Genomic DNA, 72,089 nt, shown 5'->3' on the forward strand with positions numbered 1-72,089 from the left:
GTGACACGTGCGTAGTGATACGCGTAAACCCCTAACACACCGGGTTACGCAAACGTCCACGCTTTACGCTAGCCAACAACGCCATAATTATCGCATTAACAACGCGTTAAACTGAGTGGTCATACTTGAACGGTTAACGTCTAATTCTAATTGAATTAGGGTTAAAATCGTCTAACGCCAAACGGCATTGTGAATGCTGTTGTAGTTTGATCGTGGCTACATCTACGTTTAACGGGAAACGCCGTTGAACATCGCGTTGTTGGCGGTTAATCCAAAAAATTAAAGGTGCGTGCCCGGGATCGAATCCCCGACCCATCGAAAAGGAGGCCGATGTCAACCGCAGTTGTACATCGCTCTTGATGGCTGATGATGACAAAGAAGTAATTATATCAAACTGATTTGCGTCTCTAAAAAGCCAAACCAACCTTTCAGTAGCAACCATTTAGCTAACACGATTTCACATAAGTGCTCCAACTAATGAGGCGCGTGAAAGCCTTTCATGTCCCCCATCCTATAAATAATACCGGAGCGTACCGAAACCGCATTCTATGACTTCACGTAAACGGTTTTGTGAATAATTTATTTTACTGATAATGGTTTTGTTATAAATATATGTGCTACCATCAATATGTATAGTCTGGTATTGTAAAGAATACCTAAAACATTCAGCAAATGCATAAAATTATTTTAATTTCATGGTTTGCCTAGGTATTTTAAATAATTCTTAAACACCAATAGGAAATGTATGAAATTCGGGATGAAAAATGTCTTCAGGTATGATCTCATACAAATAGACTTACTGCTACATCCTTTCATAAAATATCGTCATCATGACCAAAAGAATACATTCTTTTAAAAACCCCTCTTAACTTGGCTTCTTATACAATTTTATAAAGCTATATTGTATTCAAAATTGAGTCATATCTTTAATGTGACAGAGTTTGAATTAGCATGAAATTTGTTTACCATGGAATACGAGTTGTAGGCTTCTAGGGAGGAGAATTAAGGATTTCTTAAACCCCTATTTAAGAAAGTGTGTTCGAGAAGCTATTGATTTTCACTTGCCACCATTTTATTGCATATCGACGGTTTCGAGTGGCTTTATTCCTTCAAGAAGGGGATTCTTTCCATGGGAATGTAGCCTTTATTCTTTAAGTGATAAGGACTACAGATGGTATGAGTTTAGTGAATAGGCATTATATTTGCCAAAATCAGCAAAATACAAGCTTAGATTGATGATGTGTCTTCAGTTGAAGTGGTCAGACTTGAGTGGTCATTTTTATTGTTTTGGACTTAAAATGGCTTGCTGCTTACCACTGACGCAAAGAGAACGATGGTTATAAGTTTGGCGTGTGTATCTGTGTTTCTGTCGGTGTCATCGTAGCTTCCAAACGGATGAATCGATCGAGATTTAATTTGAAAGGTGACTCGATCAAGAGTGTACTTATTATGATCCAAGAAAAAATCAGTTTGAAAATCATCCGCTCTTTTCTATAGTTGATGAAAGAGTGGGAGTAACTTCCACAACTCTGATCTCTTTGATTGCTTGATACTTATATCAAATTCCATCAAAATGGACCAAATGCTCTCTGTATCAAATTCCGTCAAAATCGGTTAAATGGATGGACGTGAAAAGATAACAGACAGACAGGGATACTTTCTGATCACTACCCTTGTTATTATTAAGCGCGAAAGCGTGTCTGTTTGTTGATTTATTGGTATGTCCTTCACGTTCAACGAATCGACGTAATTTTTGCATGGGTATAATTTAAAAAGCTGGAGAGTGACATAGGCTACTTTTTATCTCGGAAAATCAAAAGTTCCAAAATCCTAAATCCAAGGGACGAAGTCGCGAGCATCGACTAGTTTTTAATACCTACCTATTAGTATGGAAGCTGAAGTGGCAATTGACAGGACAGATAGTTTGAAAAACTTTAGAGGTTGGGGTCCCAAGGTGCTGGAAAGCACAGCGTTGGAAGACCCCCACTAGGTGGGCGGATGACATCTGCGAGTGGCAGGGAGCCGCTGGATTCAGGCGGCACAAGACCGTGGCGTGTGGAACGCCCTACAAGAGACTACCACTCTAGTGTGTGTCTGTCTAGTGTGTGTCTGTCTAGTGTGTGTCTGTCTAGTGTGTGTATTAGTGGATACGTCCACTGCTGGACATATCCAGTTGGACATATCCAGCTATGGATGTCTATCGATTGATGATGGTGATGATCGATTACAGATAGCTACTATTTCAAAGCTCTGAATAATCCTAGAGAAAACCTTCCTAGATTCAAAGCATTAGCGTCTATCAATTAATTCCTTTGATTACGCTAACTTGCAAAGCTAGATGTTGAGAACAGCTTACAGAGGTAATGTATTCAGAGACTTTCAATACTACAACTTGATTGTACACGTACTTAGTTCTGTATTTAATATAACCTGTGTAAGCCATATTACAATTTACATGTACAGATAATAAACTGCTTATGTACCTACCATCATAATCATCTCAATATATTATTGTGGGCCAAATGCGAAGGTTTTTTTTTTATATAAAAATATTAGGAGCCAACGAGCAGGCGGGTCACCTGATGTTAAGTGATAACCGCTGCCCATGAACATCTGTGGCACCAGAGGAACCGCAAATGCGTTGCCGGCTTTTCAAGAATTTGACGAATGATGCAGCAACGCTGGTCGCCAGGTGACAGACAGACAGACGGACGGACACGGCACGGATTCATCGTAAAAGTCCGGGTGACATTTTATACGAAAAAAATTGACCTAACGGATGTTACATGAAAAAAAGTGGGGGTCTCCAAATTTAATTTTTTTGCTATTGTATCGAGTGCGGGGTGTCAAGATGAAAGAGAAGAAAGTTCTGAGTTCATAAATGTAAATGTACTGCAACATTAAAATATACCTACCAAGCGACAGAAAAACAATTTTACTATAATACTAGCTGATGCCCGCGGCTTCGCCCGCGTGGATTGGTCAGATCCCCTGCAGCATCAGGATTGAAGAGCTGGACTCCAAATTTTTTATGAAACAATGTCGCGAAGTTCCTCTATCGATTAAAAAAGAAATGACGCAAATCGGTTCAGAAATCTCGGAGATTTCGGTGTACATAGGTAGAAAAACAACTCCCTTTTTGAAAGTCGGTTAAAAAAGTAGCCTATGTTACTCCCTGGTCAATTCTCTACTTGTCTGTGAAAACCCCGTCAAAATCGGTCCAGCCGTTCCGAAGATTAGCCTTTTCAAACAGACAGACAGACAGACAGACAGACAGACAGACAGACAGACAGACAGACAAACAGACAGACAGACAGACAGACAAAAATTTTAAAAACGTGTGATTCAGTGTTGGTATCGTTCAAATAACCATATGAGCTTAATATGAGGTAGTTATTTCGAAATTACAGACAGACACTCCAATTTTATTTATTAGTATAGATAATATTTCAGCGTTTATTAAGACGATCGCTTCGTTTTCAATTTTATCTTGTTTAAGTCCCTACAAGAGAATAGGTCTCCAGCAGTGGTCTATTTGTTGATGATGATCATGACCACGACTCAGGTGAGGTCACAGAAAAGTAGCGTAACCAAATAAAGGTCCTTCTCGGATCATCACGAATGCCATTATAGGAGTTTTTATTGGAAAAGTTAGCGACGCAAATTCCCGGTGACTCGGCCACAACCGGGCGGTACCTTTATTCTTTAAGGAACTACTTTCAAAAGTTCTACTAGCAAAGTTTGCAGTATTTTTGAGGACATTAGGAGATATCGTATGTTACACTACGTTCAAAACTTCACGAAAGGGAAAAGGTAAGCTTTTTAAACGGAATAAATTGCTAAGTAGTTTCAATATTATGAATGTATAATGTCAGGTGGTAACATAAGATTATACGAGTATTAGGTACATGGCGTATAATAATTCGTGCTCGATGATGAGTGACAGAAAATGCTTTTTTTGTTTTCTGATACAAGTTAGTCCTTGACCTCCATTTCACCTGATGGTAAGTGATGGTGCAATTTTAGATGGACTATTTTGGAAGGGTTATGATCTGATCGGTTTCTACTTTCTACACGGCATCGTACCGGAACTCTAAATCCCTTGGCGACACGGCTTTGTCGGTATGCGGTATGAGTAATACATGAGAGAAGAGGAGATAGCGCTCTCTACAAATGTGACCCAATTGAGGCCAACGAACAGTATTAAGTAAATCTTACTAAACCTATCAAAGCGTAATTAACTAAATATTAGAACAATACTGTTGTGAATTCAGTTACGATCCACTCAAGAACAGATTAAAATCGATATCAAATAAAGACATTGAATCATCTCCAGTGGTTCCGTCAGTTTTTATTGGAAAACTTGGCGAGGCAAATTCGCAACGACTGCGAACTCGCCAACAATCGGCCGGAACTTCTATTCTTCACTTAAAGAATGGACTTTCCAAGTTTTGCCGCCGATAGATTTCTGGGGAATTATTTCATGAAATATTGCTCTCTGTTTTGGAGATTGAGTCTTACTACTTTTCCCTTTCTTCTGTCTTCTTCTTCCCTTCGACAGAGTAAACTAGAATGAGGAAACTCTATAGAGTTTTATCCTTAATCGATATCTGTCAAATATTAGGCTAGGGGTGACAAGTGATATTTAATTGCTTAAAACGCACATAACTGAAAAGTTAGTGGTGCGTGCCCGGGATCGAACCCCCGACCTCCGATTAGGAGGCGGACTTCTAACCACTAGGCTATCACAGCTTTAGTCATTATTATAAGCACACAAATCCAACTATTAACTATTGGTAACTAGTAACCCAAAACAAGGCGCAAGTCAAATTCAGCGGCCGCAGGCGATGATACAAAACTACAAGTTCACTAACTTTAATTACTTATACCCAACTTAGGTACAACTTATACCCACTTGTATTAGGTTTCGGTAAGTCCCGTTTATATTAACTGTTATTTTGGCTGTTAGACCGTTATTGTGAACCTAATGATATTGGAATGGTTTGTATTAATAACTACCTCTAAAATCTAAGTAGTATTTAAAACTAAGTTCACATTTTGTCCGAGGTAAAGTTTGTAAGTTTGCTGGCAATCCCTGGAACTACTGAACCGATTTTGAAAATTCTTATCAGTAGAAAGCTACAGTATTCCTGACTAACATAGGCTATATTTTATTTTCAAAAAAATTAGAGATTCCAAAAATTGTAATAAGCTACCCGTGCGAAGCCGAAGCGGGTCACTCGCTAGAATATTATAAATGTGAAAGTTTGTTATTTCGTTTGTTTGTTGACTTATCAATAACGGAACAACAGATGTACCTACTCGTCATAAAATCAATAACTTTTCATCAAAATAGAATAAAACTTATCAAAACATCTAGGTATCCTCATCACGCGTGCCAAGCCAGGACAAAACGAATTACTCGTCATAAAATATTACTTTCTTATTAAAATGGAAAAATTGTCAACGAAATTCATTAAAATACCTATCCTATAGCGCAAATAGGAGAAATCTCTCGAATACCTGTCTTGAAATATTACTCATTTAATAGATTAATGTTAATAACGGCGAAGATAAATGTTTAAAAAATTGACTATTCGTCGGCAAAGTCGAAAATATGCCGGGCATTTTTCAATTCGTAACGGGGAAAATTTGTATCGTACAAATGAGCGAAGTTGCCACTTTAACGCACATTCCAACTCGCGCTTACAAACTTTCGCAATAAAAGTGTGAGGTGCGGTCTCACTGCTCCGCTCAAAGTTATGAGCGATGATCGATTTAATCTATGATGAAAAAGATCTTTGCAATTTGGCATTGTAAGGTCTACATCTCTGGAGGATGCTCCGGTATTGGGGTGAAACATGCCTCGAGTGGTGTTGGGTTTTGCTTGCTTTTCCTTTTGTTGCGTGGTGGTGGTGCGTATTGCTTGCTTTTCCTGCATGTTTGTCAGTAGGAGGGCGGGCGGTGCATATCGCATGCTGCATGTTGCACCATACAGATTTGGTGGTTTAGCGGATTATTGCAAATTAAGGTTTTGGTTCCTTGTATTAATGATTTTAGACTTTTTTTAAATAACGAGATAGGCTTGTGCTTAACGACAATCATCTTTCTAGATATACTCGTAAAATACAAAAAAGTGTTTCTACTTGAGTCCGTAATAGACTTTGAAACCATCCAACCGATGTACCGCAAACCGGTTTCAATATCATCATCTTCTTCATCTGCCTGTGGATATCCTCTGTTGGACATAGGCCTTCCCTAAAGAGCGCCACCACACCCGGTCCTCAGCCTTCCCCATCCAGCCATTTCCCGCCAGCCGCTTTATATCGTCGATCCATCGTGCTGGAGGACGTTCTATACTACGCTTGCTTAAACGCGGTCTCCACTCAAGGACTTTTTAGCTCTAACAGCTATCGCCTCTGCGACAGGCATGGCCTGCCCACTACCACTTAAGCTTGCTAATAGTTTGGCCTATGTCAGTGACCTTGGTTCTCCTGCGAATCTCATCATTTCGCATCTTATTCCTTTCTTTAGTATCTATATGATCTTAGGATTTAAGTAACCTCAGTTTGGAACATAAGTTTAAAAAAACAATATATTTCCGCTTCAAATAACACCACACGCTGCTCTGTAAAGTGTACGGGAACATTGATCTGTGGCGGCGTAGGATGCTGGATGAGTGTTATTTGTTACAAACCAATACATGTCTACATCGCCCCGGCAACGGAGCGCCTTGACATGGGGAAATTAATTTTAATATTGCTTCCATTTAAGAAAAAAAAGGGACTTCTAAATGTAAAAACCAGTCAAGTGCGAGTAGGACTTGAACGAAGGGTTCTGTGCCTTCGTAAATATTATGCACTTTTTAATTTTTTTTAATTTACATGGCGACTATTTTGATACATTTATTGTTTATTGTTTACTAGCTGACGCCTGCGACTTCGTCCGCGTGGATTAAGGTTTTTCAAAATCTCGTAGAAACTTTTAGATTTTCCGTGATATAAAGTAATGCTACCTTATATCCCGGAAAATCAAAAAGTTAGTCCAGAGTATAATCTGTCTCCATTCCGAATTTCAGCTAAATCCGTTCAGTAGTTTCTGCGTGAAAGAGTAACAAACATACACACAAACCTTCGTGAACCTTTTGACTTTCTACTTATTTGAATTACTTTTGATAAGGAACGATTATAGGCCCAGATCACAGATGACACGTGAGGTTTTAATTTCGTAGCTTTAATTTTAAGTTTACGTAATTTATATGACCACTATATCTTTTTACAAACCTAACAATCCGACCACAAAAGGAGTACAATAATACCTACTTTGAATAAATGATTTGAGTTTGACTTTGTTTAATCTTTTAAACTCATTTAAACCTTTAACCCGTAAATAGCTACGTGTATAAACGGCCACGTGTTTACCGGCCACCAATGCCCGTGCGCTCGATTGCGTCGCTCTGAAAGGCCCCACTTTAGCTCGCAGTGAACACATCAAAGGGTTACAATGGAGCGGAAACGTGGGAGAGGAATAACAGTTTTGCTAACGCTTAAAGAGTATCTTAGGCCCGGTATCCACCTAAGCGGAGAAGAGGGTTGTGTTACGTCGACCAATCAGATTCATAATAGATGACGGGGAAAAATTATCACGTCATCTTTTAAAAATAAGATTGGTTGACTGTACGCATCTTTTCTCCGTATTAGAAAGTTACTGCTATAATTTATTTAAAAAAAAATAGAGATGCTTACGAAAATTGTAATCTACCCGTGTGAAGCCGGGGTGGGTCGCTAGTAATATTATAATATGCGAAAATATTTGTCTGCCTGTTACCTTTTCACGGCCCATCCGCTAAACCGATTTTGACTAAGGGTACCTATTTAAGAACCACAAATTAGCTAGCAACCCGCAAATGTACAAAGGCTACTTTTTATCCCAGAAAATCAGAGTTTCTGCAGTATTTTTAAAAACCTAAATCCACGCGAATGATGTAGACATCATCAGAATCTAACAAAATCAACTATACTTACTTATATTTAAATACTAAAGAGTTGTACTTATTTCTAATCACACTAATATTATAAAGGTGACAGTTTGGGTGTATTAGTACGTGTGTGTGTATATTTGTTACACTTTCACGCCAAAAGTACTGGATGGATTTGACTGTTTGAAATGGAGATAGACTATGGCCTGGATTAACACATAGGCTACTTTTTATCCCTGAAAATCAAAGAGTCCCATGGGATTTTGAAAAACCTAAATCTAATCTAGTGTATAATTAACAAGTGCAAATTAAAAATTTAAAACGCCCCCGACAAGTGAAGGTTACAGTAACTAGAAAAGAGCTGATAACTTTCAAACGGCTGAACCGATTTTCTTGGATTATAGCTAAGAACACTCTCGATCAAGCCAGCTTTCAAACAAAAAAACTAAATTAAAATCGGTTCATTAGTTTAGGCGCTACGGTGCCACAGACAGATACACAGATACACAGACACACAGATACACACGTCAAACTTATAACACCCCTCTTTTTGGGTCGGGGGTTAAAAACAACATGGCACAGAACGTCTTAATATAAACTAAGATAAGAAAATGTAAACTTTGGCGCTCACATTGTGTTACTTTCTTTAAGTTGACGTAACGTATACATTAACCCAAAACTTTGACGGGTCCCTTGATTAAAAGTGGCAGATCTTTTATATAAAACGTGACTTTTATACATCTTTGAACTTTAGTTATTCTTTGTTAAGTTTTGTGTGAAAGCTTTGATGGGACGTTTCACTCATTACTTTGACTTTGTACATGGCTGTGCTGCCGTCCTTTTCCTAAAATGTTGCTAACTGTAAAAAGTAGTTTGAGAGTTATCACCAAACACACACACATAGGAATTCGAAAAACCGGGCAAGTGCGTGTCGGACTCGCAAACAAAGAGTGCTGTAGGTACCATCGTACGAGAGATATAATTATATCATTATTTACTTTTTAATTTTTTTAATCTGCATGGCGGCCATGTTTTTTTTATACTTTTTATTTTATTTTATAAAGAATATTAGCCATCCTAATCATGACTAACACCCCCTTTCCCCTCCAATTAAGCGTAAAGCTTGAGCCAGGAGTGGGTACGACAATAGTGAAACGGGTGGGGTTTGAACCGCCGACCTTTCGGAATTCAGTCCCCTCCACAACCGTTGAGCTATCGATGCTTATTCATGAAAATACACACTGTGATTTAAACTCTCTACCTATTACTGTTCATGAGATACAGCCCGCTGACAGACAGACAGACGGATAGAAGACGGACGAAGACTTAGTAAAAGGGCCCCGTTGCAACCCATCGGATGCTTTCGGCTGCAACCAGACCTGCATAAATCCTAATAAAAAGCCATGATGAGGTCTAAGTTGGAGCGTTCTTGGCTAGAAGATGACTACTCACTACGTATATTGGCGGTTATCCCTTTATAAAAATAGATAGAGAAGTCTCTATCTATTTTCGGCACTTTCCCCGCATTCGTGGGTATTAGAGCAGACACAATCAATAGCCGCAAGGCGTAAGGCCGCTACAAATAACCTACAAAGGCCAACGGGAACTGTCTGTCAGTGGGCTGTACCTCATGAACCGTAATAAGTAGAGAATTGATCATAGGATTTATTATCACAGTCAAGTATGTCACATGTTTTATTTGCAATATTATAGTGAACTTATAAAAAATACAAGATTTTTGTGGTTTTTTTTTTTCGTGGTATTTTATCAGTTATCATCAGTACTATTACTTGTCTTAGTTTTTGCTAGCGTTTTATTTACAGCCTGTATATAGTAGGTATATTGTTATATCTACCTATATACCTAGTGTTATATATACTCATAGTGTTATATATACCTAGTTCGAGAAGTCTATGTCTATTTTCGGCACTTTAACCGTATTCGTGGGTATTAGAGCAGACGCAATCAATAGCCGTAAGGCGCAAGGCCGATATGAATAGCCTACAATTTCGTCTCGTCATGCTGTTTGCCACCAAATTATTAGCACGATCATTTAGATTATAGAGCCCTTGTTTGTTTGGGATCCCAGAATCATCATCGTCATCACCATCATGATCAAGTCATCGTCGGCCCACTATTGCGCACGGGTCTCCGCTAGTCCATCACGCTGGTCAAGTGTAGATTGACTTCCTACTCACCTTTGAGAACATTATGGAGAATTCTCATGCATGCAGATTTCCTCACGATGTTTTCCTTCACCGCTATCCGAAATCATTTGTTATCAGCTCCGTAAAATTACCACAGTCACAGTTTACTTTGTTCATGTGGGGCGAACTTTTGAAGTGGGAAGAAATGTTATAACTGTTATTTTTGAGAAAAGCTTTTTAATTTATACGGTTTTTGAAATGGCCGATTCAATTTTGGTAGCCCTAGCTGATGCCCGTGAGTTCATTAGCGTGGATTTAGGTTTTTGAAAATCCCGCGGAAGCTGATTGATTTTCCGGGATAAAAAGTAGTAAATATACTACATGTTAGTCTCTGTCCTTTCAACTATCTCTACGCCAAAAATCAAGCCGATTGGTTGTTTAGTTAGGGCGTGAAGGAAGGACAAACGAACAAACCAATACACTTTCGCATTTATAATATTAAGTATAAATATAGATAGGTATGTAATGATGGGTAGTGACATGGACGTAATATCTACTTAAAGATACCTACCTAAAGAAAAGTTTAAGGCCTTCTTTGAATAAAGTCCAAACTAAGTTATAGTAAGTAGACAACTCTGAGCAAAGCCGGTTGAAGATTTTAATCCCACTTAATCTACTTCTATATTCCCTTTATACCAGCCACGTCATTCATACCGCTTGTTTATACCGTTTGTTTATACCGCGCAGTTTGTTCGAACGTCTTTAGATCGACGTTTATTTTTTCACTTTGCCAGTTCACGCTAGTAAATTAAGCGGTTTTGTATTAGGGTTCCGTGACAAATCCTTGGTCGCTTTACCCTCGTGAAATTCAGGTCAACTTTTCTTATTCCGTTACAAGTGAGGCCTTGACTGCGATCTCACTTAGCGGTAAGTGATGACGCAATCTAAGATGCAAGGGGTTGGCGTAACTTGGGTAGCTAGGGTTTGAAAAGGTATGGCAGTTTTCTTACTAAGCCATATACCGTAGCTCTGTTGTAGCGTGAGTGAAGGACAAACCAAAAAATCAACAGACAGACTTTCGCATTTACAATATCAGTTTCAGTATGAAAATATGAAGTGCAAAAATATATAAAAGGAAAAGGTAACTGACTGATTGGCTGACTGATCAACAGACTGAAGAACAGACAGATGAAAAGGCTAGTATTCATATAGCTATTATGATGTAGATATCCGCTAAGAAAAGATTTTTGATAATTCAACCCCTAGAGGAGTAAAATAGGGGTTTGAAAGGAGTTTGAAGTCTTGGGTATAATTTAGTACCTACTAAAGGTCAACTATGAGTGATTGTTAGACTGACTGGCCAAGGAACATTCGACCCATAAGACCCACTCACGCTTGACTGATTTTTTGTTTATCGCTCGACCACGGCCCCAGATATTGATTATCTGCTCCTTCCGGATTTATGTTTATTTTGATTTCTATTAGGGAAAGATGAGGGCACGTTGAATGTTTTGTGCTAGTTCTGATGTTTATCACTGAGCTCCTTTGATGAAAACCCATTTATTTTGCTCTACCAATTTTGCTCCGTTTTGAAGTTTGAACCCCTAAATAGAATAGAATGTCTTAATCGTTGGGATACCACCATTTCTTAAGCCGCTATTATTGTAGTGTTATTAATATCTTAGAGGTCTATTATGAGTGGTTATTAGACTTAGTGAAAGGTGAAGGAACATTCGAAGTATAAGACCCGCTCACGCTTGACTGATATTTTGTTTACCGCTCGGCCACGACCCCAGATATTGATTATCTGCTACCTCCGGATTTATGTTTATTTTGATTTCTATTAGGGAGAGATGAGGGCACGTTGAATATTTTGTGCTAGTTCTGATGTTTATCACTGGGCTCGTTAGATGAAAACCCATTTACTTTCCTCTACCAGTTTGCTCCGTTTTGAAGTTTGAACCCTCGAATAGAAGGCATGTCTTAACCGTTGGGCTATCACCATTTCTTAAGACGCTATTATTATAGTGTTATTAATATCTTAGAGGTCGGTTATGAGTGGTTATTAGACTGAGTGAAAGGTGAAGGAACATTCGAGGTATAAGACCCGCTCACGCTTGACTGATATTTTGTTTACCGCTCGGCCCCAGATATTGATTATGTGCTCCCTCCGGATTTATGTTTATTTTCATTTCTATTAGGGAAAGATTAGCGCACGTTAAATGTTTTGTGCTAGTTCTGATGTTTGTAACTGGGCTCCTTTGATGTACCATCACTGAAAGCCCATTTATTTTGCTCTACCCACAGAAATCCAAAAGTGCTAATTCTGTAGCTCTACCTGTTTTTTACCTGTAATTGGGACCTAGGTCTAAAATAAATTATTATTTCTTAATCAAATAGAGCGGCTAGTTTTAAGTTTGCTAACCATTTTAAGGTTTTAGCCATGTTTGATGATGATATCTCCCCGAGATATCTCTATGCCAAACGTCAAAATGCCATGAAAAAATATAGCCATCATAAATAAAGCCAGCTTTATTAGTGGAGTAAACGAAGCATTTTCGTCGGAAGTCCTCAGAAACAGCTCCGATTTTGATGATTTTTTTTTTTTAAATTCTTGTTTTTTATACATTATTTAAAATCAGAAAGGTTTTGAAGCGGGGAAATAATTTTTTTATCCATATGTGCGATATTTATACACGAAGTCCAGAAAAACGCTACCTTCTCTTTGAGAAGTTGTAGAGGAGGTCAAATGCTACAAATGACCTCTAAACACTTATGGGTAAAAACCGCCCGTTTTTGAGTTATTGATCGTTTTCAGAAAAATACATATTTATTTCTTTTAAAATTAATTTAAAAAAAAGTAAGGCATATTGCCGACTTTTTATTTAATTTCTAAGTACTAGACATCTCAATTAATAATTGTGAATACTAAAATAAAAATAATCTTTGTAGGTTCCCCGGTTAGGGATCCAAGACTGTACCAGTTTCATAATTTCTATTGGGTTACTTTGCCAAAAATTCTATTTTTTTTTAAATTACAGAAATTTTTGGCCTACAAATTATTTACAAAGCTTCTACACATTCTCAGCTATCTAATAATGTACAAAACTTTAAAATAAGTTGAAAATTGGCTAAAAAAACGATAAAATAATAGCACAAGGGAGAAATTTCTTAACGCTTAAATTTTAAACAAATCGTTCCTATCGATCAATTGAGCTATCCCGTGGCCGATTTTATGATCAGACTTGACCAGATCACATATTCACAGTAAACTGTTACCTCTTTCTAAGTAGAGACTACCTCTAAACAAAGAAAAAACGATTTGTTTAAAATTTAAGCGTTAAGAAATTTCTTCCTTGTGCTATTATTTTATCGTTTTTTTAGCCAATTTTCAACTTATTTTAAAGTTTTGTACATTATTAGATAGCTGAGAATGTGTAGAAGCTTTGTAAATAATTTGTAGGCCAAAAATTTCTGTAATTTAAAAAAAAATAGAATTTTTGGCAAAGTAACCCAATAGAAATTATGAAACTGGTACAGTCTTGGATCCCTAACCGGGGAACCTACAAAGATTATTTTTATTTTAGTATTCACAATTATTAATTGAGATGTCTAGTACTTAGAAATTAAATAAAAAGTCGGCAATATGCCTTACTTTTTTTTAAATTAATTTTAAAAGAAATAAATACGTATTTTTCTGAAAACGATCAATAACTCAAAAACGGGCGGTTTTTACCCATAAGTGTTTAGAGGTCATTTGTTGCATTTGACCTCTTCTACAACTTCTCAAAGAGAAGGTAGCGTTTTTCTGGACTTCGTGTATAAATATCGCACATATGGATAAAAAAATTATTTCCCCGCTTCAAAACGTTTCTGATTTTAAATAATGTATAAAAAACAAGAATTTAAAAAAAAAATCATCAAAATCGGAGTTGTTTCTGAGGACTTCCTAAGATTGGCAATTTTACGGCTTTATTTACTCCACTATATAGACATCTAAAAGGTCTGCACTGAGAATTTTAATCGTGCAATTTTTCCATGTTTTTTTTCCGAAAAAACACGCGGTATTTTGCTGAGGGAGTTTACCCGAACCTTTGATTATTTATCCTACGACAATGACCCTAACTGTAAAAGTTACAAAATCTAAATTCATCCAAGCACTGCGTCAAATATGCTATAAATAAACTATAAAAAATACTTTGCATCCATAAAAATATAAAACCTCAGATGTTTTATCTAGAATCAATGCAGACAGCTGCAGTAATTACTTTAGAAGTAATAACTTTTTAAGCTGACCAATTTTTAGAACTTTTATTTATTATATTATTTGTACATTGATTTAAAAATGAGAAACTATTAATATAAAAGGTATTTTAAGGTTCTTCACCCCACGGTACGATACAATATATCTTACTTAGGTACTTCTTAAAATATAATTTTACTTATTTCAAGAAATAGGTAGGTTTTTTTTTTATTAAGCCTTTATTTATTCCTTATCTTACAAATTTTTCCTTATGTCTAATCTTAACTATTACAATTTAGTTTCTTAGTCTAAATAACGTTAGTAGGTATAATATGCTAGTGTTAGTGTATATGTTACGGGCAACGTGATTTATTGGGCATTATTATTAAGGACCGGCCATTATTAATAATTCCCAAGAGCGATGGGCAAAGTGATTAATTTATCACTTTGACCGGCCCTTATTAATAATGCCCGACGGCTCGTGGTCCATGTAATAAGTCAGTGTTTGAGATAGCTTGAATTTATCATTTGGACCGGGTAGTATGAATAATTCCCTACTTGTAGCCGGACAATGTGATAAATTGGACCGCGGCCGTTGGCAGGGGCGCGTACGTGCGGGGGGAGGGCCTTAGGTTAGGTTAGCTCCTATTCCATTGGCAGAGGAGGCTTGAGTCACCCACTGCTGGTCATAAGATTATCAAAGCTATCCATCCCATCCTCGAGATTGGACGAAGAGGAAGCATGGAGCACTGACGTTCCGTTCCACCTTGTACAGGTTCTTACGGGGCACGGGTGCTTTGGAAGATACTTGTGCAGGGTGGCGCGAAGAGAGCCCACAGAGGAATGCCACCAGTGCGGTAGTGTCTCAGACACAGCACAACATACGCTGGCTGAGTGCCCGGCGTGGGCGGAGCCTCGCCAGTCACTGGTGGATATTATGAGGCAGGACTTCTCATTGCCCGCCGTGACTAAACCCATGGTGGACAGTGAGAGGGCCTGGCAAGCGATGGTCTCCTTTAGCGAGGGAGTAATGACGCCGAAGGAGGCAGCGGAGCGGCTGAGAGGAAGCCGAAAGCTCTCATCCCATGTGCCGCAAGAGAATCGGGCGCAGGCGAGCTGCACACGACCGTCGCTTGCCTCTTTGAGTAGGGCCTCCGGGTAATAGACACGGGGAGTCTGTTACCCGGGGGAGAGTAGGTCCTCGAGTTGGAAGGCAAGCCCTTGTTTCCGGCGAACCTAAAACGGTGTTGGGGCCCCTTTTAGTCCCAGAGCTGGGCCTGCCTTGGCGGGCGCCGTTAGCTGGGTCGCAGTTGAATACGTTCGTGTCTCTGTGCCCAGCAACAACGATTGACACGGTAAGCTGTGGGGTTTTAGTCGGTAAGAGTCCGACATAACCATCTCGCCTCCCCGAGCACGGTGGTATCCATGAGGATTTTCCCACGTATAAAAAAAAGCTTAGGTTAGGTTAGGTTCTTTCATTTAACAAACAAAAACACTACAGTCACCTATTTTATTACTTTGGCCAAGATAGGGTGGGCATTATTCATAATGGCCGGGAAAAGTGATTAATCATGCTGTTTTAATCACATTGCCCAATTGAGTCGGGCATTATTAATACAGACCGGACATTATTAATAATGCCCGGACTTATCAAATTGCCCGTAACATATATACATTTATTTTATCGATAAGGATCCCTCATTGGGTATAGGTAGGTAGGTATGTTCTTATAATTGAGGCGGGAATTCTTTTCGTTTTGTTTCCAAATTATACGAAAATTTATACTCGAAATCCATTTAAAATTCCTATGACCCCATAAAGTGGACGCTAAAGCCCAACAGAGATGTTATGCTAATCTCGTTTAACCTACAAGTAATACGTTTCGGTTATAACCGTCACCAGATGATAATTTAATGTTCGCCCGAGACAAAAACCACATCGTTGAATTAATTTGTTCTTTTTTTTCTTTTTAACGAGTACAGGTTTTTAGATACTAAATTCATCTCTAGGCTTTACTTGGATTGTATTTCTGATAAATGATATATGAAGGGTAAATTGATATTGATGAAAGTCCAAACCTGGTTAGATCAAAGTAAGTAGGTACGTCTTTTGGACTAAGTATAAAATTGCAATATTTCTTTAAAAACGAAACGTACGAGCATAGTTCTTTATAATATCTACAACATTTCTAAAAATTATGAAAATTGGACAACATTTTCGGGGAGAAAAACGTTATCGCTTCTTGTATGAAAATTCACAACTAGATGATCTTCTTTAGGCTTAGCAAGTATTTCATACCATAATAGAAAAGGCAGCAAATTCATACCAAATATAATTTACGAATATTTTGTAAACCTATCTAAAGATTTCTAAAACATTATGAACAAAATCTTGTTAATAAATATGCTAATTTTATTGATGTTATTAAATTGATTGATCGGCAGTTATATCGGATTAGAACACTGTTGTCTAAATAATTATGTACGTAACATATTATCACAATTTTATGAGTCCATAAAGTTTACATCTATAAGCAATCCCTTCTCCTTAATTGTACTAATAGTATAGTATACACTACAGTACTCGGTAGGAACAGCATTCCGAACCAGTGGTAGATTATTTTGACGATTCAAAAGCACTTGTAAAAGTTTAATTGAATAAAAATAATTTGAATTTGAATTTTGAATTTGAATATAGACTATCCGTTGAAAGAAGTTAGTATAACGTTCTTTCTTTACTTGCCATACAAAGTATACAAATACCCATACAAATGATAGAGACAAAAAATACAAATACCAATACAAATGATAGAGACAAAAATCTCAGTGGACGCTAACCATTTTAACCACCACTCACCACTGCGCCTGGGCCCAAGGAGGTCGTATTTTGCGTAGAGAGTAGAGAAACGCTACTCCAATGTTAGCCTGCCGGTCGAAGGAGATCTGTTCTACCAACCAACACCTGAAGGAGGACTTCAAAAGAGTGGGACTCTCGTGACACCATGCCAAGGCAGTAGCCAAAGATAGACGGGCATGGAAAACAACTGCTGCAGCCCCAAGTTCCACGGGGGGATAAAAGCTTTTAATACTTTTACGACCGTATTTTCTGATCAAAAGGGAACAACCGCACTTATGACTCTATGGGAACGATTCGGTTCCGTGGAAGAAAGTCCTAAGGGACAATTTTTATGCTTGCAATTGGAGAAAAACCCAATAAACCCCTTTATAATAACCCTAAAACCCAACAAACTATTTAAGATTGCATACTTGTTCATTAGTATTCAAACAAAACACAAAAACGTTACTTCTGAAATGTAGGCCTTTTGCAACAGTGTCGTTATTCGTAGGATACGACGATGTGGTCACAATGTATACATTTTGTTCAAGGTATACTCGTTTGCGAACTTTATTGAAGCCGATTAAAAACTATGCCATACGTAACACTTTTCCAACTTTCCCGTACAACAATGGACCAAAATCAATACCGGACAGGGTATTATTAGCAGCACAATGCCTGAAGCGGTGTCAAGAGCTTCTGACAGGCACCTGATGCAAGCTAACCGTTGTATACAGCCTATACCTACTCCATAATATTCTGTATAGACCATAAAAATCTAAAGGAGGTAGGTACCTAATATAAATGGTATCTGTTGTTGTTCAAAAGTCTTTTTTAGGTTCCGTATGACAAAAGGAAAACGGAACCCTTATCACTTTGTTGTCTGTCTGTCCGTCTGTCCTGTCTGTCAAGAAAACCTATAGGGTAGTTCCCGTTGACCTAGAATCTTGTTTGGCAGGGAGGTAGGTAGGTGTTATAGCACAAGTAAAGGAAATATCCGAAACCGTGAATTTTTAGTTACATGACAAAAAAAATTAAAATGTGTTCATGAACAAAATATAATAAGTATTTTCAATTTTCCTGAGAGATTTTCGTTAGATTACTATACCAAGTGGGGTATCATATGAAAGGGCCTTACTTGTACATTCTAAAACAGATTTTATTTATTTGTATGCATAAGTAATAGTTTTTGATTTATCGTGCGAAATCTCGGAAAAAATAACCGAGTACAGAACCCTCGGTGCGCGAGTCTGACTCACACTTAGCCAGTTTTTTAAAATAGAGCCTGTGTTTGTGGTTTGTCACCATGGGCGCAAGAATTTACTACTTTTCTTTTTTTTTACTATTTTATTATTTTATTACATACTAATTTCTGATGAGCTCATGTAATTTAGAAGGCAATACGATCAGCACTCGCAGAAAGTAGCTGGATGAGGAAAAGGGTCTCGTACAAGCTTGGTTTCAATGTGACCCCTTTGTCATGTCGATGTTTGAAGTCAATCTTAAGTAGTAAAAGTTATATTCTCAGTTTAAAAAACTGGATTTCTAATGAAAATGTAAGCGAAACCGCCGTAAAAACTTGTTCACATCTCAAATATTGGCTTCCGTAAATCAAGTAGTCGCACAACTGGTGTTATTTATCGTCAATTAAAAGTTTATTGGTTAAAGATTCCGTGTTGACCGGCAGCGAGCGGGTTCGATACATGCGTGATAAATGGTCAGCAAATGTGCCCAAATTATACGTTTGTAATTAGGAACTAATCAATCATTTAGTGATTAGAATATGTCGATTAAATTACTAGATCTCATCCTATACCTAGGCATAAATGAATCTATCATTGAAAAGTGTACAAGAATAGCAATCGCTGAATTCATTTCTCGAATCCGAAAAATTATCGAATTTTTACCGCGGCGAGTTTCCATCCTTATGTCATCGACATTCCATCTACACGCACGAAACGTTTTGCGTCATCATTCCTCATACGCATGGCTAAGGTTTGGAATACTCTTTCGCGATCTGTGTTTTCTACCAATTACAATCAGGGCTATCTTTAAAACAAGAGTGAATATGCATCTTCTAGGTAAACGCGTTCCATCTTAGACCACATAATCACTTTCCATTAGGTGTGATTGTGGTCAAGCGCTTGCCTGTAATAAAAAAAATATCCTGTAATGCTTGTACTGTATAATGGTACGATTTGTAGGAACGGTCATAAATCCAGCGTTTCTCTTTCACCAGTAGAAGTTCGCGTATGTGGAATCATAACGACTTTTTTCATATGCAGATGGTAAATGTCAGAGAATGAGAATGCATTCATTACTATTTCTCATAGATTGTATAGAACTCATAAATATATCTAGAGCTGATAATATCTATTAAATCCGCATTCAGAACAAATTACAGTAATAACTTGCTTTAACTAATTGCTAGCCTCTAAACCCTAATCTAATCGTCGATCAATCAAGTGGATCGATTAAACATGTATTAAATCGATACATTAGCATACCTGATTAAAAACTTTGCTTTGATATATTATTTTGCTCCCAAATACATTTTGCGAAAGGGAAACTTAGTATGCGCTTCTAAATTCAAACCGAAAATATTTACTTTTAAACTACATGACGTCCGTGGCACTTGGATTAAAGTTTTTTGTTTTTTTTATTGACTAACGCGTGACTCTATCAGATCTGGTGGCAAGTGATGCAGCCTAAGATGAAGCGCACTTGCCTAGAAGGTGCCTATTCACTTTTAGTTATCCATATTATTGGTAATTGGAGGGGAAAACTGCTGGAAGGGCGTTCCAAAACCGGTTCGAATTAGAAATGAGGAGGCAAATGGCTTCGTACACGTATCCGTGGAATTTCGACTACGATTTTGTTAAAATCGAGGGAACTTTTTAATTTTCCGGTAAAAAGTAGCCTTTATCTATAGGTATCTATGCAAACTATCAATGTAGTTTTGATCAAAATCTTTTTAAAGGTGTGTTAAGTCTGCTAATCTGTTTGGTTAGGTTTAATGACAACAGTGGCTCCAAAAGGTGGTATTTTAAAACATAAGTTTTTTTTTTTATTAAAAATATTACAATAAAAATTAAAGCTAGCTTTATTTAATTAATCACTGTACAAATCATGCCCGCGTGGAGTGGTGCCAAGAATACTGGCTGCTTTTCCCGATAAGGCTGTTTTTTTGCGCAAAAAATGAGTTTATTTTAAGTAATTAAAAAAAAATATTTTTGCAAAAAAATATCCGCCAGACCGTACTAATTGCTGGTCATTTTTTAAGTCAATATTTACCCTTTAGAACGCAAACGTTCGAACGTAATTTACCCTTGACCTGTCGCTCTTCGCACGCTACCCCTTTTTTGGTGCTTGTTGTAATTAACCGACTTCCAAAAAAGGAGGAGGTTCTCAATTCGTCGGGATCTTTTTTTTTTTTTTTTTTTTTTATTTTTTTTTTTTTTATGTATGTTCCCCGATTACTCAAAGACCCCTGGACCGATTTGGAAATTTTTTCTTTTGTTTGAAAGGGTATACTGTGTAGGTGGTTCCATATAAATTTGGTGAAGATCTGATGAATATCTTCGGAGATGGAGAACAGAACTCCTCAATGGATAAGAGCAAATTGCTCGCGATCACTGTAATAGCTTAGTAAACAGTAGGGTTTTAACTGGGCATAGCATATTATAGTACAGTGGGGCCACTAAAAATTGTGAAATAAAAAATTTTCAAAAGAAAAATAAAACCGACTTCAAAAACCAAAAACACTAAAAAGTAGAAAATAATTTTTGTTTAGCTACACATGTAATGTACCTAGGTATGAAGTCGGGCGAGCTTCACTCTTGGATTTCTAATTTTGTTTTAATATGCTCGCTCGACTTCATACCTAGGTACATTACATGTGTAGCTAAACAAAAATTATTTTCTACTTTTTAGTGTTTTTGGTTTTTGAAGTCGGTTTTATTTTTCTTTTGAAATTTTTTTTTGTAATAATAAACTGGTCAAGTGCAAGTCAGACTCGCACACTATAAACATTTTTTTTAATTTGCATGGCGGCCATTTTAACGGACATTGGAGGCTTAGTATTAGGGCATCCTTCGGGTACATAATCCTAAAAATGCCTAACCACGTGTTAGGTGAATACTTTAGGCATTCAACTTTTTTTTGTTTAAAAAAAACGTATTTATTAATTTATCATTTTGTTATTATTATTTGTTTCAAAAGTTCAAAGTTTTCTTTTTTTTTACCTGTCATTTGTGTTTTGCGGTGCAATAAGATGTATACTTCATAAATATTAGCCACTAGATGATGCCCGCGACTTCGTCCGCGTGGATTTAGGTTTTTTAAATCCCGTGGGAACTCTTTGATTTTCCGGGGTAAAAAGTAGCCTATGTGCTAATCCTAGATATTATCTATCTCCATTCCAAATTTCAGTCAAATCCGTCCAGTAGTTTTTGCGTGAAGGAGTAACAAACATACACACACACACACACACACACACACATACAAACTTTCGCCTTTATAATATTAGTGTGATATTAATCATGAATACCATTCCTCTTAAAGTTCGTATGTGGGCTACGACCTTTACTCTCCAACTAAGCGTAAAGCCTAGGACTCAGGAGTAGAAACGACAATAGTGCATCGGGTGGGGTAACCGCCGATCTTTCAGATTTTAGCCCGCTCCTTAAACCGTTGAGCTATTGAGGCCTCAAGAGACAGTAAAAGTAGGTATGTACTATATACCAGTCTGCGCTATGTCTGTTTACAGAGGTCGTCATAATAACCGTAAAAGTTTTAATTTTTACCCTTACCCTCCACGCACGTTACCCTTTAGCGGTGCTTAGGATAATTGCTAAAGTTGTGACGCCGAGCTCTGTTCACGTCGGACAAATTGTTTTGATGTTCCACTAAACCTCCCAAACTGTTAGCATGTAGGTACAATTTCGTTCTGCGTGTTGACCTTGTTAGTAAACATTTTAATTTCTTCAGTTTTGTGAATGTGTAAGCCATACTCATCGACAAACGATAGACGTCTACTACTGGAAATACCTAGGTCTCTTTCCGCTTGTCGTCACACGATGTCGTCAGCTGTTCACCAAGTGGGAGGTATTCCAACGCTGCACTTTCCGGTGCATGGTTGCCATTTCAGCACTTTGGGACCCCAAAGGCAATCGGTTTTTCGAACCATTTCCGCAACCCGTTGAGCTATGTCAGTTACTCTGGTTCTCCTATGAATCTTCTCATTTTTAACCCCCGACCCAAAAAGAGGGATGTTATAAGTTTTGACGTGTGTATCTATGTATCTGTCTGTGGCATTGTAGCGCCTCAACGAATGAACCGATTTTAATTTAGTTTTTTTAATAGTAGATTTGGAAAAGGGGTATAACTCTAATTTAACCCCCATGTTTTGCAACCGGTTTTCTGGATTTCGTTGTACAACAAGGAACTATTATAGTTTGTTCAGTCCATCTGTCTCAGCTATTTAAAAAAAAAACCATAGAGCAGTCAAGTTAAAATTAGCACTTTTCAGGTTATACCTCTTGAAAACGAAAAAATATCCAATACGCTCTAGTGAGATGGGTATTTTAAATCATTGTTTCCTAAAACGTTTTTGTAAAACATCGACCATTTATTAATTAATAACCGCCTAAGTTTTTAAGCAACTAGCATGGTAACGGGTAACGGTTACTCTACCTTAAGCGTGATTTAACGCCAGTTCTTTTAATCTATTGGCTCTCAGATCTGTCCTCATTATATGTTGAGACATCTATGACAGACGTATTACGGCTTTCTTGCGTCAAGTTAATACTGACTTGTTTATAATGATAATCGTCTAAGCCTTGTATAGAGTCATAAAATACAATAAAAGAGCTACTATTTCAGATTTAAAACCATAAGATGATAATTTTTCCCAATCCCCTTTGCCCTGAGACTCGTAAATACATATAAATGCAAACTTTCTACTCAAAAGTCAATTTAATGAATTGCCTATAAGATGCGCTTTGACATGTTTTTATACCTGTTATGTTTTAATAAAGATTCAACAGATCTGTTGAGTAGAGGCTTCAATAAAATTGTTTTGTACGAAGTTGGCCTTTTATTTTTATTTATTAATCAATGAGTGATAAACAATATTATAGTGGATAATATTATTTACAATTTACATCATCATCATCATCATAATGATCTCGTCGCCGGCTTGCTATTGAGGGCGGGTCTCCTCTCAGAATGAGGAGGGGATAGGCCATAAGTCTACCACGCCGGCCAAGTGCAAATAAGTTGAATTCACACACCACCACCACACACTACAATTTACATTCTAAAGAATTAAGAGGGGTCTCTCCGTCACTCGCTTCATACATTTCGTACGTAGTTCCAATTTCATTTGAATATTAAGCAACCAAAGTCCATGAAATTTTGCAGACATATTCTAGAAACTGTCTGACATATGTCTGTGGTTTTCCAGATTTCTGTTAAAATATTCGGTTTCAAAGTTACGCTGTCTTAAAATTTACATACAACTCTTTGAGCACCTGTAATTTTAAAACTACATATTTTTAGAAAAATCTAAAACACCACAGACACAGATATTAGTTTCTAGAATATGTCTGCAAAATTTCATGGACTTTGGTTGCTTAATATTCAAATGAAATTGGAACTACGATTGTATGAAGCGAGTGACGGAGAGAGCCCTGTTAACACTCGTTTTTACCTCTTGACTCTTTCTGTAAATATGAAGGATTTCTTTTCTTTATGGAGCCTTTAATAACTTTAATAATTTGCCTGCCAATAGTACCTGGGTGACCTAATAGTTCTCAAAATGAAAACTGCCCGTATTTATAGTTATTTTGGTACACAAAATGTAAAATTGCGCGCAAATCAATAGGCCCAATTTGTATTGAATATGTGTCATTCGTGTTGCATTGTGTTCGCGAATTTTGGTCCATTGAAGACGTCCACATTGGCGAAAAATTAACGTGCAAAAATGACGCTCAGTGAAAATTTTTATTGGTGTGGACATAGCTTTAGACTTCAGTTAAACACTTACTAACTACTTACTTACAAATCACTTTTGTACGAGGAGGCGTATTTCCAATACCTATATCTTAATTTCTCACCAAGTATTGGCGGGATTTTTCTCAGTCTATCAATTTTCCGCTCAATTTATTTTATATCATCAATTAATAGAATCTGCATCTCATGCATAATGTATGCTGTATGATGTATGAGATGGAAACCATACTGCTAGTCGTAGTATATTAAATTTCATAACGACATATTTATATGTGCCACCATGATGAAATGTTATGAGTGGTGTACACATTAAGGCAAGGATATAATTGATAAATTGTTATAATACTTACATAATATTTTAACCACTTATTGGTAGGAGTTTCCTTTGGTTAATAATACGGCGGGTTTCCCGATCCTTCTGACACAACTCGACTAAGAGAACGATATTTGGACACTTAGGTTCTTATACTTGTAATTATTACTTATAACGATAGTAGGTAAATAAATAATAACTGACAACTTAACGTGCTCTCCAAGTCACTTAGGAAACGAATAGGCCAAATTTGGACCTCAAAAGTCACGATCACCCATCCAGTTATAAGCATGCGTTATCACAACACGTCCCTCTGAACTATTGAAGTATTTATATACATTAACAGGGCTCTCTCCGTCACTCGTTTCATACAATCGTAGTTCCAATTTCATTTGAATATTAAGCAACCAAAGTCCATGAAATTTTGCAGACATATTCTAGAAACTAATATATGTGTCTGTGGTGTTTTAGATTTTTCTAAAAATATGTAGTTTTAAAATTACAGGGGCTCAAAGATTTGTATGAAAATTTTTAAGACCGCGTAACTTTGAAACCGAATATTTTAACAGAAATCTGGAAAACCACAGACATAGATATTAGTTTCTAGAATATGTCTGCAAAATTTCATGGACTTTGGTTGCTTAATATTCAAATGAAATTGGAACTACAATTGTATGAAACGAGTGACGGAGAGAGCCCTCTTAAATAAATCGACTAATGTACTAATTCAAACCGCTAAGCCGCGTTATGGCGCGCCCTTCCGGCCTTTAATATCCTTCCAGTTAAGAGTGAATATGCATCTCCTAGGCAAGCGCGCTCCATCTTAGGCTGCATCATCACTTGCCAGCAGGTATGATTGCAGCCAAGCGCTAGTCTATAAAAGAAAAAGAAATGCGCACAGAAATTCATCTAGGTAGTTATAGCTCATGCGTCTAACGCAAGTTGAAAACGCACCAGTGCTATTAGACCACATCATTAAACTAAATAAATATTCAGGTTTGAATCATGTGTTCTAACCTTTACAGCTATTTTAAAAAACTGGTTATTTTTTAGTGTTTGAAGTAAAAACATATGGGAGTTGAGTTGTGCGACCATCTCGTTCTGTGATTAATTGTGGGTTCTTAATATTTTTTTAATTTTATACCTGCAAAGTAAATTTAATTTGCATCTTTAATATGTTAATCGATTAATTCATCATCGGGTAGTTAGCGTTTCTCTAACATTGATACTTCCTCCTTTTAATCTAAATGTGATTTAGTTAACATACTGTAGGTAGAAAGTTGTTGAAATAAATATTAAGAATTCCAAATTGAAATTGCGCGCCCCACTTTTTTAACGATACCAGATGATGCCCGCGACTTCGTCCGCGTAAATTTCGACTTTTTAAATAAACCCATGAGATTTCTTTGAATTCTGCCATATTATGCCATCCTTCTATTTTTATACAATGAGAAATCGACTGACTGATATAATATGTACACCTTAAGCCATTGGATCTATTATAAACTTAAGATTTGGACTGGATCTAGGAACCTGGAATTTCGTTTGTAGGTTCTTTCTATAAGGTACAGACTCCCATTAAGAACGGATTTTCAGAAATTCGCGCGAGCCAAGTCCAATGCATAGGTAGCAGACAGACAGACAGCCAGAGACACTTTCACATTTTACCTATGATATTACTAGCAGACGTCCGCGTTTTGCCCGCTTCTATTTAGGTTTTTCAAAATCCCGTAGGAACTCTTTGATTTTCCGGTATGAAAAGTAGCTTACGTATTAATCCAGGTATAATCTAACTCCATTCCAAATTTCAGCCAAATCCGTCTAATAGTTTTTGGGTGAAAGAGTTACAAACATTCATACATCCATTCAAACGTCCATCCATACATCCATCCATATAGCCATCCATACATACAAACTTCCACATTTATAATATTAGTAGGATATTTTATGATTAGTATTAGTACGGATGATACAAAATTCATTTTCCACGGATCCCCAAGACTAAGTGGGTTACAAAATCGATAATTTACCTAATCGATATCTAATTTACGATGGGAGCGATTAAAACAAAATCGGCGGAATTTTATTGGTCCGTGTCGCGCAGCGGGGCGCGGCGGCGACCGGCGACTCGCGCTGAGGTGTGGGTGTGATCACATTACACCAGAAAATATGTTTTTCTTTCTAATAATGGGTATTTTTAACCCCCGACCCAAAAAGAGGGGTTTTATAAGTTTGACGTGTGTATCTGTGTATCTGTCTGTGGCATCGTAGCTCCTAAACTAATGAACCGATTTTAATTTAGTTTTTTTTGTTTGAAAGGTGGCTTGATCGAGAGTGTTCTAAGCTATAATCCACGAAAATCGGTTCAGCCGTTTGAAAGTTATCAGCTCTTTTCTAGTTACTGTAACCTTCACTTGTCGGAGTGCTATAAATTTTTAATTTACACTTGTTTAGGTACTATTTTGTTGAACGTATTTTGGGTAGTGGAACTTGACGATTGGCCAAAAAATGAGTCTTATGTTGTCAGGGTTCATGTGCGCATGTATGTGAGTTTCTTTATTCTACCGTTACTTCTAAATGTCTGAACAGATTTGAATGTAAGCATAGAGTGTCGTTAGAATCCTTATAACATTTTGAGTGACACTGGCTATAAAAAATCATTGTGGCGGCTGTATGGCGCCATTTTCAAATGTGGAAATAAGATAAGTAAGATATAATATCGAATCTAAACATTTAAACCTATAAATTGACCGAACAGTCGACCCGTGTGTCTCGTTCTTTGATCTCGCCAGATCGCACAAATTATATTTTTTATGTCCCTTTTGACAAATTGGGTATTTTACAGCCTCCACCTTTGTCCCTTCAGATAATAATAAACTTTTGTGTTATTGGGGATCGAGATGTGTGTAAAGAGACTGCTAGGTATTTGTGGGGAGAGCTTTATGGTAAAATATGGATTGAAAATTTTTCGGGAAATTATTTCGAAAAGGGTTATCGAGTCAACCGGAGACCCGAGAGCTGGTAGCTACCTTGGGCAAAGAATTAGTTTGGCCATCCAAAGGGGTAATGCTGCCAGCGTCTTGAGTAGGTACAATGCCTCGCTGTGGTGGTCGAGGTTTTAGATTTAATTTAATTTATTTTAGCTTTTAATTTATTATTTTTTAGTTTTAATTTAGACTAGCTGATGCCCGCGACTTCGTTCGCGTGGATGTAGGTTTTTAAAATTCCCGTGGAAACTATTTGATTTTCCGGGATAAAAAGTAGCCTATGTGCTAATCCAGGGTATAATCTATCTCCATTCTAAATTTCAACCCAATCCGTCCAGTAGTTTTTGCGCTAAGGAGTAACAAACACACACACACACACACACACACACACACACACACACACACACAAACTTTCTCCTTTATAATATTGGTGTGATTTAAGTTTATTTTATAGACTTATAATTATACTTAATTCCTAATATAAATATATCGTTTTCAATTTCACCCGAATTCAAGTATAAAGATTTTTTTTATTGTTGATTATCATATTATCTTCTAAAAGCAGTAGGCTAGGTAAATTAATACGTGTAGTAGTTTTGTAATTAACTGATGTTCTCTCTTTACAGGTAAATTGTGCATCAAAGGCTTCAGTATGTACAAAACAAGGCTCAAACAAGTATGCGGTACCTAATGATGCGCCTATAATAATAATAGACCATTTTATTACATTACATTATATTATAATGTAATGGGGTGTCAGATTTCATCAACATAACATTATCACATTAAAACAACGCCAAGAATTCTACCAAAAATAAAAGCTCTCTGAAATTTTGTACAACGATTAATCTATCATCATAAAATGCGTAAATAATATTTCTTAGAGAAGTATTTTATTTTTGCCCGACATTATTTGAGAATAATGAAGAAGCCCTATTCCTTAGAGAATTTTGTAAACATTATCTTATTGCAAAACGACGAAAATGTTGGAAGATAATTAAAATGTCATCGAACGAATTCTTTACACGTGGAAATTTTGAGTTAATAGTTTATACCTACCACAGAAAGTTGGAGTTTCTTTACGTGATCAAATCGGAAATGAGGAGAACCATAGGAGAACCAGAGTAACCCATAGGTATAACTGAACGTTTGCAATGCTGAAGTGGCAATGGGCAGGGCACATAGTTCGAAAAACCGATAGAGGTTGGAGGTCCCAAGGTACTAGAATGGTGACCTCGCTGAAGACCTCCCAATAGGTGGACAGACGACTTTCAACGAGTCTCAGGGAGCCGCTGGATTCAGGCGGCGTAAGACCGTGGCGCGTGGAAGTCCCTACAAGAGACCTATGTCCAATAGAGGACGTCTATCGGTTGATATTGATGATGATTCATAGTAACAAACCAAACATACATATTTTGGATTTCATTTCAACATCAACCAATCAAATTCAATGAAAAGTAGATACGTTTGTAGGAACTAATTTGTGTAGTGTGTCTGAGGTTTTCCGATTCCCATTAAAACAAGTGTAAATTAAAATTTATAACACCCCCGACAAGTGAAGGTTACAGTAACTAGAAAAGAGCTGATAACTTTCAAACGGCTGAACCGATTTTCTTGGATTATTAAAGCTAAGAACACTCTCGACTTTCAAACAAAAAAACTAAATTAAAATCGGTTCATTAGTTTAGGAGCTACGATGCCACAGACAGATACACAGGTACACACGTCAAACTTATAACACCCCTATTTTTGGGTCGGGGGCTGAAAATATGAGAAACAGACTACGTTTGCTTAGAGTACCTATACTCGTACGAATAAAATTCTCTTATATTAAAAATCATTGCAGAGCATGTGCCTTATATTTAATAATATGCTGAATACTTGTGTGTGTATCAAAGGGCCGATGATTATTTATAAGCAATTAATTAATTCGTCATCGTATCAGGCCTTAATTGACTTAATAAAATTTACATACTTATAGTTATGTGAGCTTGATATCAAAGGGCAGTACGGTAGTTCTGACGAAAACGTCTAAATTAAAGGTTATCGCCTATCGTAAATTTTAACTTTTTTATACTCTATCCACGGAAATAAGTTAGTATAGGGCTGTCTCTGTTACATACAAATGATAGAGGCAAAAATCACAGTGGACGCTTACCATTTTGAGACACCAACAACCAATCACAAACAAAACTATGTTTTGTAAGTGAATTTCGAACGTTTTCGAATGTTTCCGAAACGTTTTCGAATTTCGAATGTTTTTACATGTTTGTGATTGGTTGGTGGCTCGAAATGGTTAATTTCCACTAAGAGTTTTTGTCTCTATCATTTGTATGGGATTACGTAACAGAGAGAGCGCTTTACTAACTTCATTCTGCGGATAGAGTATAGGTAGGAATTAATATTTCTGGTGGGCGCACACCTTTACTAATTATATTTATTTGAAAATCCTTCACGCTGGTTGATTTCAATAATTTCAATAACTATTGTGAAACATTTTCAATACAGGGTCAGTGAACCGAAAACAATTCGGCTTTATTATTTGAATCAAATTAATTATTCGGTTTAGAAAATAATGAGTTTTCATTAAAATTAATGAATGTGATATCAAATAAAAGTATTAATCTGTTATTTAATAATATAATCTGTTATTTACTAATATTATTATTTACATTAGATATATTATTATCTTTTCTAAAGTGTATCTGTTACTTGTCACGGTCCTACCGATTGTGGCGATTGGTACAGAGATAATAGCCCGCTTCCATCTTAGACTATTGTCATCACTTTCCACCAGGTGAAATTGCAGTCAAGGGTTCGTTAGTATCTGAAAAAAAAAAAAGTCTTTTGTTTCAAAAAAAAAAAACACACAAATACTGTGATGGCTCAGTTCCTCTAATTAGATTATTTTATCGCGCCGGGAAGTTGGCTACTGATTAAAATATCAAGTTCGTCTCGCGTCTTAAGAGATTAGCATTTGATCGCCGGATTACCATAGATTCGGAGGATCGCCCCGAGGGACGCGTCGTGTGTGTTTTTGCTCTTTAGATAAATTGTTTAGTTGCGCTTTCAAAATATACGTTTTTGCTTTGAATGATTTTTACGCGAAAAAAAAAATTTACCTATGTATTATACAAGTATCGACATTATGCATTTGGGTAAGTACCTACTTACCCAAATAAAAAATTAAAAAACGCGACTGTTCTACAATACTGAATGTTTTTCAAAAAAATCTTTTTCATAAAAGGGTTCTGTACCATCGATAATATAGTATAGATATGTACTAGACTACTAGAGGATGCCCGCGACTTCGTTTGCGTCGATTTAGATTTTTATAGATCCCGTGGGAACTGTTTGATTTTCCGGGATAAAAAGTTGCCTATTTCGATTACAGGGACGCAAGCTACTTCGGTACCAAATTTCATACAAATCAGTCAAGTGGATGAGTCATTTGGAATCTCGCGGGAAATCTTTGATTTTCCGGGATAGAAAGCAACCTATGTCCGTCCCCAGGATATAAGCTAACCCTGTACCAAATTTCGTCAGAATCGGTTACGCTGTTGGGCCGTGAAAAGGTAGCAGACAGACAGATAGACACACTTTCGCATTTATAATATTATATTAGTATGGATTTTAATTTTTTTTAATTTGCATGGCGTCCATTTTGAAATTTATATTATTTGTTGTTATAGCGGCAACAAAAATACACACTGAAAATTTCAATTCTACCTATTAAGGTTCATGAGATACAATCTGCTGACAGATGGGCGGAAGCGGAGGCTTAGTAATAGCAAGTATGGAGCCGTATAGAGCTATATAGCGTATACGGCTACGGAACTCTAAAAGCTCTATAGGACATGAATTGATGAGTAGAATGTCGTACAGTGTAAGCACAATCAATGCTACTCTTGCGGCGGAAGTTGTAAGAAAGCATTGTCGCATTGATTGTGTCACAGCAGCAAAGTCACACCAAATCTACATAATAAAGTTAAGAGGGGTCTCTCCGTCACTCGCTCCATACAAACGTAGTTCGTCTCTCATTGGAATACTAACCAATCATACTCAATAGAATTTTGTAGAAACGTTCCGGGAACTAATATCTATGCCTGTGGTTTTCCAGATTTCCGTTAAAATATTCGGTTTCAAAGTTACGCGGTCTTAAAAATTCACATACAAATGTTTGAGCCCCTATAATTTTAAAACTACATATTTTTAGAAAAATCTAAAATACTACAGGCACAGATATTAGTTTCTAAAATATCTCTGCAAAATTTCATGGACTTTGGTTGCTTAATATTCAAATGAAATTGGGACTACGATTGTATGGAGTAAGTGACGGAGAGCTAGCCCTGTTAATCGTTAACCAGATTTAACCATTAATTTTAGTTAAGATAAAAATGATCGCATGTAGTCTATTCTATCATCGATAAAATAGAACTAAATCGATCGACAATCGTGGGAAGGTCGTTAAAGCGTCTCCATCGACGGGCGTATCCACAAGATGTATTTATATTGTGCAATTAATGCCGTAATTCACCCGCGACATGGAAACAAGGCGTAAAAACGCCACGGGTTTTACATCCACTAATAAATGAGTTGACAGAGTGACAGCCGAACTTGAACCGTTGATTTGAATACATGTACATCACTAGGGGATAGGTCAAGAGATGACCGTTAGAACTTCACCGTTAATTTGGATACGCTAATACATCTATTAAGACAACACTTATACCATAAAATGCAGTTTTAAAATACGCTTTTAATGATATATAACATGCATATTATTGATGAAAGAACACAAAGCTAAAGACAAAAAGAAATTTCAAAACTTTGAATCTCTCCTGTAATAAAGTTTTTTTTTTCAGTTTGTATCCTTTTTGTATTTGAAGTAACATGTACATCACTAGGGGATAAGGCAAAGAGATGACCGTTAGAACTTGAACCGTTAATATGGATACATGTACCTTCAAAGGCCGTAAGTCGTTTAGCACTTTAATGATCATATTGGCGTGGCACGGTTATGCACACGCGTTAGGTGTGTGTGTTGTGTTTATAGAAAAGGGTTATAAAAGCGACAGGTTGTTGATGCAATAGTTTCGCTAAATTGCTACTCGAATTCTGAGGCCGACCGTAGGGGATAGGTCGAGAGATGACTGTTAGAAATTCTTGAAATTAAACTTATATTGTTATTTTATGAAAATTATGGTACGGCATGGACGTGGACTGCCAACGTGTAAAAGATCTCCTGAGTTCGAAATATTTTGCAGTCATCTCTCAGAGTATAGCTAACACCTCAACTACGAAATGTATTGACGCCATGATCTAGTTAATTATCCCATAAATACGGATTAATTTGAATGTATAATTAATTAAAACGCTATGTCGAGCAAACATCATTACGGGAGCACAATTTACAGGGCTAGTTTGGAATTACAATTGTCATTCTGTACACTATTAAACCCTCTATTGCCTACATAATACAGGTTATATTCATGTGTATAGTTATTTAGATGAGACGTAAGCTTTCATTCAGATTATGCGATTGTACAGTACTTTGTGTAAATACGTGAAAGCTGTGGGTGTATTCTGAATGCTTATATTTGTTTCATTAATGTTAATTGAAACGTCAAGACTCAAGATGTTATTTTTAGCCACCTTCTGGAATGATGGGAGACTTAATCCTTTTGTATACCCACCTCCCTACCTATATTACTTTTATTTTTGTAAATTTTCATAAATAGGTACTCAAGATATTATAGCGCAGTCGAACAGTCACAACGCGTTTTTTCTAAAATTATAATTTTAGGTTTAAGCGATTACTTTTTTAAGAATCATAAAAATTTTAAGAGCGAATAGGTAAAGGAAAAGTTTGTTGTTTTGAATTTGCAATAGAAAAATAATCCTATTGCAAATTAAAAATAATAAACTACTTAAATAATCTTAATTTAACAAAGTAATTGCAGATAGTTTTATTTTGAAAATATGAATAGTTGTGTACATAACTATTAGTTATCAGCTAGGTTCATAAAAGTGTTTGATGGAATAGCTTGTCTATTTTGAAATGACGCGCCCCAATACCGCAATTTACACATCTAAGTCAACAAAATTATGTAGTGGGGCGCGTCATTTCAGCTTAGACAAGCTATACCACTCTTCCTCGTAATGTGCCCAATACAAAGAATTTGAGGATTCGCAATTGTATAAGTGGAGAAAGCCTTTATTTATTTTCAGTTCTTTGAATACGGTGACATTAAGTACGGTGTGCGGTCCAGCTTATTCTTAAGAGGCGTCTCCAGCATCATATATTATGTAGGTATGTACCTACTCGTATCTAAAGCGTCGATTTTTCGTCGTTGATTTGTCTGAGGGTCCACGTCTCAGCTGCGTATAGAAAGATTGGAAAGACAAGACATTTCATTAAACAAACTTTGGTAGTATAAAAAATAATGAATGAATATGCTTTTATTCTGTATCACAAAATTAATACAGAAAATTGATACAAAGAAATAATAAAGCAATAATGTTTTAATTTTACAAATCAATGCGTAACAAAAAAATGTATTGAGCTCAAATAGGTTGTTCAAAGGTATAATTTAAATAAACTTGAAGCTATATAGTGCCTTTGGGTATCGCATATCAAAGCCTCAAAGCCTACACGATGGTTACTCAGCGTCCTTTGATATTAGATCAAACTCATTCCCGAGCAGTTCTGTGGGCCTCGAGTGTTGTTCAACCGAGGCAAGTGACCTTTTGTTAACATTTTCCAATTTCAATGGTCCAATTCACATTCGTAAACACAACGTTACAAGAGCCTGAAATACATAAAAATCTTTTAATTTTTTGATTATCAAGACGGCCATTTTGTAACTTTTCTTATTTGTGGTTTAGAAATAAATACACATTCTGTAAAAATTTCAACTCTCTACCTATTACGGTTGACGAGATACAGCCAGCTGATAGATAGACGGACGGATGGACAGCGGAAGCTTAGTAATAGGATCCCATTGGCACCTTTCAGGCACGGAACCCTAAAGACAATGTTTTACAAATCAATGCATTACAAAAAAATGTATTGACCTCAAATAGGTTCCCCAAAGGTATAATTTAAATAAACTTGTAGCTATACAGAGCCTTTGAGTATCGCATATCAAAGCCTCAAAGCCTACACGATGGTTACTCAGCGTCCTTTGATATTAGATCAAACTCATTCCCGAGCAGGTTTGTGGCTCTCGAGTGTTGTTCAACCGAGGCAAGTGACCTTTTGTAAACCTTTTCCAATTTCAATGGCCCAATTTACATTCGTAAGCACAAAGTTATAAGAGCCTGAAATCAAAAAGATCGTAAGTTCACGCACTTTTTAAAAGTCTTTACTCCCATTACCCCCTAAAATACAAAGGTGCGTCCAAATTATGAATTTTACAGGTTCTTTATTATTTTTTTTCGCACTTGGCTGGTTTTTAGGGTTCCATACGTCAAAAGGAAAACTGAAACCCTTTGTTGTCTGTCTGTCTGTTCGTCTCTCCGTCTGTCCGTCTGACGTGTCTGTCAAGAAAACCTATAGGGTACTTCTCGTTGACCTAGAATCAACCTAGTTGAAATTTGGCAGGTAAGTAGGTCTTATAGCACAAGTAAAGGAAAAAATCCGAAAACCGTGAATTTGTGGTAACGTCACAAAAAATAATTAAAATGTATTCATGAACAAACAATTAGTGTTTTCAATTTTCAAAGTAAGATAACTATACCAAGTGGGGTATCATAATATGAAAGGACTTTTTTTTTTACACAGATTTTTATTTATTTTTATGCATAATAGTTTTTGATTTATCGTGCAAAATGTCAGAAAAATATCCTAACCCTCGGTGCGCGAGTCTCACTCGAACTTGGCCGGTTTTTTCTTTTTGATTTATTAGGATACTGATTATAATATTAAACAAAAAAACTCAAGTAACACGTATTTTCCAGCAAGGTAAAAGCCCCATCAATCATCCGGGCGTCACGCAGTCACTACGCAGGTTGTCTCTAAACGCTTTTGCCTACAATAATTAATGGCGGCAAATTAAGAACACTTGTTACTGAACTCGAGTTGCTAAGCATCTGGGATTACCCCGGGTACATGGCTCCTGGGCCTTTTTACCCGACTACGTCAAAGTTAAAAGAAAGGGTTATGATTTTAGCTGTCTATGGCTGAGATCTATAGAGCGAGCGTACTTTAACTTTGCTCAGACTTAAGACACTGTTAAAACGAGACAGCGTTATACCGCTGGCATAAATCTGTCTCGTTTTATCTGAAAAGAGAGTTAAAGTGCGTTCGAGATTGACACATATGAGCCGTAGAGCCTTTACTCCGTATATGAGCGTAGAGCTCCGGGTGATATTTTATAGGACTAAAATCGACCTGACGGATGTTAGGTAGGTACATCCAAAAAAGTGGGGTCTCTAATTTTTTTTATTCCTACACAGCGACAGTTCCCATCAGTAGGGACTTGTGAACTTTTGTTCGAAAAGATGGGTGAAAAAATTATCAATTCGGCAGTTTCTTTTTGGGCAATGATGTTTGTAACCTACCTAATCCAATTTCGCTGATTCTATTTTTGTTCACCACCACCAACGTTCTCTACATTTCTTTGCGCCGATTAGGATCAAGTAATATACCCCAGCAAAAGAGGGCTGTCAAATATTTACATACGGCGACCATGATTCCGATAATCGTGGACATTTCCCGACGGACCCAGCTCGTTCAAACATTGTCCTAACAGTGAGCTTAGTATGAGACTTTGCATCTCACCAACGTTTATAGAATTCGAGCTTCGAAACTCTTCAGTGTTAAGGTAAAATTGACCTTAAACACCTTGTTTTTAAGCTCAAGTTCGTACATACGAGAACATCTACGGCAACGCTCCAAGTGAATAATTTTGTGAAAATAGAATCAGTGATACTGAATTTTCGACTTCGTCATTTGACTTGATTTTGAGTCATGACACTTCAGTTCTATTTGCCATGATCTAGAATGCCATTTCGGTGTCCATGTTTTTTGCCACGTATAACTAAAATATACCTCAGTGGTTGAAGACCATTCTTCGAACGGTGCCTGTTGTTAGTGATGACATATGGATCCGAGCACAGAATTCCTAATAATAAGGCACTAGGATTTCTGTGGATTCAAAACATCGTCGCTTACTAAATATAGGCTTCATAAGACAGCTCAGAGAAAAAGGTATGTAGTTTATTTCTATATACAGGGTGGTCAAAAAGTCGTGGATCAAACGAAATAGGGAGATAGAGGAGGTCATTTCTAGCAAAAAAAAATTCTACAGCATGGCCATATTTAAATTGCCCTAAGAGTTATGAATATTTTTGGGTTTTTTAACAAAATACCAGATTCTCTTACAATTAGACTAATTTAAAAAAAATGAGATAAAAAACAATAAAACAAACGATGCTGTGTTATTACTAGATAATGTATCAGCACTACAAACCTTCTATTGAGGCTCTGGCTACCAAATTACAAGAGCAATTAATTTTTTTCCAAAACTTTTAAACCGTTACCAAAAATTAAATGTCACTTTAAAAGCGCACTGTGAAAAAAAAATGTACTACGGAAAAGTGACCCTGTATCAGAAAAACTTGCTGATTTAATGCCAATTTAAATGAGGTATAACACATTACTCTTTGTTTCGTAATTCTGGTATTATAATCGTTTTTTCATATCAAGGTGCAAATTTCAGTAGATTAGTTTAATTCAAAAAAAAAATTGAAGATTATCATGCTGCTAGTTAAACTGCTAGTTTTTTGTACGTTGGAATGCTAGAAACATCACTGTGCTTGTCACACTTAAAATTTGTGAAAAGAATAGAAACTCTTCATTACCACCTCGTGCCAGAACCACCCAGAACTACCCAGAACGCCCGTCTTGCAAGTAGTTCATCTTTTCTAGGAAACAAAAGGATAAAGAAACTATGCCTCTAGTTCACACTAATCATCATTTCTATTTGCATTGTTGGAATAAGGAAGGATGTGAAAGAGAGGCATAGTTTTTTTATCCTTTTGTTTCCTAGAAAAGAGGGCGTTCTGGGTAGTTCTGGCACGTGGTGGTAGTGAACAGTTTCTGTTCTTTTCACAAATTTTAAGTGTGACAAGCACAGTGATGTTTCTAGCATTCCAACGCACAAAAAACTAGCAGTTTAACTAGCAGCATGATAATCTTCAAAATTATTTTGAATTAAACCAATCTACTGAAATTTGCACCTTGATATGAAAAAATAATTATAATACCAGAATTACGAAACAAAGAGTAATGTGTTATACCTCATTTAAATTGGCATTAAATCAGCAAGTTTTTCTGATACAGGGTCACTTTTCCGTAGTACATTTTTTTTTCACAGTGCGCTTTTAAAGTGACATTTAATTTTTGGTAACGGTTTAAAAGTTTTGGAAAAAAATTAATTGCTCTTGTAATTTGGTAGCCAGAGCCTCATTAGAAATTTTGTAGTGCTGATACATTATCTAGTAATGACACAGCATCGTTTGTTTTATTATTTTTTATCTCATTTTTTTTTAAATTAGTCTAATTGTAAGAGAATCTGGTATTTTGTTAAAAATCTCAAAAATATTCATAACTCTTAGGGCAATTTAAATAAGGCCATGCTGTAGAAATATTTTTTGCTGGAAATGTCCTCTTCTATCTCCCTATTGCGTTTGATCCACGACTTTTTGACCACCCTGTGAATCGAACCCGCGTCCTCCGTTTGAACAGGCCTATTCCTGTAGACCGATATTAATTATTTATATGTTGTCAGGGCCTGTATTGATTTTGAATGCCGGGGGTGATTGGGCCGTGGGCAGGGTTGAAAAGGGTTGAGTGGTGAAATTTCGTTTTAAATATTTATTGAGTTAGTTTGTACTTTAGACTAGTTTTGTTAACTGGGACACGTTGTTGCTACCCTTGCCAGTGGTTCTAAAATACATTTTAATAGGTACCTTTGATCATTAAAGTATAGATTGATTGATTTATTCATGGTATGTATAGTACGCGACAGGTTGAGACGGCAAGAGGGTGGGGACGCACCGCACACCCGCACAGCTCCCGCGCACACCCGCCGCCTTATACCCCGACTAGCTGATACCCGCGATTTCGTTCGCGTGGATGTAAGTTTTTTAAAATTCCCATGGGAACTCTTTGATTTTCCGGGATAAAAAGGAGCCTATGTGCTAATCCAGGGCATAATCTATCTTCATTCTAAATTTCAGCCCAATCGGTCCAGTATTTTTTGCGTGAAGGAGTAACAAACATACAAACACACACACACACACACACACACACACACACACACACACACACACACACACACACACACACACACACATACAAACTTTCTCCTTTATAATATTAGTGTGATTGATATCTCGACCTGTCGCGTGCTATGATGTACCATGCCACGGACCTTTACCACAGATATCTACTCATGTGCCTTTACAATTAGCACCCATGAGGTACCTACGAATGGACTTAATAATATTAATAATAATTATATGAAGAAGACATTATGTTGGAATAACAATACATTTTTCGTACAAATATTTTTTTAAAGTTTTACTACAAATTACTAAAGTAAAAAGAAAAAAATGGACAGGGAAGCACTTATCTACACAATAAGAAATCTCAACTAGTGAAATATATTTAGCGATATAATATTGAACAAGTGAACACCGTGATGACGATGATGATGATATGAATTATAAATTGTTATTGATATAAATGAATGGGGGGCTTTGACCCCCGAACGTTTGGTCTCCCCTGCCGGGGTGTACCTAATCCTCCGCTCGGTACAAATTGATATTTATTATTAACTTCATACCTAGATGATGCCCGCGACTTCGTCTGCGTGTGTTTAGGTTTTTTAAAAATCCCGTGGGTACTCGTGGATTTTCCGGGACAAAAAGTGCCTAAGTCAAATTGCGGGATGCAAGCTATCTATTTATCAAATTTTATATATATCGGTTGAACGGATCGGCCTTTAAGGATCCGTGAGAACTCTTTGATTTTCCGGGATAAAACGTAGCCTATGTCCGTCCCCGGGATGCAAGCTCACTCTGTACCAAATTTCATCAAAATAGGTTAAACTGTTGGGCCGAGAAAAGCTAGCAGACGGATAGACAGACAGATACGCAAACAGACAGACGGACACACTCGCAATTTATAATATTAGTATGGAATTATTGTTCCATAAAGGAATTTCCACTTACATGGAACTTACAGGCTATGTTGTAAAACTAATAAGTACAAAATTACATCTTAGAGCGCACAATAGATACATGTCAGCTTATTTAAATTTCTAATCTCTAATACATATTATAATATAACACTAGTGGGTAGATTTATACTTTAATTGGATTGTATCAGAAAACATTAAAAAGTAACATTTCAAAATGTAAAGTTAACAGGAAATTAGTTTTACAGCCTATATTTACCTTTTTTATGCAAGAGTCACCAAGAATCGCTAACAAAAAAGGGGTGAGTCGGTCCACTCAGACGCACTCGGGGGAGCCCAGACCTGCTGACCCCGCGTTAATTGCACGGTTACGTTCTATAGCCTCTTGTCTCTTCGAGTATGTACAGAGACATTGCGAGCTTGCATAAAAGTAAGTATTTCATACGTACGTGTTGCCGGCACACGTCTCTATACGAAAACCTTTAGATAAAATTGTAAATACCGTTTATTAGAGTATAACCTAACAGAAACTATCTCCTGAGATTGTAAACTGTCAAAAGATTGTGAACCTCTTGTGTCAGATATGTGTGAGATCTATATTATGTCCCAGCGCCGGGTTATGCATACGTCCACGCTTTACGCAATTAAAACGCAATGGTACGCGCTACGTCTACGCTTACGCAGCCTGTGTGAACGAGCTATTAAAAAAGATCAATACTTATCCATATTATTATGTACATGACTAATCTATAGGTACTTACTAAAATTATAAATGATAAAGTGATTTTTGAAAACAGAAATACCAGTACTAGTAGGTAGGTAGGTAGTAGTTTAAAAAATTAGTTTAAAATCTTAAAATTAAGAAAATTTATCCAAATCACCAAGTTTCGAAATGAAAACATGTCGAATTTTCTACCCTTTCCAGTTAGGTATGTCTTATTTTCCTTATATCAAATGCACAAAAACAATTAAGAAAGAGTCTTTGTTTCTGCACGTTTACATCTAGAAAGTTAGTAGTTTTGAAAGGATTCTTTCTAATTTTTTATTAAGTTGGAGAGATTTTTCGTAAAAGAAACAAGAAATCTTTATCCTTCTAAACCACGGTTTTTTACGATTTTCAAAAGCTCGTACAAGATGTACAGCCGCTAATCTCGACGTACAAAAGAGTGACGTAATCTCAGCCGCAAGAAGCTCTCGTTTGAGTGAGAGAGTGCGGAAAATTCCGCATTTCCGTCACACGAGCGCTGGAGATCGTAATACGCGTCATTTTCGTCTCGTAGGCGCAGCGCAATTTCACTTGAATCCTCTCTTGAGCCATGTAACTGACATGTGGCACAAGTAACAAACTGAAAGAGCAATATTAAAAAAAAGTTTTTTTGACGTGACAACGTCTTATAATTCGATAGAGCCGGCTGCACGCACGAAAAAACATGACTCATGCGGCGTTACCTCGCTCTGAGGCGTTCCATGTAAGGCTTGAAGTGCAAGCGCGAGCGCGGAACGAGCGACAAAGAAGCACAATCGGCCTTTGTTGTCACGTTCAACTATCGTCAGTAAACCGACTTTACAGACAACCATTTTTTTTTGTACGGCAGTAGGTACATAGGCTGACACGAAATGCATGAATTGACGTAATCTCAATCACAACAAGCTCTCGCTTAACTCGCTTGAGTGAGAGAGTGCGGAAAATTCCGCATTTCCGTCACATGAACGCTGGAGACCGTAATACGCATCATTTTCGTCTCGTAGGCGCAGCGCAATTTCAATTGAATCCTCTCTTGAGCTTAGCAGTAACATGCGGCACAAGTCATAAGCTAAACGCAGTATCAATTCTTTAGGTATACGTCAATGGGTCTGGCGCAAATCTGTCAATTTTTGTTGACGAGCGAATGACCAAAATAAAAGATCTATTAACAGAGAACATTTACAGTTTGGAGCACTTTAAAAGTTGTTGTAGTGTGTGTAATAAATTAGTTGTCAAATTTTTCCAACAGAAGTAAAACCTGACAAATATGAAATAAGAGCGGTTTTTCTATGATTTTCAAATTAATAATTATACTATCAAAAATCAAAATTTCATCATTTGTAAATTAATCCATTAACATAAGTTTAGTGTTTATTACATCTAAGTATCAGCACTCCGAAAGCTATTACCATTCGTATGTTGGTGACGCGACCTTGAAGATTTTACCCATCCTAAAATCGCTCAACACGCCTAAAGAAGTTCCCACTTCGAAAAAACCCTAAACCCTAAAAATAATAGTATGCATCTTAGTAGGTAAGTACTACGTCTTTGTTTAAAACTCGCCAAAATGAAATAGTTAAATGCAGATTTTTTTAAAGTTTTTTCTAGTAATCATCAGTTCCTAAAGGGCTCAAATCTTTTGATAAAAATATTAATCTTTCTACGCGCGAGCTAAGCTCCAGACAAAAGATATACATTTTTATGAAGCATTTAAAATATGATAAATCGCTCTTATCTCATAACTTAGTTCATAACTTGAACAAGAGAGATCAGTCATAGGTTTTGGCAAATCCCTGACGCGTCAAAACGTGCACGATATGCCAACTGCGGTTGTGACGGTACGCGGTGGAGTGACCGAGTTACATTTACACAGGGGACGTGTTTTCTAGACAAAAATAGTATAAAAAATTGCGAAAAAATAGTGAAATGCACATTTTTCAGTTTTTTCCCCCTTTTTAATTTTTCCCTTTTTAGTAAGATTACTACTTGTACTACTAAGATTTACGTAAGATTACTACGTGTATTAATCTTACTTTGAAAGTTGAAAATAAGTACTAATTATTATTTGTTTATGACCACGTTTTTGTTTTGCGATGTAACCACAAATTCACGATTTTCGGATTTTTCCCCTTATGTGTGATGTAAGACCTGTTTATATGTTTACCTACCTGTCAAATTTCATGAAACGGGAAGTACCCTATACAGACAGCGAAGTCATCCTCTAAGGTTCATTTTTTTGAGGTACGGAACCCTAAAAACTGTGTTCAATCGAAAGTGGGGTAAGTGATTGATTGAAATCTTACGAAAAATTTCCCACGGGATTTTGAAATCCTAAATCCACACGGACGAAGTCGCAGGCATCAGCTATTCTATAAAACTGCTTCAACTGCCACTTACCATAAGGCAAGTTAACAGTCAGCTACATATATATCGATATTTTTTCGCACATATTCAATACTAGCTGTGCCCGCGACTTCGTTCGCGTGGAATAGTGACTTTTCGCGCTTTATATAGCCACGGACGCTCAGGCGCGAGGCGCCGTGATTCTTAAAATTGACATAACTTTTTTATTTATGAACCGATTGACATGAAATAAACACTAAATTCTAAGTGAAGCTTCCTACAATATATTAGTGAAAACCGTATCTAAATCGAATAAGCCGTTTCTGAGATTAGCGTGCACAAACACACAGACAAACAGACAAACAGACAAACAGACAAAAAAAAAATTAATTACAATTTCGGGTTCGGCATCAATATAATAACAACCCCTGCTACTTTTTTTTTTATATATTTTCATTGTACAGACACCACTTTTCTACAATTTTATTATATGTATATATAGATTCATCCCATAATTATATTATTCAACTGATTAGGTAGGTACTTGACCAATTTTCTATCCGCTCACAGATTATCCTATCCACTTATTCAGCAGAATTACTGTTGCCGTAAGGTCGGCCCATAGAACGATTGCGTCGGTCAACGATTTATTTAAACAACATCCAACCGGAATGCGAAATCGTCGGTTGTTAAAGTCGGCTTGGTGTTGCGGATTTTCCATACAAAAAACCTATCAGGCTTTCAGGATTAAACTCTTTATTTGACATTTGTTTTCAGTGGGTAAAATATTTTGTATTTCATAAAATGTCCGCACAAAACAAGGGGCGTGACAACATTAATTCCCCTCCATTTTATTAATGGTGTAGCTAAACAACCCTAACCGCTTCACAAATGATATTGGTTATGACAGAGTCGGAATTAGGCAATGAGGGTTCCGTGTGAAAAATTTACTTAAAGAAAAAAATTAACGAAGATTATTAGACACTATTTCATTTTTTCCTCATAATCTATATTAAGATTATAAATGTGAAAATGTGTCTGTATGTGTGTGTGTATGGTCTATCAGCTTGACTGATCTTTTCGTTTGGTACAGATACCTATAGTTTGCATCCCAAAGTTGTACTAAGTTCACTTTTTATCCTGGGAAATCAAAGAGCTCCCACGGGATTTATAACAATCTAAATCCATGTGGATAAAGTTGCGACAATCAGCTAGTTAAATAAGATGTAGGTATCGCGTTAAAAAATGCATTTTTTAGAACTTAACCATAATAACAATTATTATTTTTGGTCTGGTTGATATTTTGTTATGCATTCTTTCATAACTTCAATGGGGTAAGCATAGTAATCGTAACCGAATTTGACACAACAATAATCTTTATCGAAAGTCGTAAATGAGAGTATCAAGGTGCTGGCATAATATTGCCGTTTTAGCCTTTAAACACGGAACTCTAAAACCACAAACGTAATGTTTTTTTTAGAATTTTCATACGCCGTGAACAAGGGGTGATTTGTTAATGTGAAAAATTGCTTATCATTTTTCTCTCTCGCTCTTTATTTACGGCAGATATCTTTTGGCAGTGGTCCGACGTTCGGAATGGTACTAATATATTTTTTTGTTAAGGATAGTGAAAGCCTTATTGCTTGACAAAACGTTTCATGAAGAGTTTAATCTAAGTATTACATATTATGAAAAGACTTATCCTTTCTACGCACAGCCTAAACCACTAGCATTACAAACTTGAAATTTTTATGTCCCACTAGCTGATGCCCGCAGCTTCGCCCGCGTGGATTTAGGTTTTTAGAAATCCCGTGGGAACTCTTTGATTTTCCGGGATTAAAAAAGCCTAAGTGCTAATCTATCTATCGCCATTCCAAATTTAAGCCAAATCCGTCCAGTAGTTTTTTGCGTGAAGGAGTAACTAACATACACACACACACACACACCGATACACACAAACTTTCGCCTTTATAATATTAGTGTGATGCCTTTTGGACGCCCAATATGAAAGGCTATCCATGAAAAGGAAAATTGGGCTTTCAGGCAAAAACGAAGAATACGTATTTCAGGGTTTTTACAACACCTCAACGTTCTACAGTACACCAATTATACTTGAATTTCAGGTTTGTAACTTATTTCGTCTACAAGCTAGAGGCCCGTGACACGCAGACATACAGACAAACAGACAGTAGAGTGACATTAATAGGGCTCTTTGGATACGGAACCCTAAAAAATGGTGTCCTAACTGCAACTATGAACCAGCACTTTATTGAGATAATAGCGTTTACTCAACAGCTCGAGTTTACACATTCCTCTTCATTTCTGTTTAGTTTAATCTCCGCTGGCTCAGATTATGTGCCTCGTTTGTTCTCGTCACGTTTTAACGTTACACTTATTAGCAGAGCCTATTTCTTCTGTCTCAATCAGGGACATCTTGGGACTGTAGCTAGTCAAACACAGTTCTTCGATTTCTACTATTTGTATATTCAAGACATTTTAGCCCATCACAATTACTCAGATATTCACAACTCGGTTCTTATTCTAAGATTTACAATCAATAATAATATCTTTCTCTACATTCCCTCGCTTCCGCACACAGATCACTATTCTCATCTCCTGACTCAACTGTCAAAACCGCCACCGACACTGGCAGGTGACATGCGTGTAATGTTACCGTCGCTAAAAAAAAGTGAGGTGTTGCCTCGTTTCTAACACACTTGAGTCCAGTTGCATGACAGCCGGTTAAAGTTATGTTAGGGTTTAGGTTAAACTTTGACCAACAATTGGTGATATTATACCATGTGAACAATTCGTAATTAAATAACAATCACAAACATACTAACAAACATAAAAATCTTTCCAGTAGTGCAGGTGCTACGGTGGAACACACAGCTTCTGATACAAACATAGGTAGGGTTCATGAGATACAGCCCGCTGAGAGACAGACGGACGGACGGACAGAGAGCGAAGGCTTAGTAATAAAATCACATTAGTCATTTTGATCGTTTCTCAAAGTTTATCCAATAATTCAGCCGTGTGACTTCGCCTTCGCATTCATCACACAAATCCCTGCTCAACATTAATTTGCGTCTTGTTCAGCAAAAAAAGACATTTCCTCGAAGAACTTGTACCACAAATCTCTTTGCTTAATCGCTGAACGAATTCAGAGTTTCCCGGCTCATAAAAAGTACTTACGAATTACAAGGGCTGGTGCACACTGACTTTAGAAGTTAAACCCAACATAATAATACATATAGGTAGGTATGTTTTCGTGAGTCTGGCTTTTGTAACATTTTATTTTAGGATTGTTTGTCCAAAGCCTGATGCAACAAATGTAAATTAAAAATTTATAACACCCCCGACAAGAGAAGGTTACAGTAACTAGAAAAGAGCTGATAACTTTTAAACGGCTGAACTGATTTTCTTGGTTTATAGCTAAGAACACTCTCGATCAAGCCAACTTTCAAACAAAAAGAACTAAATTAAAATCGGTTCATTAGTTTAGGAGCTACGATGCCACAGACAGATACACAGATGTACACGTCAAACTTATAACACCCCTCTTTTTGGGTCGGAGGTTAAAAATTCTTTTGTTACTTTGTTCTTCAACGTAGGATTTTTGCATAGGTAAAAATCAAAGATTTGGAGAGTGTCATAAGCTACTCTTTATCCGGGAAAATCAATGAGATTTTCAAAAATCTATGCTGACGAAGTTCATCACCTAACTTAGAATAAGTTATGATGATTTTGTTTTGGGATTACGTGGCTTTGCGATGATTTTGTTTAGTATGGTAATAGCCTAACGGTTAAGACCTCCTTATTCGGGGGGGGGGTCTAATGTTGGATAGATCCCGGGCACGCACCTGTTTTGGACGTATGTGCGTTTATTTAATATCAAAGAAATTGATTAATATTACTTACTTTAACGGTGAAGGTAAACATCGAGAGAAAACCTGCATGCCTGAGAGTTCGCCGAAATATTCCAACAGGTGTGAAGTTTGCCAATCCAACCTTGGTTGGCTTGATCGAGTATGGTCTATATCATTCAGTCATTTGTTCATGAATAGTAAATTCACTCTCACCACCTGGGTTCCTGATGCACATAGACCAGCTGTTATGCCACGCATATGCAAACTGTGGAATCAAATTCCATCGGCGGTGTTTCCACTAGATACAACATGGGGTTATTCAAGGGGCGGACCAACAAATTCCTGAAAGGCGCGCAACGTATCCGCGGGACCTCTGGTGCTGCAAATGTTCATGGGCGGCGGTAATCACTTAACATCAAGGGACCCACCTGTTCGTTCGCTATTTTTTATAAACAAAAGTATTCATCTTTAAAACAAAGCTACAAACTGAAGCGGATATATATTTTAGCCGGGTGTATATTCCGTGGGTATACATTTTGCGGAGATATGCCGGCATTTATCGGACCACAAATTTATTGTCTCGCCTTGAGCGAAGAATTTACTCTTTTAAAAGAAATATTCGCTGGAATTTTGCTCTCTTTAAAATAAAGCGGTGGCGGTGTTAAGGTGTCAAATAGGTTAGGTATATTTATAACCACTCGATCTTACAGCATGACGACAATTTCGTTTTGGTTATGTTAATCATCAATGATCAACTCATCACCGGCCCACTACTGAGAGGACCTGTGTAGTACCTATAGGCTTGTGACAGGTTGAGCTGATGATGATGACTAGTAAACCTAATATAACTCAAAGTAGGCTAAGTAGGTTCTTAACTCAAGGTAACCCGCGAGTGTAAATCTATTTGGATAGGTTTGCGGCAGCAGCGTTGGAGCGCAAATATTGTCATAACTCCTAGATTTGTTTAATTTGACACGCTCGCTGTCTCACGGCCAAAGAATATGACGCAGATGCGATAAATTGCATTTAATATTTTTTCTACTAGCTGATGCCCGCGACTTCGTCCGCGTGGATTTAGGTTTTTCGAAATTCCGTGGGAACTCTTTGATTTTCCGGGATAAAAAGTAGCCTATGTGTTAATCCAGGATATTATCTATCTTATTATCTATCTTCATTCTGAATTTCAGCCGAATCCGTCCAGTGGTTTTCGCGTGAAGGAGTAACAAACATACACACACACACACACATACAAACTTTCGCCTTTATAATATTAGTGTGATTAGTGTGATTTCTTTGTTCCCCGAGTGCAAAGTATAAGCTAGAAAATATATACCCAGACGAAGTCGCGGGAATAAGGTATTAAAAGTAACGTAAGTAGGTAGGTACATAATATTATGTCCAGAGTGACGAAGTTTCCTTTACAAAGTAGTTTCTTGTTTTGGACAGATCCCTAACAAGTCCAGACTTCTAATGTGACGTGTGATAGCCTTCAATAAACGTGGCGTGAGGTGGCACTACTAATAGGTATTATAAAACGAAAAAATGCGTTTGTTTGTGGGTTTGCTCTTTAATCATGCCACAACGGAGCAACGAATCGAAAAACTGTTAATCATAAGTCGAAAGTCAAATCATTTATTAAAATTGGGTACTTTTGTACTCTTTCTAATTTTATCAATTGCTGAATTTTGCAATACAATGTTGTAGTGGTAATAATTTAATCACGTAAAATTAAAACTAAAGCTAGTCGAGATATTCTTGTTTACTATCATCAATAAAGAAAATGAACTATATTTCCCATGGTCAGCTTGATAAGGTAGAAATCTCTACTAACTAAAAACTAATCAAACTTTAATACATTATCATTATAACTTTCTAAGCTAATTATAAAATAATATAATATTAGGCTACAATCAAAATATAGAAATACCTAGTTCAGAACTCATATTACCGCTAAGCTTAGTTAAATATGCCGCGTCTATTAACCATATTTACATGGTTAATAAATTATAACATCATTTAAACCGGGGCAAACCTACCCGGCACACCTACATCGCTTTAAGCTTTTAAACAGACGCTCGCCTCTATTTCTCTTAATTAAGAGAGTAAATATTCTCCCAACAGCTTAATCTTTGGCTCATTGCTGCTCACGAAGATAAGCTATCCAAATAAGAGGAACTCAGCGGAGTTTATGAGTTTGTTGCGGGCAAACGACCCTCTCTACTTGGTCGGGTTGCATTTGTTTGAAGCATTTTTTACTTCCTTTAGATGCGTGAATCCCTGATTACCACGGACTTGGAATAGCTACATGCCGCATGTTCATCAAATAGCATGTTAATCAACCGCTACACCATCATCGATAGACCTCCACTGCTGGACATCTGTCTCTTGTAGGGACTTACTTCTACACGCCACGGTCTTGTGCCACCTGCAATGGCGGCTCCAATGATGTCGTCTGTCCATCTAGTTAACGTAGTGATTACATACTCTTTGCACCTAGTTAGGGGTCTTCCACTGCTGCTTCTCCGTACTGAAGCTGCGCTTTTCGGTGCAAGGTCGCCATTCTAGCACCGTGGGGCCCCAACGTTTTCAATTTCCCAATTGGACCTGCTAGCAAGTGATGATGCAGCCTAAGATCGAGCGCGCTTGCCTAGAAGTTGCCTATTCATTCTTGACTTGAAGGTACCCATATTAAAAGTGGAAGGGAATACTGAAGCTGAAAGGGCGTTCCATAAAATTCAAAATATTTTTATTCAATTAGACTTTTACAAGTACTTTTGAATCGTGAAGAGCATCACCACTGGTTCGAAATGCCTTTCCTACCGAGAAGAACCAGCAAGAAACTCAGCGGTTACATATTATAACACGTATTTAGCGTGTTTCAAACTATTCGCCCTGTCCTGTCCGTTGTCACCTTAGCTTGGCAACCCGTTTAGCTATATCGGGTACTCTGATCCTTCTACGGATCTCCTCATTTCTGATTTGATCACGTAGGGAAATTCAAACTCACTCCATCGCCCGCTGAGTAACTCGGAGCATTCTTATGACGTCTATAGCGAACATATCTCATGGTCGCTAACTATGGGCATGACTAGGCATGTACATTATGGAGAGTTCTCAGACAAGCTGGTTTCCTTACAATGTTTTCTTTCACCGTTTAAGCTGCAAGTATATTTAATTTTTCAAAACACACAACTTAGAAAAGTTAGTTAATTTATCCCAGAAAATTAAACTATTCCCATAGGATTTTAAAAAGCTAAATAAGGTGTATAAAGTCGCTATTATTATATAGTAGGAAATAAATTAATAATACAATAACTACGAAGGAAATGATTTGAATATACGATTTAATTAACCGCTATTCAGTAGATGCATTATTAATTGATTTGCCTAATCGAATAATAATTACGTTTGATAGCGCCACAAATCAAATAATCACTTATTTGTTAACTGATTTAAATATTTGCAAGGTTCTGAGTGCTATCAAATAATCCAGAGGTTTACATTTACCTTGATGTTTTAGGGTACTGCAGTAAAAAAAGGAATCCTTACAGTTTTGTTTAGCCTGTCGCGTCGCGTCTGTTTGTCTGTCCATCCGACTATCTTCTATCTGTCTGTCTTTGTGTCATAATCATTTCAAAATTATACTAAGAGCTGAAAGATTGAATAAATAGAAACCTAAAACTACTACACAGAGGCATATTTAAATTTGAAAAAATAAATTTCAGCGTATTTGAATGTGGATAGCGTAAGTCGAATAAAATTTTGAGTTTCTTAGGCTGCATTATCACTTGCTTATAGCAGATCTTGCAGCCAAGCACTAATCTGTAAATAAAAACTATACTTAAAAAAGTTAGTGAAGTCTGCCAATTCACACTGGGCCAGAGCGTAGACTTTAGCCTTAGCCCTTCTCATTCTGAGAAAAGTCCCGTGCTCAGTAGTGGCCCAGCGATAGGTTGATCATGATTATAGAGTCAACGGACTGTAGAGAAATAAAATAAGTAGGAGTGAACTTGTTGAATATGTGGTGTCGAAAGCAAATACCTATTCTAAAGTAAATTTTAGTTTTTTTTCTACACAGGCCACTAATAAGAAAGAACGTTCGAAGGTCTTCTGATACTGTCGACAAATAAGCGAACAAACAGACGGACAAACACCATATTTCTTCTATCGACTGTAAACATTTGGACGCTACGCTCATTTACAAATAACGTGGTCTCGTTAAATTGGCGCCGCAGACGAGCGTTTTTAAAACGTTTTTTTAAAGTTTTTGATGAAATCGACGGAGAATAAGACAGAGCGATGAATAAAATGTTTTATTTTGGTTTAAGTAGTATTCGCTATTTAAAACACCTTTTTATCTCTTATGGTAGGTGACTTTTAAGGCCTCATCCAAGTAATTATAATATTATTACACTTTTTATAAAAATAGTTTACACCGTGTAAGAGAATCTCACCCTACCTAACAAAAACTACTATTCACTCACATTTAATTAATGTTAATTTAAATTAGGTAAACTTATGCAACTTGTACCCATTACATCGAGCTCGTATAAAAGCGGGGAAAGAATTCAATTAGGATTTTTCAAATTATTCTGTGCAATTTTAATAGAAGCGTGATATTTCAAAACTAAAATTTACTAGATGATGCGGTGATTTCATCTGCTTAGATTTAGGTTTGAAAAACCCGTAAAAACTGTTTTATAAAAGTAGCCTGACGTACTCTCTAGGGTGTCCTAAATCTTTAGCGATATCCATACAAAATAATTAAGTCAGTTGATTGCGGTGAGATTGAAGGACAAACCAACAATTCAAAATTAAATAGGTTGGCGTTTGTAAAACGCTCGTCTGAGCAACGCCAAGTTCGTTAGCCCAGCACCTCTAACTCTAATGTGAATTCCAGCTTACTTTATCACTTCCTTGGAGCCGTTAGTAAACTTTTACATTGTGAAATATGCTTATGAACTTATACTGCCAGATATAATGGGCTTGTGGCTCCTCAAACAACTTGTACAAGTGTGCTTTCTTTACTCTAACTTTCTTTTCGATTCAATTCCTTTATTTAACGGACAACAAGATCCATTTTTCATTTTAGTGTTAGTAACAATAAAAACTTAAATACTATATTAGTACTTAAACATCTTAGTAACAATTCTTAATCACTATGTTAGTACTTAACAACCAAAAGGGATTTAATCCTCTGCATGAGTTTCCCCATCAGAGGACCATCCACCTTATCACTAATCATGCGCAGGATGCTGTTGCTGCTTCTACGGACTCTGGACAATAGGGAGGCTGTTTTCCTGCGCCAGACGGCATCAAAGCCATCTGTCCGCGCCTTGGTAAATATAGCCGATGCACTGCAGAACCGAGGTTGCCTGAAAGACTTTGGAAAAGTTCTCGTTTGCACGCTCTTTAGCTCGGGTCGAAGACCGTGTGCGCGAAATTTAAACGAATAAGTGGGATTAAATGTAGGTAATAATTTTCAAAGTTTGTAATTTTTGTGTGTAAGATTTTCTTCGTGATTTCTAAAAGGATACTTTATGTAAGGTAGCTAGTGTATTTGAAAATGCTATTCACGTGATTTTTCGCGTGCTATCTGTGAAGTAGTCTGTCTCTAATTTTGCGATATGCCGACGGGAAACCTAAAAACCCCACGTGAATGAAGCAGGGGGCATCAGCTAGTAATATAACGCGACCTATTCTTATCATAAAAGGTAAAGCTAACTGACTGACTGATCTATCAACGCACAGCTCAAACTACTGGACGGATTGGGTTGTTTGGCATGCAGATACTTTGTTATTAAGACGTAGACATCCATTGAGAAAGGATTTTTGAAAATTCAATTCCTAAGGGGTAAAATGGGGTTTGAAATTTGTTTAGTCCACGCGGACAAAGTCGCGGGCATAGGCTAGTTCCCTTAATAAATGTTAGGAATTTCCAAAGTACGGGCTCATTGGGAACGAGTCGTAAATAAAATAAGGGCAAATAAATATAATAAATAGGGCGATGTAGGCAATTTCCGAGATCGTTCAGCGGCAATGAGGTTATTTTGCAGCTTCGCTCACTGGAGCGACGAGCGCCCGATTACTTGTAATGGCTTAGTAATATTTTTTCTGTTAAAGACTTACATCTCTTATCTCACCAACATAAATATACCATCGAAATATACATAATCTAAATTAAAAAAGGAAATAACCAACTAGGAACAAACCTTCATCACAAAAAAAAATAGCTAACATCTTTATGTTTCGGTTTTATTTTTCTTTTGAATTTTTTTTATTTCACAATTTTTAGTGGCCCCACTGTACTGTAATAATATGCTACGACCAGTTAAACCCCTACTGTTTACTAAGCTATTACACTGATCGCGAGCAATTTACTGTTATCCATTGAGGAGTTCTGCTCTCCATCTCCGAAGATATTCATCAGATCTTTACCTTTATATGGGACCAACTGCAAAGTATACTCTTTCAAACAAAAAAAAATCCAAATCGGTCCAGGCGTCTTAGAGTAATCAGGTAACATACGTAAAAAAAAAAAGATTCCGACGAATTGAGAACCTCCTAATTTTTTCGAAGTCGGCAATTTCACGCGGATGAAATCGCGGGCATCAGCTAGTAACATAATATATCTATGTCAGAGATCACAAATGCCTTGAAAATATAAAGTGTCCTCAATGTATTTAAGCAAGCGCTTGGAATTTCTAACGGGTGCCGATTTATTGGCCTGCGAGTCGTTTAATATGGCCAAAATAAATTCGGGATGTAGGCAATTTGTGAGCTCACTCGCTGGTAATGAGATTATTTTGCAGCTCCACACTGACGGCAAAGTTGCTAAGTCCTGTTTGTGTCGAGGCTTTGCCATTTTGCGCTCCCCGTACAATCTACAGTGCCACCAACTTATCTGTTCAGGTGGACAAAATCGGAACTAGAGCCGCGTCAGTTGTCATTTCAAAAAACACGCAGGCGAAGTTGCTGTCATTAGCTATTATTGAAATATTATAAGCTATACCTATTGAATCTTTGCTGTGTTGAAAGAATTTTAATTCCATTCTTTCTTGGTATATTATTTCTTGAATAGATTGCCAAATTCTCCGCTAGCGACGGTGGCATTGGATTGGATTGGTGGATTAGATTGGATTGGGTGGATTGGATTGGCTATATATAGGTATCTATATATAGTACGCGATAGGTTGAGATGGCAACCGGGGTATGAGGCGGGTTGAGGGGGGCTGTGAGGGTGTGCGAGGCGTCACCACCCCAGTCACCATCTCATAGTAGATTGGATGTCAACCATATAAAGAACGTCTGCCCTATCAGCATTTAAAATAACATGTTCAAGTCCTGAATAAGGTTATTAAGTTCCTCCTTAAGTCCTATAAGTGATGTAAGTAAGTAGGTATTAAATTTGAATTTAATCTTTATCGAAACCCCAAAATGACTTGGATCTGAGGAAATATAGCGGAGTTATTTCTTATTGTAACTAATTTCCCTATTTACGTCTCGAATGCGAAGGGCGAAGGGCGGCGGAATAAATCAACTCTCAAAGCGGGGGATTGTGACGGCCGGAGTGCTTTATTTGCAAATATACAGCAAATATACAGCCTGTATACAGCCTACTGGAGTTATTACGTTGCTGCGATTTGTTGTCTGAAAACCTGTGGGAAACGGGAAGCTCCATTAATACTCCCTTTTAGCCAAAGATATCGAGGAAGTAGCTGAATCCATACAAATCCAAAAAGAAGAATCTGACAGGCGTATCAATCAACAGCTCAAACGGGTCTAGAATCTTGAGATATTGCAAGTACTTAGATTCTATTTATTACTACACCATCATACAACTACCTCAGTGATCTAGTGGTAAGCATGTTAGATGACGAGGTCTTGGATTCGCTTCCCGGATCGGGCCAAGAATAGTTAGGTATTAGGTTATTGGATTTTGTGTCAAGAAATTCTCAGTACTGGCTCAGGAATAGGAAGTTAGCGGTGCTTCACCTCCATGCATCGGAGAGCATGTAAAGCCGACGATCCTGCGCCTGATCTCTCTCCGTCTGTGTCGGATTTCCGTCCTATGAGGCTATAAAAGTGAGGGAATAGGGAGTGCACCTATGTTTGCGTACACACTTGTGTACTATAAGTAATAATATGTCTCCCAAGCAGTTGGCTTATGTCATGACGATTGGCCGACATGGCCGAAACTCAATCGGGAGGACATTATTATTAGATATTGTATAGAAGCACGCGTTACTTTGCGGAAGTCCATGATATACTAGTAGTGTTGAATTGGGGATCCTGTATCAAAATCCATGGGGATTTTGGATCACTCTCGCTAACGCTCGTTCGCTACGCTCACCGTGATACAAAATCCCCATGAATTTTGATACAGGATCCCCAATGTAGGCTACTGTCCACAACAACACATTAAATAAATGGAGTATTCCTAAATCCAAGCAACAATTAATCACTATCAACAGTGAGACAAAATCCTCAATGACTAGTTATTGCGGATCCTATATCATACGCCCGCACCGCACAGTGGATGATATAATACGATGAGTTCGACGAGACTGCGGCATTCATAAGAAATGCGAACGAGCCCATATGCATGATAATTTTACGTCTAAAAGTTTGCTCTCGCATAGTTAACCATTTGATTTGTTGCGTTCAAATTATTTTTGTATATTGATCGTGTTTCTGCTTGATCCGGCATTGCTGTATTCATTAGTATGAATTTCGATCGATTGATTCGAGGCTTGCGCATACTTATAATAGGTTGGATAAAGGTAGACTCTTTAAATGTTTATAGCTCATCAGAAATATATTCGTATTACATTAACGATTGCTTTTCCACATATCGGACATAACATTTTATCCAACGATAAAGCACATTTAGTACACGTTATAGCATGACCACATGGTATATAACACGCAGCTACTTCTTCTACAAGACAAATTTTGCAGCAAAGTGTTTCTTTAATATTTTCAACACATAATATGTTTCTGTCTGCAAAAGAACTTATTATATTGTTATTTACAAATTGTTCAGATACTTTTGATGCACCACAAACATCTTTGCTATCACTTTGTAGGTATGTTTCACCCTTCACAAGTAAAACATAGGGACAGGACGGAAACCAGCGTGCGTGCTCCGACCATGGATGATCTTCGATGCCCCAGTCTTTGAGCCTGCCATCACAAAAGTAACAAATCACGCGATCACTATCTCCTGTATAAAAAAAACCAGCATCAGCCATTTCTTGAGGTTTTTGATTTAAATCTTGAGGCCAGGTATCAAAACTTCGCAATCTTGCGATTTGAGTTGCATAGCGAGGATATTTAGGATATATTAACTCCATTCTGATCTACAAACAATGAATTTTGGATAAAGATTTATTAGTAAAAATATATTATAGCAGATTTCTAGTAAGGTGTGCAAGCTTATCATACATTATTATTTATCGAAAATTAATTCTTTAATGATGAATTTAGACACATTTCCCGCTATTTAAATATATTTCGATTGTTATAAATACTTTGATAAATAGAGATTAATGGACGAAAAAAATACGTACAATGCGTACTAATATAATAAATTCACTGATGACCCCACGACTTCATCTGCATGGATTTAGGTTTTTAAATCCTGCGGGAACTCTATGATTTTCCGAGATAAAAAGTTGTCTATATCTCTCCAGTTCTTTTACTATACCCACGAAAAATCATGTCGATTCGTTGCTCCGTTGCGACGTGATTGAAGGACGAACCAATAAACAAACAAACAGACACACTTTAGCATTTATAATAAGTATGATTAGTGATGCAAAAAGGCGTCTGTCTAAACTAAAGACTAACGGCTGAATCTTGCCGAAATTTGATACACAGACAATTCACATCTTGGAGACGGATCCAGGATATTTTTTGACGTCGAAAATTAAAGGATTTCCACTCAAGTTTTAAATCAAATTCGCAAGGAAGAAGATTGAAGCATCAAATAGGAGCAAATATTATTAGACCTTTCACAAATTTTATACCTACCTATGGAAAGTAGTAAAATGTATAACCTTTTAACATTTTAACTATCGCGAGTCCGACGCATACCATTCCTTTTACGGTTAGATCTCAATTCACTGCGTAACTATAAACAACAGCGTCTTCCATGCTTCAAAATCGAACACCTATAGCTGATGCGGCAATAATTTATACGTAAGACAGTGTTCATACGAATGTATAAATCTAGTCTGATTACTTTCGCAAATATAAGTTTTATGTTGTGATGATTTAGTGTTTAAAGTTACATGCGCAAATGTTTAAATCTAATTTATTTCAATCCATTTCGTTTATTATGAAAGAGGTTTTAGAATTCGAGCGTATAAATAGGTCGATCCTAAGCGTCACCATTCCTTTCTTTCCGAGTTTTGGATACGACGACAACAACAGTCGAAATAAAGTATGTAAGTATTTTTATTTTATATGTTTATTTTTGAATTAAGCAACTAGGTACCTATTGAATTTTTATTTGGAGTTTTCATGTTGATAGTTACTTAAATTGTTTTTCAGGGCCTCTTCATCTTTCATCAATCCATTTGACGAAGACGAAGACCCCATCGCTTTGGTGCAGCCCCCATCAACATCGAAGTCTCTTAAGAAGAAACGTGAGGTGAAGCGGAAGAAGACGATCAAGAAAAAGGAGGTGACTTCTTCTGCTCCGAAGAATCCGTTCGAATCGAGCGGATCGGAATCTGAACCCGAAACGTCTCCAAATACACCTACGAGTCCATCTGTTAAGCGGAGGAGGTTTATTACCGAATCTGAGGTGAGTTGTCTTATTTATATTTTATTGGATTAAAGCTTTTAAAAGACTTCCCAATAAGAATGTTGTTAGGCAATTGGTCTGTATATAAATTTATGAATATAGTTTGTTAAAGTTATTATTTTGTTAGGGATCATATCCGAAGGGTACCAGTGGGATCCTATTACTAAGCTACCGCTGTCCGCCCGGACGTCTGTCTGTCAGCGGGCTTTATCTCATGAACCATAATAGGTAGAGAGTTGAAATTATCGCAGATGATACTAAATTGAATATTTTTCAATTTCAGGATGAATCTACTAGCAAGCCAGTGCGCGCTGCGAAATTGAGAAGTTTTCTCAGTCGGCGCGTTGCGTCGGGGTATACATCCCAATCAGACCCATCGAAGAAAGGCAGCTACTACTTCGAGCTGCGCGTCTACAACTCTGAAGAAGTGGAGAAACTCGCGAACAATGAGCGTTGGAAGCATGCCATCTGCACACTAAAACTTGCAACTGATTTAAATTCGGTGGTATGGAAGTCCCTCACCAAATTAATTGATGATAGTAAGGCTGAACTAAAAAATATTCAGCCCATTTTATACCCTGCAAATGAAAATAATTTCTAAGATAAATTTTGTAAATTAAATTTTGTAAATCTTAGAAATTATTTTCATAAATAAATTCAAAAAATATTTCATCTGCAACATATTGTATATAATAAGTATGACAATTAAATTACTATCTTTATGTTTGTGCCTGTAAATATTTTTTAACGTGTTTTTTTTACAGAAATTACAAAGCCTAAACCATACAAAGCCTAGACCATACAAAACCTAGATCATACAAAGCCTAGACCATACAAAACCTAGACCATACAAAGCCTAGACCATATGAAACTAGAAATATAAAAACTAGAACCATATGAAACTAGAACCTATAAAATTAAATTAACGTGTTTTTTTTACAGAAATTACAAAGCCTAAACCATACAAAGCCTAGACCATACAAAGCCTAGATCATACAAAGCCTAGACCATACAAAACCTAGACCATACAAAGCCTAGACCATATGAAACTAGAAACATAAAAACTAGAACCATATGAAACTAGAACCATATAAAATTAAATAAAAATGTCTAAATGTTCATATCGAAAGATTTGAAGTTGGGATATTAATAACGTGATACTTACAACCCTTATACTCTTACTAAGTCTGCACATTGTCTGAAAATAACTAGATTACTTTATTTTAATACAGTCATCTCATAACTATCCAAAATTTAAAATCTAGAACTGAGAAACTAGAACCATACAAACTAGATACTTGACATGTTTGAATGTTGATATCGAAACATCGCATTACTTCCATTCTATTAATAACTGTTTACTGTTTATTAGCCAATAGCTTGATTTATTATTTAGCTGTATTTCCTTACCGATTTTTTATACGCAGAATATTAAAACCAGAACTGAGAAACTAGATACTAAATAGATAAACAAGATAAGCAATTCTATGAAATTGAAAATGTTTTTCTGCAAAGAGTGTAACCTTTATGTTAAAACATCTATATCGTCACATAACAGAACAAATACTCATAAATCTAATAGTTTATTTCAATCTAGATATGAGAATGTGCAAATTATAAAAACGGCTTTTAGAAACAGAATAATCAGTTACAAAGTAAATCCGACCTCTACAACTTTAGTTCCAGAGAGTTTTTTTTCACAAATATTTAAAACCACACGCGAGATCATAAATATATCTCTAAAGAAACACACTGCCATTAAAGTAAATTTCGAGTTATTTGTTTCGTATATTTTACCAAAAAATTTTGAAAAGTCTATTAAATCTTTCAGTACTAAATATGGTATTATAGTCCAAAGTACTGATATTGATAATTTTTTATTACAATGTGCTCAAAAGTTAACTTGCAAATGCGCAGAATTCGAACAGTCAGAATCTGGTTGGACAATTGATTCTATCAGTCATTTGGAGATAAATATTAATAAATATAATCCTCTGAAAGGTGGATCATATTTGGCATTACCATCACATATAAGAAATACAAAATCATGTCTAAATATTCATAATTTCGATGATTGTTGCTTTTTATGGTGCATTGCTGCTAAAATGTATCCTACAAAACTTAATTCCAATAGAGTTTCATCATATCCTCATTATTCATTGCTTTTTGACATAAGAAATATGACATTTCCTCCGGGAATTGAAGATATTAAAACCTTTGAGAAGAACAATCCAACTATTAGTGTAAATGTTTATGGGTTAGAAGCCAATAATACAGTTACAGGTCCTTTGTATGTGACTTTAGCTCGAAAACTTACCCATGTTAATTTATTATATATTACTAAAAATGACAAAGCCCATTACTGTTTGATTAAAGACTTTGGCCGACTTGTGCGAAGGCAATTAACAAAACACAAGTCTAAAATATTTTTATGTGATGAATGTTTTTTATATTTCGCAAATGAACAAAAACTACACAATCACGATTGTGCTAAAAGACAAACTGTACTTCCAGAAGATGGTAGTAAGTTGCATTTTTCAAACTATGAGAGAACTCAAAGAATTCCTATCGTGATATATGGCGATTTTGAGAGCTTGCTTTGTAAATATTCAAACGAAAATAAATCTCTTTATACTGAAGATATACAAACACATGAACCATCTTGTTTCGCTTATTACATATGTTGCCATTCTAAACCTGAGCTTAATGACTTTGTAAGCTATCGCGGACCAAACTGTGGTAAAAAATTTGTTGAAAGCATTACGCGAGATGTAAAAAGATTGCACGGTATTTTAAATACAAATAATCCAATGTTTCCTCTTACTACCGAAGAGTTGACTTCATATAATGAAGCAAAAATTTGCTGCATCTGTAAAACAATGTTTAAAAAATATGATATAATAGTAAAGGATCATGACCATTTTACAGGTAAATACCGAGGCCCTGCTCACAACACTTGTAACATAAATGCAAAAAAATGTACGTTTATACCGATCATTTTTCATAACTTGAGTGGTTATGATTGCCACTTATTTATTAAAGAATTATCAGAAATTACCGGAAAAACGAGCTTGATACCAAAATCTAAAGAAAAATATATATCATTCACAAAATTTTTACCTATTGATAAAACAAATGCTGCTCAACTGAAGTTTATCGATTCATTTAATTTTTTGAGTTCGGGTTTGGATAAACTGGCAAAGAGTCTTCATCCGAATGATTTTCAGCATATGCGTGTATTTATTAAGGATGAACACTTATTAAATTTGGCCTGTAAAAAGGGTGTCTATTGTTATGATTATATGGATGCATGGGAGAAATATAATGAAACAAAGTTACCAAAACATTCGATTTTTTTTAATAAACTCACAGGTGAAAATATTTCCATTGAGGATTACGAACACGCTTTAAAAATATGGAAAACTTTTGGTATAAAAAACTTAGGAGAGTATACAGATTTATACTTACAATGCGATGTCTTATTACTATGCGACGTTTTTGAAAAGTTCAGAAATATGAGTTTAGACTATTATAATTTAGACCCCTGCTATTATGTATCATCTCCATCTTTAAGTTGGGACGCAATGTTGTTATATACTAAAGTTGAGCTTGATTTGATTTCTGATGTGGATATGTATCAGATGTTAGAAAAAGGTATTCGAGGTGGTTTAGCCCAGTGTTCATTGAGATATGCTGAAGCAAACAATAAATATTTACCATCCTACAATAAAAATGAGTCAAGTACGTACTTAATTTATTTAGACTGTGTCAACCTTTACGGTTTTGCTATGATGCAAAAAATGCCAATGCGTGACTTTAAATTTTTAAATGAAAATGAAATTAAAAATTTTGATGTAAGGAACATTTCTAAAAAAAGTCAGTGTGGATATATTCTCGAGGTAGATTTATGTTATCCGGATAATATTCATGATGCTCATTCAGACCTACCATTTGCTGCGGAAAAATATTCTCCTGCTCAAAATCAAAGCAAAAAATTGGTGGCAAATTTATATAATAAACATCGTTTTGTTATTCATTATATGCACTTGCAAGAATGCTTAAAGAATGGTTTATTGCTTTTAAAAATATACAGAGTGCTATCTTTTTATCAGGACAACTTTTTAGAGCCTTATATTTTTTTAAACACAAGTCTCAGACAAAATGCCAAGTCTGATTTTGAGAAAGACTTTTTTAAAAAGCAGAATAATTCTATTTTTGGAAAAACGATAGAAAACAAAAGGAAGCAGGTTGACGTAAAACTAGTAAACGTTTGGAGAGATACTACAAATAATACTAATAAATTGAATGGAGCGGAAAAATATATTAGTGCACCACATTTTCACAGTTTATCAATTTTTTCTGAAAACTTAGTAGCTATTCAATTGAAAAAAACAAAAATTGTCTTAGATCGACCAATATATATTGGATTCACGATTCTTGAACTGTCGAAAACGCATTTGTATCATTTTCATTATTCGGTCATAAAAAGAATCTATGGAAATAATGTTCAGTTATGTTATACGGATACTGATAGTTTACTATATCTTGTAAAAACTGATGATTTTTATGAAGATATGAAAGATAACATTCATTATTTTGATACTAGCAATTTTGAAGATGATAATATTTTTAATATGCCGAAAGCTAATATGAAAATACCTGGATATTTTAAAGACGAAATGGGAGGAGAAATCATTTCTAAATTTGTTGGTTTACGCGCAAAATTATATTGTTTACTTTCTGAGAAAAAAACTATCAGTAAAGCAAAGGGTATCACGAAGCCTGTGACAAAAAAATTAAACTTTGAGAAATATAAGAAAGCCTTATTTTGCAATGAAAATATAAGAGATGATATGTTTGTCATACGATCAAAAAATCATCAGGTTTTTACTCAGAAAATTAATAAATTAGTATTAAATAGTGATGATAATAAAAGGCAAATAATGGAAAATGATTTTAAAACTTTGCCTTGGGGGCATTACAGCACGATTCTTTAGTAAAAATATTATGCTAAGTACCTATGTATTTTACAAATTTTTATGTGTCTAATTTTAATATTAGTTTTAATGGTAATTTAGCATTTAATAAATTTGATTAAGTTTACCACAGTGTTTTATTTCAAATAAAATCACAACATATTTTATATTCCCTTTATTAATTCAACCAATTATTTACATTACTTCATAAACTTAGTACTTAACATAAGATTAACGTATTATAAAAACTTACTACTTAATGGAAAATATTCGGACTACAACTTACTTGCATGATATGAAAATATAAAATATACTTTATACTTTAATTAGAACTCATTTATGCTTTTTATTTTTACAATCGCAAAATAACAATAAAATAATATTAAATTTAACTATTCAGGCACACTTAGCTTTTGTATAATCCTATTAATTAAATCTTCTGTAGCATCCATCATATTGTCATAATTATCACTCACTATGTACTGTACACTCAAATTAGTCTTTGCACTGTTCTCCTGTTCTTTACTATCAATTTCAAGTATTTCAATTTTTATAATGTGGCTTCCCTTTGCTTTATTTTTCCGTATAACAAAAGATGAATCTGGAGCTGGTGAAATCACATGATCTATTTTTGGAAGCTTCTTTTTTAAAGACAATTTATTTTTCTTTTTTATGGTTTTCAAACTGGTGTTATTTTCAAGTGTTTCATTATTTTTTTGCTCACGTAAAGCTTTCAATCTATTCTCTTCTTCTCTTTCTAAAATAGCATCCAAGTCTTGAGCTCCATAAAATGGATTATTCATACTTGTGTTTCTTTCGTCATCCGTGAAATAAAAGTCCGACATGATGCTGTAACAAAATACAAAATTTTATAAATATAACAATAAAACAACATTTATAAAAATATCAATAAACAAATTCTAAAATAGAAAAGAATACAGTCAAAATATTATATAAGTAATTTTTTTCACTAACCAGAAGCGAGTGAGTTCCTTGCGTGAGAAGATCTGGGAATGAAAATTGTTTAGTAACAAATCTATGGAGTCAAGTTTTCAAAACAATTGTATATACTTGTATGACATTCGTCCGCATTATGCAATCTCTAGCGACATGTTAGAACCTGTTTAATATTAAGTTCTTACGAATTTCAATTTCATACTATTATCACAAGGTTTAAATTAAAATGTATACCTACATTTTAATATAATCATCGACAAATAATAGTGCGCTAGACAAGTGCGAAGTGAAACACGAATGTGATACCTACAAGCAATACCTTAAAATTTAAATCAACTAGCAATAATATGAAGTTATTTAATAAGTTGCATTTTTAAAATTATCATCAATCAGTAATATGAAGTTGATAAAACAGGCTGAATCATTAAAAATAAATTATATAGATGTTGAAACACCACCACCATGCTTTAGCCGACATAGTAAACTTCTACCAAACATAATTCGATGCATAATTTGCGGACCCTCCAACTGTGGGAAAACAAATATTATGATAAACTTATTATTGCACGAAAATGGACTTAAATTCCAAAATGTTTATATTTACTCAAAGTCCACTTTTCAATCTAAATATTGTTTCCTACAAAAAGTTTTTCAAAATACTCCAGATGTTAAATTTATTATGTTCAAAAATAGTGAAGAAGTTATTTCGCCAACTGAAGCCTTAAGAAATTCTATTTTCATTTTTGACGACGTGACTTGTGAAAATCAAGTTAATATTCGAAATTATTTTTCGATGGGCAGACACAAACAAATTGATTGCTTTTACTTGACCCAAACATATTCAAAAATTCCTAAGCAATTAATACGTGACAATGTTAACTTTTTAATTATTTTCAAGCAAGATGATATAAACTTAAAACATATATATAAGGAACATGTTAATTCTGATATGAGCTGGCATGTCTTTAAACAATTGTGTGCAAGTATTTGGAAAGATCCGTTTATGTTTTTATCAATCAACAAAGATTGCGAACTAAATAACGGTCGGTACAGAAAAACATTTGACATATTCGTGAAATTCGACTAACAATTTTACAATTATATACCACATACGAGACACAAATTTAGTCAGTCAAATGAGAGCACTGGTAAGAATACCTACCCATATTTAATTTAAAAATGGAAGCCGTTGTAAAGAAACAATTAATTAAATCAATTGAAACCATCAAAAAGAAAGCAAAACAAATGCGTGAAGAAGAAGATGATTTAGAACTAAAAAGGCGCAAACTTTTTAAATCCATAACGGATCCATTAGAATCCATAGTATTGCAAAAAAAAGAAAATAAAAACAATAGTCACCATGATTTACCAGATACATGTTCACCTTCAACTTCTGATAAAATTAAAAACATAGAAAATGATGATAAAAATTATGTAACACCAAAACCAATAACTTCTACCCAAAATTTTGAAGAAATCGAAGAATTCTATACTCCATCTCCAACGCCTGAAAAAAGCAATGAAATCTATAATTTGAATGTACCTTTTGGTGTACGTAATGAAAATAGTAATTTAATGATTGGAAATACAAAAGTAACATTTTCAGATGGTGATGCTCATAGCAAAAATATGATGGCTAAAATAGGAAATAGATCCTATGAAGTAACCCCAGGTTTGGCAGAATTATTATTTCAGAGTAAACCAGATGTAAAGATTGTATCTGATCAAGATAAATTAGTATATAAAGATATTTTATGCAATACTAGTGCACATAGGAGAGATTATAACCCTACGAATCAGATTAAAGGCGATAAAGGGACAAAATATACTAAAATTGTGAAACCTCTCTTTACTGATAGTGAATTAAAAGAAAAAAAACAAGGTGGTTTTATGCCAACTCTTAAAACTTTGAAAAAAAATACAGATTTCATATACTGGGATGATCCGAATGAGTTAGTAGATAGATTGAAAATTTTAATTGCTTCAAAAGATGCTGGCAACACTAGTCATGACAATGAGATTATATCAATAATTGAAGAACTTAAAGAAGCTGGTATAATAAAATAAGTATATAAAAATAAAACCTGGTTACATTTTTGCTTAGTTCTATAAACACTGTTGAACATGAATGTCAACAAGTTTGGTCATCATGTACACAAGAAACTGAAAATGGATAGCTCTGCCTTAGAAAATATCTTTGATGCTCAACATAAAATCATCAAACATGTTGGTACACCCATTGACCCAAACGACTGTGCTACTAAACTATATGTTGACAAATTCTTAGATGGGCTCTATATACGATTAAAAACAGTAGAGGAAACATTGTTGCAGTTAAAATCAGAAATAAATAGTCTAAAAAGGAATATAGAAGGTGTAAGTCGTAAATTCAAAAAATGAGCAAAGATAGTGTAGTAAATGAAATACATAAAAATGTTAGGAAAAATTTTCCTCGAAGACATGTTATACTTAAAGACATTGATGATGTATGGCAGGCCGATTTAGTTGATATGCAATCATTCTCAAAAGATAATTCACAATATAAATATATTTTAACAGTCATCGATGCTTTTTCAAAGTATGCATGGGCATATCCGCTTAAACTTAAAAATAAAGAAACTGTGACTGAAGCATTTAGTAAGTTACTAGAAAAAGGTCGTGTTCCCAAAAATCTACAAACTGATTTAGGAACAGAATTTTATAATAGTTGTTTCAAAAAATTATTACAAAAATACGGTATAAATCATTATTCCACTTATTCCACTAAAAAGGCGTCAATAGTAGAAAGATTTATAAGAACGTTGAAAACTAAAATGTACAAGCAATTTAGCTTGCAAGGGAATTACAAATGGAATGATGGAACCCTCGAGCACATCATGAAAAAATATAACTCCACATTTCACAGAACAATTGGTACAGCTCCAGATAAAGTTAATGAAAAGAATAAACAAAATATACTAAAAAGATACAGACTACTACAATTATCAGCACCATCGCAGAAACGTTCAAAATTCAAAATTGGAGATTATGTAAGAATAAGCAAATACAAAGGAACTTTTGACAAAGGATATACTCCCAACTGGTCAACTGAAATTTTTAATATAGCTCAAGTTCAAAACACTCATCCAATTACTTACCTTCTAAAAGATGCAAGACAGCGACCTATTTTAGGATCATTCTATACTGAAGAATTACAAAAAACAAAACATCCTGATATATATCTTATTGAAAAGGTTTTAAAAACAAAAGGAAATAAATTATATGTCAAATGGTTAGGTCTGCCGCCTAGTGAAAACAGTTGGATAGATAAACTAAATCTTTTATAAACACATTTTATGTTAACAACTTTCAGTCTCTTATTATCTACGATACTGAGCAGAGTTCTCTTTTATTAAAAATGGAGAAACAACCATCCAAGCGTAAAATGACTTTGAGAAGAAAATCTAACAATTTGAAAACAAGTAATTCTGGTGCTGGTTTTAAGAAAAGCTTTAAGGATATTGTATCTCGCGCGAAAAAACATATCCATAAATTGAAACCTAAATGCAAAAAAGCTGCAATCGAATTAGCTCTTGCTGCTGCTAAGGAATTAGCAGCGACATCTTCAGTTAATGTACCGCGTATAATACCCATACCAAAGACAGGTGGGGTTTTGCCACTAGTCCCCATATTTGCAGGATTGTCTGCCGCGGGCAGCTTAGCGGGTGGTACTGCTAGTATAGTGAAAGCAGTCAATGCTATTAATTTAATGAAAAAAAAATTTCAAGAACTAAAGAGACATAACGAGAAGATGGAAACATTGTGTATCGGAAAAGGATTATTTATAAAGCCCTATGGTAATGGTTTGGGAATATACACAGCAAAGGAAAAAAACTGATTCGGCGGCTACCTAATCGTGCTCTAAGTAACTTGGATATTCTAAAAATTTCAAAAAATATTCCTTATTTCAGAGGTGTATTTATGAGAAATGAACTTCCAAAATATCCTTTTAAAAAAGAGTGTGGTATCATCAACTTAGATAGCTCTCAAAATCCTGGAACTCATTGGGTAGCCTATGCAAAAATAAATAATTACATTGAATACTTTGATAGTTATGGTAATTTGAAACCGCCTAAAGAATTTGTAAAATATGTGGGAGCGAATATTAATTATAATTATGACAATTATCAAGGATCTAATTCTTATAACTGTGGCCATCTATGTATCAAATTTCTTATTAATTTTTGGAATAAAAATTGAAAATAAATAGATGATACAAAAATATGTAAGCTCATTTAACCATCATGTCTATTACACTCACGATCGTGGGTGAAAAATCTATTCTAGAATCATTTTACGCCCCTCCTCTTATTTTGGAAGACGAATATGAGTGTGGCTTAGTATATTTTTCTGCATTTAATTCAATTCCAAATGTAGACTATAATAATAATGTGTTTGAATATGGAGAAGAGAAAAAAAGAATTCTTATTCAACCAGGTGCTTACGATTTACAAGATTTGTATGAATACCTAAAAGAAAGAGTTGAAAATTGTGAATTACAAATAAAATCTAACATCAATACAATGACATGCTCTTTGTACTGTACTGAAACTATAAACTTTAATTCAGAAAATAGTATTGGACCTATGCTAGGTTTTTCTAACGAAAAACTAAAAGCAAATAAATGGCATGAATCTACAGAATCCGTTAACATTCTACCACTGTCTGTCATAAGGATCGAATGTGATCTTGTACAGAGTTCGTACACTAACGGTTCTCCTTCACATATTATTTATGAGTTTGTGCCAAACATTCCTCCAGGTCATAGATTTATAGAATCTCCAAGTAATGTGATATATTTTCCGGTCAAAAGAAAGATAATTTCATCAATAACAATAAAAATTTTGGATTTGGAAGGCAATAATATAAATTTTAAGGGCGAAACTATTGTTTTGTGTCTTCATTTGAAAAAGTCAAAATGATCGTATTTAACAAAAGTAATTATTATAAAGAGTATAACCCAACTATTAAGAAAGTTATTACCAAGGAAAGTGTAAAACAAAGAAGACGTGTTAGAGTATATAAAAAAATTCATCAGAGTAATAAACAATTTCTTAAAGCCCTCGGCTTCAAAGTATGAGCCTCCTTCAGATCAACGAATTACCTGAATTCGATAACTCTATCGAGAGTTATGAGGTTCATACATATAATCCATACAATAACAGTTTCAATGAAAATGATGAAATTCGGATACCTATTCACCAGCAAGATATTTACGTGTTACCATCAGCCAGTTCCATTTACATTGAAGGAAAAGTTTCGGTGACTCATAAAGATCAAGCTGGCAAAGTTCAAAAGAAAAGTGTTGACTTCAGTAATAATGCAATTGCATTTCTTTTTCAAGATATCCGATACGAAATGAATGGTGTTGAAATCGATCGTATTAGAAATGCTGGAATAACTACAACCATAAAATCTTTCATTTCAATGAATAGCGGTGACAGTAAAGCGGCTGCTGCTTGGGGTTGGAATATAGACGGATTTAAAAATCAAAATGGAAATTTTAATGCTTTGATACCCTTAAATAAGATTTTAGGTTTTGCTGAAGATTACAATAAAATAATAATAAACTGTAAACATGAACTCATACTTAACAGAGGTAGTACTAACATAAATAGTGTTGTCATGGGTAGCGATGATATTGTAGACATTGATATACAGAGAATCCAATGGCGAGTACCACATATTAAAGTATCAGATCAGCAAAGATTAATACTTTTAAGGAAATTAGAAAAAGATAATCCCGTACAAATAGCATTTAGAAATTGGGATTTGTATGAATATCCATTATTGCCAAAAACTACCAAACATTCATGGGCGTTAAAGACTGCTTCTCAATTAGAAAAACCTCGATATGTTATATTTGGTTTGCAAACTAATAGAAAAAACGTTAAAAACAGAGACAGCACAATATTCGATCATTGTACATTAACCAATGTCACATTATTCCTGAATTCCCACTATTATCCGTATGATGCTTTAAATCTCAAGTTTGAGGAAAATAAATACAGTATATTATACGACATGTACACCAAGTTTCGTCAGTCGTTTTACAACCTTCCTATTGATCCACTGCTTGATCTTCATACATTTAAAGAAATAGCGCCTTTATTTGTCATAGATTGTTCCAGACAAAATGAAAATTTAAAAACTGGTCCAGTTGATGTTCGTCTGGAAATAGAAACGTCTCAGGAAATTCCAAGCAATACCAGCGCTTACTGTTTAATCATAAACGATCGTCTTGTGGAGTATAGGCCGCTGAGTAACATTGTTCGAAAACTATCATGAAAATTATTGTGGACGTTCAAGGTTTTAAAAATGATCAAAATTACTTTCTGCCTAAAGAGATTGCTATAGTGTATAGTGATCGAGTTCAAGTTTTGTTAATAAAACCGCCATATCCCTATGAATGGCTAACAGACACAGAAAAGAAACAAGTTAAATGGATTGAAAAGAATAGAAAAATATTATGGAGCGAGGGAATCGTGCCTTACGAGACCTATAAATACCATCTAATAGATATTTTAAAAAATAATGATATTTATTGTAAAGGCCTTGAAAAGCAGTTATGGTTAAAAGATATATTAAGTAATCCTAACGTACATAATTTAGAAGATAAAGGATGTCCTCGTTTATTAACATTGTATGAGTTGTATAATTCACATTCTGACATATATAGTTGTGTTTATCATCCGACCATCTGTGCGCTGAAAAATGTAACTTGTTTAAAAAAGTGGTGTATGAATAATAAAGTTTTAGATGATTAAATATGCTTGTTTAATTTCCATATACCTGCTTCTTTTATTTAATTTACTGATTATACTCGTATTGAAAACACAATATTTGGTGTAGGTTGTTATAGCCAAATAGTTGTTTTTCATGTTGTAAAAATATTACATTTGAAGAGTAATTTCAAAATTCAAGGTTTCTTAGTACCTATCTAGTTTTATCAAAATATTTGCTCGTGCAAATAGAATGAATATTTCGTTCTTAAACCATGTGAATAGTTTGTTCAAAATACGGATAGTTGATTAATTTTTGCTTGGATTTAGCTACACTCCATTTATTTAATGTGTTGTTGAGGACAGTAGTTTAGAATTGGGGAATTCTGTATCAAAATTGGTGGCGATTTTGGATCACGGCGAGCGAAGCGAGCGAGCGTAGCGAGAGTGATCCAAAATCCCCACCAATTTTGATACAGAATCCCCAATTCAACACTACTTATACTCGTACCTACACGGAACCACAGCATACGTAATGCACCGCCCGTCCTCCACTGATAAACATGCAGGAAAAGCCAGCCACATGCAAGCAATACGCACCACCGCCACGCAGCACCACACAAACCATTCAAGTGGTGGGAAGTGGCGCTTTTTGCTTGTCTTGCTTGCTTGCTTGGTGGCTGGCTTTTCCTGCAAGTTTAGCAGTGGGAGGGCGGGTGGTGCATATCGGTGCATAAAACATCATGATCCTCACTAGTCCACCATTGGGTAGACTCTCTTCTCAAAATTAATAAAAAATTGATTAAAAAAAGCTGATAACTTTTAAACGGCTGAACCGATTTTCTTGGATTATAGCTAAGAACACTCTCGATCAAGCCACCTTTCAAACAAATAAAACTAAATTAAAATCGGTTTATTAGTTTAGGAGCTACGATGCCACAGACAGATACACAGATACACACGTCAAACTTATAACACCCCTCTTTTTGGGTCGGGGGTTAAAAATAGTTTGAATTTTGAATTTTTGAAAATGAGAAGGGTTTAAGATAAATATAGTCCGCCACTCTAGCCCAGTGCATGTTGGCCATAGCACGCTTAGGTAGGTATACTTCGTGGAAAATGGTTAGTGAAAACTTGTTACTTCACGATTCACAGTTCAAAGGGTCTAAGTTTAGTATCACAGAATTCACAAAACAAAGTTTAACAAAATAATTCCATTGCCACCGTTAGGTAGATACGTAGTCGAAAATAGAGTACCTACTTTGTGATATTTATTTGAGCCATATTTACGACTCGCCGGGCTAACTGAATAAATTAATGTGCCTGAACAATTTTACGTGCTTATTTGAGACTGTAGAATTTGGTGGTCCTTTTTGGTCTTTGGACCAATAGTCCAACAGTTGGTTAAATTACGGTATGGACAGTTATGGGGTGTGCGCCTTGAGTAATAGCTATTCACGTCATGTACTAGTACCTATCTGGAAGGTACTATTAAGTATTCATAAATCACTTCGTAAGTATAGAAAAAAAATATTTTGGCGGTCTACATAGTAAGTAAAATGATTTTGTACTAAAATCTATTCCATTTACTTAATAATACAAGTGTAAATTAAAAATTTATAACACCCCCGACAAGTGAAGGTTACAGTAATAACTAGACAAGTGTAAATTAAAAATTTATAACACCCCCGACGATCCAAAGTATTTGAGTTTTCCAAAACATCATTTTCAAATACCTAAATAATTATGTATTTAGGCAACGTCCATCTTGACAGCTTGACATTTGTCTATTGACATAATATTATGAACATAACGGTTATCTAACCTTCTTTTCTACAAGAAAACTAGAAAAGAGCTGATAACTCTTAAACGGCTGAACCAATTTTTTTAGATTATAGC

General features: G+C 35.7%; 1 long non-coding RNA gene across 1 annotated transcript; it reads right to left on the reverse strand.

Moving 5' to 3' along the window:
* Nucleotides 1-33,565: 33,565 nt before the first annotated feature.
* Nucleotides 33,566-58,691, reverse strand: LOC123865018. Its single transcript, XR_006795880.1, has 3 exons — nucleotides 58,679-58,691; nucleotides 53,470-53,472; nucleotides 33,566-33,667 (listed from the first exon to the last, which is right to left on the reverse strand). It is a non-coding gene; the product is annotated as an uncharacterized LOC123865018 (long non-coding RNA).
* Nucleotides 58,692-72,089: the final 13,398 nt, after the last annotated feature.

This window comes from Maniola jurtina, chromosome 5 (genome assembly GCF_905333055.1).
Source record: "Maniola jurtina chromosome 5, ilManJurt1.1, whole genome shotgun sequence".
In the NCBI taxonomy this organism is placed as follows: domain Eukaryota; kingdom Metazoa; phylum Arthropoda; class Insecta; order Lepidoptera; family Nymphalidae; genus Maniola; species Maniola jurtina.